Below are 72089 nucleotides of genomic sequence, written 5' to 3' on the forward strand. Positions count from 1 at the left end.
GATTACAAACGCTTCCTGTCAGTCAAGAAATTTAAGACGTTCCGGTATAGCCCGAATGATTTACATCCTCTTGATTGGATTCAGCAATTTACATTCGCTTTTCCTCCGAATTGGCCAGTGGCACATCAATTAGAAATTGTCTGCAGTTTCTTGGAGGGCGAACCTGCAACGCGAATGAGATACATTGCACGGCAATGTTTGTCTTTCCAGTCATTCCAGCAACAATTTCTTGATGCTTACTGGAATCTCCCTTCACAGCGTGCTGTGAAAGATCGGTTGCTAAATATGCCACCCTTTTATAAGTCACAATTTGGCACTTTGGCACAATATTTTGACCACATGATTCAACAGAATCAACATTTAAATGAACTTTACATCCCTTCCGGCCTCATTCAGCTTTTTATTTCAAAATTACCTAGATCATTGAGAGTTCCATTGCTGACAGGAAATCGCACAGAAAACTTGAACACTTTTCGTGATGTTTTACAGCTTCTTGAACTGGATGAAACACACAATCCACGATCTAGGCAACACTGTTTCCCGGAACCACAAAAGAATAGAGACAACCGATTCCGTAATAACGGCAGGCAGTTTCCGAATAATAGACCTCAATATGGAAATGCAGGACGCTTTCTTCCACATCCCCAGTATCAGCAGAATGTTGTGAATGCCTATCCATCCAGGATTCAAAATTATCATCCCCTTCCATCAATGTCGTTTCGCAATGATCAGTATGGCAATACCCCACAAAATAATCGGCGGTACAGTAACAACCAGAGAAACTGGGAGAATCAGCGGAATAATTCCACTACTTCTTTTGTACAAAGAAACCAAATGTGGCACCAGAACCGCCATCAGCCATACGGAACCAATGATTACTACCAACGACGACAAACCTTTGATCGCCCACCCACTCATCAGTACAGTCAACAGAATTTTTCAAATCGTAATGATAATTATCCAAGTCACAACCAGAGACAAACCAATGACAGCCAACAGAATTACGGCAATGACAGACGAGTACCATCAATTTTCAATAATTCATCAGGTAGAACAGTACAGTTACTAGAAGTTCTTCCACCAAACCCACAAAACAATGGAGATCAGCGTGAAACAGAACACCAACAATAGCAACTAACTGCTCTGCCTAGCACGTGCTCGCTGCAGCGCGAGCGGTGCTATGATTCTCCTGAAAATTTCACATCACACGTTATCCGTTGTGACGATATACGAAAGGACCTTCTTCTGGAAAAAATCGAACTACAACAAACTGTTCATCACCCCCTCATTAATATTTCTATAGGCACACACAAATTCTCTGCAGTCCTTGATTCGGGTTCTCCCATTTCTGTTATTAGTGAAGCCGCTTTCCAAATATGCGCCACTGTTTCTACCATTCCAACACTTCCGCTTTCTCATACTAAGGTCAGTGGTGCTGTTCCTGGCAAAAGTATAGATATTAAACAGCAATGTTATCTATAATTTCAAGTCGATACACATTTTTTACACGCTACATTCTTAATAGTTCCGCTTCTCACTACTGACGTCATTTTTGGGATCAATTTTTTGAACAAATGGAAAGCAATTTTCGATTTTGAAGATCATTGGATTCGTCTCTGTGATGATGGAGTTTGCTTCTTTTTTGACTTTCACAAACATTTTTCGCAAGCAGAACAAGACTTTAACAAAATTAATTTCATTCAGTCTCAGCTCCCGTCGGACGTAAGAAAAATGGCTCTGAGCACTATGGGACTTAACATCTAAGATCATCAGTCCCCTAGAACTTAGAACTACTTGAACCTAACTAACCTAAGGACAGCACACAACACCGGACGTAACACTGACGTCTCGATATTTATATTATTCTCCCTGTCCCGGGCATGGTTTGCGGACGTGTAGCGCCTCTGCGGTGGTAGCCTGGAACCCTCCTAAGGGCCTGGGTGGCACAAATTCCTGTCACAGCTGGCGGTAGGCCACAATAGAAACAACACGCAACGCTGGAGGGACAGACCCTTCTCACATCATTAGGCCTGGGTCGCGCATTTCTTTTCCAGCGTGCAAACATTCAGAATATTTCCCCGTGTAAAAGCTCCAAATAACACAACCTGTGTTCTGTTCTGGCGTTAGATAAATACATGAGTTCGGAGACATCATTTTCTGGAGACAGTAGTGTGATCTGCTTTCTTTCCAGAGCGTTATAGGTTCCTTACTTATTATAATAACCTGTGGTTATTTCAGTACATTGTTGATGGACTACGTTATTGTTTTCTGTGAAACTCTTTTCATACTGGTATTTGAAGTTGACATTACAGTTGAAAAATTCGGTTATCAAATTGAGGTTGATACTTTCTACATGATATCGTTGCTTCTATTTTTTGTTGGATGATCACCTCTGTTACTTTGCGATGACTACAGTGAACTATGTTTATATGACATAATGACACTAACTGTAACAAGATTTTGTAGTAACGATGGCCACTTTGTATGTTGATGTTAAGCTAGTGGTACCAATTTTTCTGAAGTTTACTTAGGGTTTTCGTGCTAAAGGATGTAATATGAGTATTGACAGTGTGTATAAGAAGATGAGAATAATGGTTTTGATGCTTTAAGATATTTGAAGAAAGGGTATGTTCATACGAGTTTTAAGATGATATTTGAAACTTATGATCAGGATGAGATATTGTTAGATTTAAGTTCTTTTTTTTTTTTTTTTTTTTTTTTTTTTTGAGACTTCGGAATCTTCGATACTACAAGTGATGATTAGCAAATACTGTCTACTGAAGTTACGACCATAGTAAAATGAAGTGTGAGCGATCTTGTTCTACATTTTCCAGAAATATTGATGGTAATTATCTGACGAATTTCATAACTAACTTTAATACTATTTAGCAATTAATTTTCTCTGCAGCTTTTAAGAAGAAGAATCAACTATTTAACAATGTACCAAGTAACTTTCGTTTCTGACCCTTTCCTTTTTATAATAAGTAAATACGTTTCTCGGGAAACTTAACATTTTGTCTCCCATTATATACTGTTTATTAATTTTTAACTATTTTTCAGATGCCATTAATGAAATAATATGATGACTTGGGATTACTAGAGTCCAATCGGGATTGTTTTCTGACTCATTGTTGAGGATCCACTCAGGACTTACTTAATGACATACTAAAAGCATTATTTCATCATTTTTTTCTTTTCCCTACATCACCACAAGTATCATACTTCTTACCTTTAATGATGTCTCTTTGCTACCTTCTATGCTGCCTTTTCTCTTTTCACGTGTTTTTCAAGTAAAGATATAATCATCTTTTAGTATTTCATTGTTTATCACTCGTGCTATAGTTTGCTTTTGTGTCTCTACACTTTACTTTCTGGTAGTGTTTCCTATTTCAGGATTAAGATAATGTTATGGTCTATGCTTTCAGTTAAAAGTTTTATTTTGTGCTGGCATGCTATTTTTCATTTATTATCTGAAGTTGATATATTACTTTTTGTTACAGTTACTTCCATACTTTCTCTGAATGCTTATCATTCTTTGTTTATGTTAGATTGATTATGGATCTTTTAAGCAATGTTTTTGCCTTTGTACTTTGTAACGCAAATTATGTTGCCACTTACTATACACATATTGTCCTATTTATGCACACTTTTGATTTGTCACACTATTATTTTCCGAGACATGACAGTACCTCTCCTTGGCTGAGCTCAGCGTTTTGTCCATTCCTAATGCCTGTTCCTTAAGTGTGATAGTATTTTCATACCACATTAAAATAACATTATGGTGTTTTGTTTCCATGACAATTATGTTTTTGGTGTACCATAACAACCATCATTTTCAACTACAGCAATTACTACCCTCTTTATTGTCTCTGCCAATCCTTTAGTTAAGTAAATTTGTTTACTCTTTTTCTCACAAATAATTTCCATTATTGACATTATTTCAACACATGACAACAGATTATCGTTGTGGTCTACACAAAAAAAACCTAGTGGGGCAGAGGGTTGGTTGTTCTTTAACTGACACACCATGTGGCGTTGGTGCCCCATATCCTTGAGCCCTGTAGAACTCGTTCTTCCTTTCTGAGTTCTCAGTCTCCCCTTCTTTCTGTGCTAAATATTTTTCTTATTTTTCTAAGATGTCTGTGTGACTGCCCTCTGATAGATAAACAACTTTTTTAAATAGCTGTACTGAAAAGAAATAAGATTTATACTGTGAAGTTAAAATACTTATTCTGATATTATCAAAGCTCTTATTTAAGAAGGTTGTATAAAATTTGTTACGGCATTGCCTGTCAATACTTGATGTAAAGTTAACACTAAAATGACTATGGCGATTGTGCAGGTTATTGTAATCATTAATATTATATATATATGTCTATGAATCACTTCTAAATAGAGTTTTTATGACGATTTCAATACAGCATCGAGTATGCAAAGTTCTAAAATAACTACTACGATTGTGCAGGTTATTGTAATCATTAATATTACATATATGACTATGAATCACTTGTAAATAGAGTCTTTATGACTATTTCAATACAGCATTGGGATTCAGTATGCGATGTTCTAAAATGACTACTGCAACTTTGCAGGTTATTGTAATCATTAACATTATGTATATGACTATGAATCACTCATAAGTAGAGTCTTTATGATGGTTTCAATACAACATTGTTATTGAGTATGTGCAGTTCTAAAATGACTACTGTGATTGTGCATGTTATTGTAATCATTAATATTCCCTTGTAAATACATTCTTAATGATGATTTGAATACAGCATTGTTACTGAATGTATGAGGTTCTATTCACCTTAAATACATAAAAACATTTATTTTGTAACAAATGTCCACTGCATAGTGTTATTATTATGGTATACTACCTTTGGTAGGAATTTTGTTTTGTACAAAGATTCTATAAAACTAATTACTGTTATTGCTACAGAGTACATTATGTTATTGTTACCGTCAAGACATATAAAAATTTTGCAACAAATGTCAACTGCATACAGTTATTGTATATTATTTTTCATATTAATTTCTTGCACAATGATAATATCAATGTAACTAAGATTACCTTTCTGTCACTATGACAAACGATTTTGTAAATGTTTTTAACTTACCGTCTAACTAAGCTGTCGCCTGACAGGACATATGTTCTGCATCTGCAAGAATCTCATGATTGTGTTTAAGAGTCAGAGTGGATTACCACCTGACATAACGAGTAGCCTGAGTCTACATAAATGCAAGTGAAACTCAGACTGAACTGTCACCTGACATAACAGGTCTGAGTCTATGAGAATATAACGAAAGTCAGTGTGAGCTACCTTCTCACGTAAAATGTGTCCTATAATGAATTGGATATCATGACCTTAAGGGTACGTCAGTGTGAGCTACCACCTGACATAATATGTGTTCTATGATTGACAGAATATCATAATTATAATTGAATGTCAGTGTGTGTTGTCACCTGACTTGATATATACTTTAAAATCGATACCACCATGGTTCAGTGTGTCCCATCACCTGATGTCCATTCTTCTTCAGTCTTATTTTACTACTGATGACTATTAAAGTCAGTGTGTCCTATCACCTGATGTGACAGGTATTGCACAATGGACATTATTTGTGGCTCAGAGTGTTTCATCACCTGAGACCCCTGTTTGTGACACAATATAAATTTTCATTGTGGTAACTGAAACAGGGTGTTATCCCCTGACTTAACAGGAATTCTATGGTTACAATAAAGTGGCTCAGTGTGTTGCATTACCTGATGCCCACTCTTCTTCAATCTTATTGTACTACTGATCACTATTAAAGTCAGTGTGTTCTATCACCTGATGTGACAGGTATTGCACAATGGACATTATTTGTGGCTCAGAGTGTTTCATCACCTGAGGTCCCTGTTTGTGACAGCTGATAGGTATTCCTGCTTAAGGGAAGTCTCTCTAACAAAGGAACCACTTCTGACAAAGCTTAGGTATCCGAGTAATGAGGGAATTAGTATATTTCATCAAAATATACAAGGTATTAGAGATAAAGTTAGTGAACTGCTTATAGATGTTGACTCTGAAATTATTGGGGTATCTGAACACTTCTTAAATATGGAGACAATTCAGAGGCTTCCTTTACCAGGATACAGGTTGGCTGGCAGCTTTTCTAGGAGCTCTTTGCGGTGTGGGGGAGTAGACATGTATGTGAAAAACTGGATCCCATTTGAGTCAATTGATGTTTCAAAGTACTGCACTGAAAAGGTGTTCGAATGTTGTGCAGGTGTGGCTAAATTAAATGCAGCTAAACTTCTAACTGTTGTTATTTATAGATCCCCAGACGCCGATTTCACAACATTTTTGCTAAAGCTAGAGGAGGTTCTTGGTTCACTTTATAGGAAATAGAAAAAGTTAGCGGTGACTTCAATATTAATTGTATAAGTTATTGTGCGACGAAAAGGATGATGGTAGACCTCCTTAATTCATATATTCTTATGCAAACCGTATTCTTTCCAACGAGAGTGCCAGGAAACAGTAGAACAACCATAGGCAACATTTTTGTTCATTCCTCATTACTAGAAGGGCATTCTGTTAGCAAAAAGGTGAATGGCCTTTCATATCATGATGCACAAATTTAAACTCTAAAAGATTTTTGTGCTGCGACACATGCTAAATATAATTATCAACTGTGTAGGAAAGCTGATCCAGTTGCTGTAGAGACCTTTGTAAACCCTATCAAGGAACACAAGTGGCAAGATGTTTATAGTGCTCATACAGTAGACGATAAATATAATGCTTTTCTCAAGACTTTTCTCGTGCTCTTTGAAAGTTGCTTTCCGTTAGAACGTTCAAAACAGGATACTAGCACAAACAGGCAGCCTGGGTGGCTGACTAGAGGGATAAGAATATCTTGTAGAACAAAGTGGCAATAATATCAAAACATTAGAAACACTCAAAATCTAAATGCAGCAGCCCATTACAAACAGTATTGTAAGGTGCTTAAAAATGTTATTAGGAAGGCGAAAAGTAAGTGATATGCAGATAGAATAGCTAAGTCTCAGGATAAAATTAAAACCATATGGTCAGTCATAAAGGAAGTGGCTGGTCTGCAGAGACATGTCGAGAATATAGAATCAGAGCATAGTGGGAATGTCCGTGTTACTGATAAGTTGCATATATGTACAGTATTTAATAATCACTTTCTGAATATAGCAGCTGAACTAAATAGAAACCTAGTTCCAACAGGGAATCATATAGCACTCTTAGAAAAAAGTGTTCCGAGACTGTTACCTGAAATGCTCCTCCATGATACTGACAAGAGGGAGATTGACTTAATAATTAAATCACTAAAGACCAAGTGTGGTGTCACCGCCAGACACCACACTTGCTAGGTGGTAGCTTAAATCGGCCGCGGTCCATTTAGTACATGTCGGACCCTTGTGTCGCCACTGTGTGATCACAGACCTAGTGCCACCACAAGGCAGGTCTTGAGATACGGACGAGGACTCGCCCCAGTTGTACGGACGACATTGCTAGCGACAATACGGACGAAGCCTCCCTCTCATTTGCCGAGAGACAGTTAGAATAGCCTTCTGCTAAGTCCATGGCTACGACCTAGCAAGGCGCCATTAGCCTTACCTAGTTTGAGAGTTATCGTATAAATGTTTCAAGAAGAACGCTGTATTCATCAAAGAATAAAAGTTAAGTATAAAGCAGCTACGTACTTTTCTTGCTACCATTCAATAGTTATCCTGTTCCAGACTTGACGCCAGTCGGCGTGTGTGTACGCGTGCCTTTCTTTCGGCTCCCTTCCCAGTGTGGCGTAGCAGGCTTGTTACGCCACAACACCAAGAACTCTCATGGATATGACGGGGTATCTAGCAGAATACTGAAGTATTGTTCTGTGTATGTTAGCACAGTACTTAGCCATATCTGTAAGTTTTCCTTTAGGAGTGGTCGGTTTCCTGACTGATTAAAGTGCTCTGTAGTCAAACCACTTTATAAAAAGGGAGACAGGGATGATGTTGACAACTTTAGACCCATTTCTATGCCATCGGTGTTTACTGAAGTTATCGAGAAGGTTGTAAACACAAGATTACTGGAGCATTTAATTTCACATAATTTGCTGTCAAATGTACAGTTTGGTTTTAGAAATGGTTTAAAAACTGAAAATGCTATATGCTCTTTTCTCTGTGAGGTTTTGGACGGATTAAATAAAAGGTTGCGAACGCCAGGTGTTTTCTTTGATTTAACGAAGGCTTTTGACTGTGTTGACCACAAAATATTTCTGCAGAGGTTGGACCATTATGGAGTAAGGGGAGTAACTTACAATTGGTTCGCCTCTTTCTTTAAGAACAGAAAGCAGAAGGTAATTCTCTGCAAAATTGAGAGTGGTAGTGATGTTCAGTCGCAATGGGGCACTGTTCAGTGGGGCGTTCCTCAAGGGTCAGTGCTGGAGCCACTACTGTTTCTTATTTATATAAATGATATGCCTTCTAGTATTACAGGTGATTCAAAAATATTTCTGTTTGCTGATGACACCAGCCTGGTAGTGAAGGATCTTGTGTGTAATATTGAAACAGTATCAAATGATGTAGTTCATTAAATAAATTCGTGGCCTGTGGACAACAATTTGATGCTAAATCACAGGAAGACTCAGTTTTTACAGTTTCTAACTCACAATTCAACAAGAACCGATATTTTGATCAGACAGAATGGACATATTATAAACGAGACGGAACAGTTCAAGTTCCTAGGCGTTCAGATAGATAGTAAGTTGTTGTGGAAAGCCCATGTCCAGGATCTTGTTCAGAAACTAAATGCTGCTTTATTTACCATTAGAACAGTATCTAAAATAAGTGACAGTTCAACATGAAAAGTAGTCTACTTCTCATATTTTCATATGCTTTTGTCGTATAGTATTATTTTTTGGGGTCATTCTTCTGATTCAAAAAGGGTATTTTTGGTTCAAAAACGGGCTGTTCGAGCTATATGTGGTGTACGTTCGAGAACCTCATATCGACCCCTATTCAAGCGTCTGGGAATTCTGACATTGCCCTTACAGTACATATTTTCTTTAATGTCGTTTGTTGTTAGCAATATTAGCCTATTCTCAAGAGTTAGCAGCCTTCACTCAGTTAATACTAGGCAGAAATCAAATCTGTATGTGGAATGCACTTCCTTGACTCTTGTGGAGAAAGGAGTGCAGTATTCTGCTGCATCCATTTTCAATAAGCTACCACTAGAACTCAAAAATTTTAGCAGTAGCCCAAAGTCTTTTAAGTCTAAACTGAAGAGTTTCCTCATGGCTCACTCCTTCTATTCTGTCGAGGAGCTCCTGAAAGAGCTAAAAAATTAAGCAAATTCCAGTGTTACATCGTTGATTTTCTTTATTTAACCTTACGACTTATCGCTTGAATATTTTTTTACATTTCATTTTATCTGTTTCTACTATCGTGTTATAATTTCATGTGTTGACTCGTTCCATGACCATGGAGATTTCTCCTTCATTTGGTCCCACAGAACAATAAATAAATAAATAAATAAATAAATATAAATTTTCATTGTGGTAACCGAAACAGGTTGAGTTATCCCATGACTTACAGGCATTCTATGGTTATAATAAAGTGGCTCAGTGTGTTCCATTACCTGATGCCCACTCTTCTTCAACCTTATTGTACTACGGATCACTATTAAAGTCAGTGTGTCCTATCGCCTGATATGACATCTATTGTACAATCGACATTATTTGTGGCTCAGTGTGTTTCATCACCTGAGGCCCCTTATTTTACTATGGTTTACAAGTAGAATCTGTGTAAACTGTCACCTGATGTGACATGGATTGTACAATCGACACTAGTTGTGGCTCAGTGTATTTCTTCACCTGAGGCCCTACATTTTACTGCAGTTTACGATTAGACTCAATGAAAACTGTCACCTAACGTGACATGTCTTCTTCATTTACTATTGTCAATGAAACTGGCCATGTACTCTATGTCTACTACATGATAATGATTGTAACTGAAAGTCAATATCTGCTGTCACCTGATGTGACTCGTATTTTATATTTAATGCTGCTATTACGTAAAGTATCTTATTACATTATTTCACTGACATTAAGAGTCCTCTATGAGACATTTATGCACATTTGCTGTTAACTTCTAGTGGATATTTAACTATTTTATTTATTTTACCTCACGTTCTACATTTCTGTTTGATAAAGTTGATGTTATTTGAGGTATTTTACCCCACATTACTATGCTTCTATATAGAGTCTTTATGTCTTTTATACTATTTTGAAATTTTTGATACTATTTGATACATTTCTCTTTAGAAATTTAATTATATTCTGCATTTTACCCCACATTCTATATTTTTGTATTATAACTTTTGATGTTATTTGAGACAATACAAAATCTAAATACCTTATCGATTTTACCTCACATTGTTTTCCTCTGTTTTGTACATTTTGACAGTATTTGATACACTTCTCTTAATAATCTAAATATCTGATGTCTTTGCCCTACATTTTTGTGTTTTTGTTTTTCTACATTGTGATGTTCTATGATTCACTGCAATTTGACAATCTAATGTTATTATGCATTTTACTTCACAGTCTATGTTTCTATTGGTGAATTTTATTGCTGTGTAATACTCTTTCAATTGGAATACTGTGTATGCTTTGTATTGTATCTTACATCGTACTTTTTATGCTTTCGTGAGGAAATTTGTGCTAACTGCACAGATCCCCCACAAAATTCTGGTCCAGTGTATCAGGGGTTATGAAAGATATGTGCTAACGTCTGATCAGGGTTGAACCGCAAGTTGGAACGAGTATAATATCTTTGAGGAGGAGGATCTTTAATGGTTAAGAGAGCTGGGCGCGTGTAGTAAAAAACTGGGGAGTCGCAGGTAGAGGCCTGGAGGAAGCAGACATGTGCAGACAGCTTTAAGGGAGGAGATGCTGCTAGGTGCGCAGAGGAAGCTGATGTGTGGTGACAACATTAAGGTAGGTTGCTGCCCCTGACCAAACTTTAACATGTAAATGAGAGAAGATATATAATCATTTCAAATTGCATTTTGTTAGGTAATGTTTAGACTTAGGATTTGTATGTCCAAGGTTTGACATAGCAAGCGTTTTGTAAAATTTTTTGTTAGAGTGATTCGTGCTACAAAAATGTCTGAAATAGTAAGTTTTGTGTATGACTTAAAATTTTAACAATATATATATTGAGATCAACATTGTGTTTAAATCTAACAGCCTGAATCATAATCGACATCCTTTGCTTCTATTGAATATGAAAATGAGTAGTGAACTAAAATTACCCACCAATCCAAGAACCAAGTAAACATCAGGGCCAAAAGTTAATTTTCCAGTACCATCTTAATGCCAGTGCACAAACGGCATTATTCTCTTAGACTTGATTGCTGAGTCAAATACATGTTGCCCTTCTGGCAAACTGGAGGAGTGCAAGAAACAAGTTCACAGACACAGTCAGATGCCAGTTTGCTGAATAACTAATTTAGAACAATCTTATCACTGATACTTTCACAGAACAATAGGATACAATTTTGGTTAGATACTTTCAACATGACAACCTAACTGTTATTGCCGAAAATGTTGACGCCGATAGAACTGATAGCCGATTTTTGCCAGAGAAGTCATACTCGTAGCATTGTACTAAGGCTGTGGTAGTTTATGTGGATACACTAAGACACAAACTGAGTTACAAAGTGAAATTCAGATGTTTCACCTGTGAATTTCTCAGTGCTTTTAGTTTTGTGTTGCGAAAAATTAATTGAGCAACGTTATGCAGTTGTTCTACAAGAAAAATCTGAAAATTTAGCTAGGAATGCTGAAATGATAAATGAAACATTTGATATGATAAATAAATGCTGAATTATTGGTGTAACGAAGTAACTGGTGGTAAAATATCTTAACAAGTCGAGCACAGGTTGTATTGAGGAACTCCACAATAAACGAGATGTGGCTCTCTGAGCACCACATCACAATAATAGCGTCAACAACAGCTAAGGTTTCACTGAACTGCATTTCAAAACAGTGTTGTTGTTATCCGTAGAGGAGTGGGTATGTTGGAGTGGAATGGAGTTTCCATTTGACATTATGTAAGGGTCGATCAAAAAGACGCCAAACGAAGGCCATGCAATCCAGTATCGGGATGACAATGAGGCAAAATCGTCGACTCACCAGGTTGAAGATACCCATTTGGTAAAACGCCTCGTCTTTCTGTGTGACCGAGCGAGGGTCGCATTCGGGAGGACGGCGGTTCAATCCCGCGTCCGGCCATGCTGATTTAGGTTTTCCGCGATTTCCGTAAAGCGCTCCAGGCAAATGGCGGGATGGTTCCTTTGATAGCGTGCGGCTGACTTCCTTTCCCGTCCTTCCCTAATCCGATGAGACCGATGACCTCGCTGTTTGGTCTCTTCCCCAAACAACCCAACCCAACACTGCTGCGTGAAGGAGTCTGTAAATGCCTGCTGCACATCCCCGTCCGACAGGAATCATCCACCCCTCAATGCCCTTTTTAAGGTAACAAAGGAGTGACTTTCGCGTGGGCATAGGTCAGGACAACAGGGCGGGTGCCCGAGTGTCTGCCACTTGAGTTGGCTTAACTTGTGCATTACGACACACGCGATTTGGGGACGTGCGTTACCATGAAGCAGCAGCAGCTCTTGTCGCCCACCACTCCACATACGTCCTGCCCCATATGCATTCTTTAGTCTCCCATGCATGTCTACCGATGTCTGCCGTTGGGCATCGAAGAAAAAGAATAACACAGCGTTGGTCCTGTTCGGATGCATTTGGTAACAACGTCACCATAGTTCACGTTTCAGCACTTACCGCACGCCCGCAAGAAAAAAAAACATGAAAGCAACGCGGATCTCATGTATACATGTCGTTGCTTCTATACACGCATCTGAGTATACTGCAGAAAATCCAGCTATGATATCAAAGAGGAACACGCAGTGGTGCCGATCGTTACTTGTGTAAAATATCTGTCAATCCAAAACAGTTCTGATGTTGATGCTATAGCGTATTACAATATGCAAAATATTAAAGACTGTAATACGGACATGAAAGCAAATATATTAAAAGGAAAAGATAGTCATATCAGATAACAAAATAAAGACAATATGGGATATAATGAAGGAGAAGACCGGTAGTACCAGACATGAAGAGGGACAAATAGTATTAAAAGTAACAAAATAAAGACAATATGGGATATAGTGAAGGAGGAGACTGGTAGAACCAGACATGAAGAGGGACAAATAGCATCAACAGTAAATGATACATAGGTGGCAGATGTGTTTAGTTTTGCAGAACTTTTTAACAAACATTTTAAACTGTTACTGTAAATATGGGGTTGTCAGGTTCTGTAGATACTGCTATGGAATAGCTCATACCAGACATTTCAAGTAACTTCGATAATATGAATTTGACCCTCACTACCATAGCAGAAATAATGTCCATCATAAAATCTTTAAAAACAAAAACATCTATTGCGTATGATGAAATATCACAAAGTTAATTAATGAATGTGATTATGAGTTAAGCAACATATTAACCTATCTGTGTAACCAGTCATTTATCAGTGGAATATTTCCTGAATGGTTGAAATTGTCTGAAGTTAAGCCACTGTTTAAAAAGGGAGAAATAGCATCAAATTTCCGTCCAATTTCACTTTTGCCAGCATTCTCAAAAATTTTAGTAAAAGTAATGTACAATCGGATTTATAACCATCTTATCTCAAATAACATACTGTCAAAGTCACAGTTCGGATTTCTAAAGGGTTCTGATATTGAGAAATCTATCTACACATACAGTGAAAATGTGCTTAATTCATTACACAAAAAATTACTGGCAACTGGTATCTTTTGTGATCTGTCAAAGGTATTTGACTGTGTAAATCACAACAGCTTTTTAAGTAAATTAGAATATTATAGTGTAACAGGAAATGCTGCAAACTGGTTCATATCTTATATCTCTGGCAGGAAACAAAGGGTTTTATTAGGAAAGAGACTATCAGGCACCATCCGACTGGGAACTTATTACATGTGGGGTCCCACAAGGTTCCATTTTAGGGCCCTTACTTTTTCTTGTGTATATCAATGACCTTTCATCAGTAACATTACCAGACGCCAACTTCGTTTTGTTTGCCAATGCCACAATCATTGCAATAAATAGAAAATCAAGTGTAGTCTTAGAAAGATCGGCTAATAAAATATTTGTGGACATTAATCACTGGTTCCTAGCCAATTCTTTGTCACTAAACTTTGAAAAATCACACTACATGCAGTTCTAAACTTGTAAGGGGTGTCCCACGAGTATATGCCGAACATACAATGACAAGCAGATAGAAGAAGTGGACAGTGTTACATTCTTGGGATTACAGCTTGATAATAAATTTAACTGGGAGGAGTACACCACAGAACTCCTGAAGCGTCTTAACAAATCTCTATTTGCAATGCAAATTGTGTCAGACATAGGGATATAAAAATGAAAAAGCTGGCATACTATGCTTACTTTCATTTCATAATGTCATATGGGATTATTTTTTAGGGTAATTCATAAAGCTGAGCTAAAGTTTCATGTGCACAAAAACGTGCAATAAGAGTTATATGTGGTATGAACTCAAGAACATCCTGCAGAAGCCTGTTTAGGGAACTTGGGATACTAGCTACTGCTTCCCAATACATTTATTTCTTAAGGGGAGCCGGAGGTGCCTATGCTGCCCATGTTAAAACATTAAGTTTGCGGAACATTTATGAATAAACTACCAAATAGAAAATTTGAATTTTTTTTACATATAAAGTGGTTTAGTATTGCAGTTATGACAGAGGGATTTTGGAGTATCTTTTCTAGTTTCCTTCCAATTATTTTTTTTATTAATGACCCAAATTTTTTTACAAATAATTGCTTTATAATTAAACTGAAATGAAACTACTGAACATATTGCCAAATGGCTGTGTTACAATGTAAGTTTGACCACTAGGAGTGCTGTATAAAAATTTCATCTCTCTAGCTTGAGTGGATTTTGAGAAAATGTTCCTTATATTCGAAAAATTCTAATTTACGGGAAATAGCTATCAAAGTTTCTCAATACATTCCTGCACTATATGATGGATTATCAGGGTCTTCTTCTTCATCCTCCGAAAGCTTCCTCTTCTGTCTTCTTTTCTGGCCTGTTGTTCCATCATACTTCATATGCCTTTCTTTTCTTTCTGCTCCTCTTATCCTTTCTCTGTCAATATTTCTTAGTGCTCGTACAGTGTTCACCCCAGCTGTAAATCCTAATGCCTTCAGAACTTCATACTTCACACTGTTCCCTTGGTTGTAGGTTGCTATTGCATCATAAATGCCAAAGTGCAGTGTTTTCATGCTTACAAACACCCTTTTAGGAATCACTTTCCAAATCAAATTGTTTACGCTCTCATTAGGATTCTGCGTCTTCCCGTGTAGACATTTGTGTAACAATTCTGGCTTTGATAAGTCATGAAAAATTGGTTTTATTGCATTTATCACAGCTGATGGCAAAAAAATGTTTGTGATCATAGTCCTTTTTTGCATTATATTTGCACCAGGAATCTTTTGGGCACAGGCTGTGTTGAGGTTATTCATTGGAAGAGGCAGTATGAAGGAACAATGCCCACGCTGCTTTTCGCATGTCACTAACAATACTAGTATTTTGCCTTATAGCATACGCATGGTATCTCTGTTGACGTTCAATCACCTCATCAGTAAGCCTGCCTCTCCCTCCTATTGTCTTTCCATCACTGAGCTTACTTGAACCCAAAGTTCATTTGAGCCTTCGAAGCCGTGCACCCATATACTTTTGCACATGCCCAATGCATTCCAACTTTTCAACTACAAATTCATTTCCATATGGTTTCAGTTCCTCTATAGTCTTGAAACCTTTGGAGTCACCATCCCCAAGGTAGTATTTGTACCTAACGTTGTATCTGGGAACTGAACGTTCAAAAATTTGTTTCACTCCATCCACTTCCATTGCTCTACTTGATCCACTAAAATTTGACTCACAGGTTCCACTGTCCTCTCCTTTGATTTTATTTTTGCACCTACAATGTTTTGATAATATTGCAACATCTATCACTTTTGCACTATCACCACAAGTAGCAGTTACAACGCCATTCAGGGATTTATGACCTCTTTTTTGCCAGGAACCATCTAATGCCACTACCAAATCCCTAGAACCACCGTTCATTTCTACAGATTCCTCCACTGCTTCCTTCATGGTTTTCAAAGCCACATCTTCAACAGAGGATCCTACCAGTTCACAGTAGTACCCAAATTTGCTTGGAGGCGATGGCAAGTTCATAATACCACAAAACAGTTTACCAGCAGCAGACCCTTTTCCAATGCATCGAAGACCATACACAAGTCGAACATTCACATCAAACACTTTAGATCGTCCATTTTCACTAAAGAGACTGGCATGTGAATTGTAGAAAGTCACTTGATACTTGCAACATGCACAGATTATTTTCATCTCACAAGCTAAACCAAAGTGCTTTGTTATCTCTAGGCCCACTCCTACACTTGAACACATTTTGCACAGAACACTTTCTTTCAGCACAGAAGATAATAATCCAATATTCAGTACTTCGCTAATATCATCACTGTCACTAACATATTCACGAAATCTGTCACTTCCACCAGTCAGCTTCTTGCTAGAAGATGTCACAGGGCTATGGCCGGCCATGTGTTGCTTAGCAGAAGAACGCACTGTTTCAGTAATTTTAGTATCGCAACTTGGTATTAGTGTTAATTTTCTTTTCCCTACGTTCTTCCTCTTCTTATATACACGGTTACTAAAACGTGGCATCGTAACCAGAACAACGCTTTACACAAGAAGTATAATACTACCAACAACAGGCGCAACGCTGAACTAATTCGAAATGATAAACAGCAAAGAGACGATGTTCCGCGCTCTTAGCGCTTTGTTTGTCACAGAAAACAATGTAGCTAACCCTTGCACACTCGCTGTATGCGTAACATAAGGCACTGTATGCGTAACAGGCCGAGAAAATCCCAAGACGTTCGCCGGAAGTCACGAGAGGGTGTTAGATGCATTCAGCGGCCTCCCATTTCCTCTGCAGGCGTCGGGGAAAATGGTAATAACTCCACTTCTAGGGCGAGTAGAACAATAATTCAAAGTTTACATTAAAGAAGAATGATCCAATTAATTTTCGGTAGCAAAAAAACAAAATCGTTATTTTTTGGATTGGACCACCTCCGGCTCCCCTTAGTGAAATTTGTCATTAAAAATGTTTCACTTTTTCAAACCAACAGCTCACTTCATGGAATCAATACTAGAAATAAGAAAAATCTTCACAAGGATTTAAAGTCACTTACTCTTGTACAAAAAGGTGTGCATTATTTAGGAACACACATTTTCAATAACTTGCCAGCAGCCATTAAAAGCTTAACGTCCAATGAAATTCAGTTTAAGACAAGCCTAAAGGATTTATTGGTGGCCAACTCCTACTACTCCATTGATAAACTTCTCAGTAGAACCAACTGATCTGTGCATATATAAAGTACAATATAACTTCTACGCTACTTCCATTTGGGACCTGTGGAATGGTACATTAGCTTATTTGTTTGAGTTGTAAATATGTGTCATGTATTATTGTTTTTCTGACATGTTCTAAATCCTTGATGAACTCCTCACTACGGAGCAATTGGAATGAAATTAAATCTAATCTAATCTAATCTAATAGAAAAATATTCACTGTATCGGCAAACAAAGAATTTAACTCAAAAAAAGGGAACCTTTGACCTTCATAAACTATGAATAACAGTTAACATGAACGTTGCACCAGGAACAATTTTATATGTCGTTGGACGCCTAGGCAACTGCATATGAGAGGCGGTCGCATTTAATACAGTCGCAGAATGCAGTGGTAACAATTTAGTTCTTACACAGAATAACAGTCAGATATCAAGTGATATTTAACCGTAAACTTTAGTATACTGTTCTGATTAGCAACACTAGTTGTTCCTTCTGGATCTGATCTACGATGTGTCTGCTATTACAGTGGGCTATCAAAGAGCGGTACCAAACAGCGGGCAAGTGGGAATGCGCTCTGACGTAAGAAGTCTTCCAGCAGCAGCGGCATACCGAACCTCTTGATGGCGTGTCTTCGTCGACGCCTCTCATTTGTGACTGTTTCTAGCAGCCTCTGGTTACGCCGAGAGATGCCAACATCCATATCGGTCCTGACTCTTCGAACGGCTCCATATATTCTCCCCACCCCCACCCCCCGTCCCCAAAACTTCTACATAATCGTCGTGTAGTGCTGTGTCGCATGGCGACAGCAGAGCGAAGGAATGAATCCAGATGTGGAGGAAGAAGATCCAAAAAATGGTTCAAATGGCTCTGAGCACTATGGGACTCAACTGCTGAGGTCATTAGTCCCCTAGAACTTAGAACTAGTTAAACCTAACTAACCTAAGGACATCACAAACATCCATGCCCGAGGCAGGATTCGAACCTGCGACCGTAGCGGTCTTGCGCTTCCAGACTGCAGCGCCGTTAACCGCACGGCCACTTCGGCCGGCAAGGAGATCCAGGGATTGTAGCGACAACCTGGAATGCCGGCCACAGTGTGTACGCGTGGATTCAGGGACACAGACCCTGTGGTACACCCATGTTCAGAAGAAAAGGACACCTTGAACGACTAGAAATAGGAAGTTCATTTTCACATGCCATGTCGGTGAGAATGTTCAGCAGTAACGGTTAGCATTTCTGTTACCTCTATTCAGCATGTGTCCGGTTGCCCAGTAGGCACATGGTCCGCCATGGGGCCTGATAACTTTTTCCATGCATGACGGAGTCTATGCGTATAAGGCAAGAATGGCGTCCTGTGGTATATCCATCCACGCTGCATACACCTGGTTCCAAAGTTCATTTGTGGTGGTTGGCACTGGGTCACAACGCTGCACCCGTCGTTTCACCGTATCCCACACATTTTCGATTGGTGACACGTCAGGTGATATGGCGGGCCAGGACAAAAGGCTGACATCCCGTGACTCCAAGGAGGCGCATGTGCGTGTATCAACATGTGGTCGTGAAATGTCTTGCTGAATACTGGCCACTGGGGTGTTGTGCCGAAAGGCTTTGGCTACGTGTCGCAGGGTGTCTTTCACGTAGGTCACACTGGTCACAGAGCCCAGGACAAGTACCAATGGCGATTTATGGTTGTGCCCAATAGCATCCCATACGATAAGGCAGGCTGTTCCAGCTCGTGGGCTCCGCTGTGAGCCGCGGAGCGTTCCCTGCTCCAGGGAGCCGTGTCGCTCTCTGTGACCATTCAAGTGGGCCGGCACGCCGGCACGAGGCAAGGATGGCTGAGGCAGGCGGCAAGGCAAGCGTTTTGATGCGCCAGCTGCGTCTTACAAGATCGACGTGGTGACATGCTACGCCAGGAAGTACGATGTTCAGGAAATAAATAAGTTACAACTGTTTTACAACAAATTGCATACTAAATTTATTGGGCCTCTGTAGCTTGACATTTTCTTTTAATTACAATATCGGAAATATCAGGCATCAAAGTGTTCGCAGCGTTAATGCGGAGGATGGCTTTCATTGTTGCATCCTGAAGAAACGATCCTTCCTTACTTTTTACTCTTTTCATTGCTGAGAAAAGCTGCTCACAACAATACATAGATCCAAACATGCACATGATCTGAGCGGCATTGTTGTGAAGCTTGGGAAATGTTTTTTGCTGTAATTAATGATACCATAGTGACAAATTCAACGTGTTGTGGTACCTCTCTGTCAACAAAGTTGAATTTTGCAAATCGATAATCTCCAATTGAAGTGACGATGACAAGTCGTCGGGGGAAAATGAAAAAGGAGTGCTGAACACCTTAAGTTCCATTTCCAAACTAGTGAGGTCTCGGAATAGTGTTTCAAACGACGTGATGAATTGCTTCAACTTTGCTTGGTAATCGCCGAAAGTAGTACCTTCAGGTAGTTTTAAAGAAGGAAGACGATTGAAGAACGTTAAATGCCCATTACTCATGTACCTCTCAAATAAACGTAACTTTTCCATGAACGCTTTGATCTGGTCGTGCATGTCAACGATTAGTTGCTGTTTGCCCTGCAATGACAGGTTTAAATTATTCAGATGTATAGTTATGTCAGCTAGGAACACCAGGTCTGATATCCATTTTATATCTTTCAGACAACGCATTTCTTCCCCTTTCGTTTCGAGAAAAAGGGATATTTCCTCACGAATGGCAAAGAAAACATCAGGAACTTTTCTCCGACTCAGCCAACGAACTGTACTGTGGTAAGGTATATCCCCATACTCCCTTTCCATATCTTTCAGGAATCCTTTGAATTGGCGATGATTCATACCGTGACGCCGCCCAAAATTCACACACTTCCGACATCTTTCATTACGCCACCTAGCTCTACTGTTCCAGCACACAGTGCCTCTTGGTGAATAAAACGATGAAGAGTCAAAATGTCTTTCCCGAATTCGTCCCTGAGTTTATTTTTCAAACGAGAAGCAAAACCTTGGTGACGCCCGATCATTTGTGGTGCACCGTCTGTCGCTACAGAATGGTGCTTATCCCACAGTAAATTCATATTGTCCACTGATTCACAAACAGCTTCAAAAATGCCATGTCCTGTTGCGGTGTAATCGAGTGATACCACATCCAAGAGTTCTTCAGTTACTTGCAGCTCCCTGTCGATACCACGCACAAAGACTGCAAGCTGAGCACAGTCCGATATGACGGCGCTTTCGTCAAGCGCTATCGAAAATGCAACAAAGCTCTCCGCCTTTTCCTGAGCTGTGTCTCTAAATCCGCTGCCATGTCCATTCGACGCGACATTGTTTGCTTCGACAGGAAAACCCCTTCAATTGCCTGCACCTCCTTGGAAACAAACATTCTGCAACTGCTACCATGGACGATTTTACGAGTGGTCCCACCGAAAACGGCTTGCCACTCGTCGCAATGATGTGATCGACCCTGTAGCGTGCTCGAATTGCAGATTCAGTAGTGTTTTCTCCGCTCTCATTCACCTGAAAATTATAAACGTATTACAGAACACGAACTATGTTGCATGTTTTGATAACCTCCGTATTACGAAACCGTTTTTAAACTTACGTCTCCTGGTATGTCGTTCTTAAACCTGGCTACCAGTTCTCTGCGTACAACGCCTTCTACGTGATAGTAGTGCGCTGCGTGAAGACTTGTGTAATGTCGCTGTATTTTGTACCTCTTCGCAGAATTAAATACTTTATGACACACAAGACTCTGCGGACGACCATACCTCTCAATGAATAGAAAGGTATCCTCCAATATAGGTACAGGAATCCCGCGGCTAGTCATAGCTGTCATTGAACACGGATTATTGCGTCAGTTGCAGCTGCATGCGGCCAGGGGGCAGTGAGTTCGCTTTCCCGCTCCACGTGGGCTCCGAGCTGCCGCAATGAGCGCTCCAGAGCGCTCCGGCTTCCTGGAGCTCGGTTGGAACAGCCTGCAATAAGGCCTCGTGCGAATGCAGTTACTGTTATACCACTCCCTCTGTCTGCGGCGAACCAAAACGCGGCCATCATTTTCATACAAACAGAACCTCGATTCGTCCGAAAACACTATCTGATGCCATTCTCGTTCCCACTGACGTCGTGTCATACACCAATGCCGTCTAGCATGTTTCTCCACATTCGTCAAAGGTAGACGGAGAAGTGGACGACGCGCACGTAATCCAAGGCGGAACAAACGGCGACGGACTGTCACCCCTGGTAGTGTACGATGTGTTACACTGTTCCATTGTTGCGCCAGAGCCGACGAGGAAGCAGATCTGTCCTGCGACCTGACCCACCTCATCGAGTTCTATCGATTTCCGCTAGCAATTCTGCACACACTTGTTGTACTGGTGAAACACTTCGTCCCACACGAGCTGCAATTCCCCGAATGGATTCATCACATTCTCTCATACGAATAATGAGCTCTCTTTCATGCTCACTGATTTGGCGGTACGATTCGCGCATACGTTTGGGAGGCATCCTGTACGTCTGTTCAGGTCACGCTGATCCATTACCTTCAGTTTATAGCGACATCAAGAGCCTGTAACGTTCTCTGGCAGCACACATCCGAAGTGAAAGCTAAAAGAACATTCCGATGTATAATGCTCGCTGTAACAAATAATTTATATGTATTTCTGTTAATTGAATTCCAAAAGGACATTTAATTTTGTGAGGAAAAAGATAATTATGAATTCTGCTATTATAAATGATTATTCAAAGAGTGTGAAATACTATCTGAGGCGGAGGATGTGAAAACCGCCACAGAAGAAACGATATGTAATTAAAAATGACAAAGACTGTACAAGAATTAGTTAAGATATAAATAGGCAGTATCTTGTAATAGAATCGCTTGTCTTCCGCACGGACTGAATGGGAGAGGAACCCGGACGTTGTATTAGGCTCTTAGGTAATCTTCATTTGTCATAAATCGATGATCGACGCCATTTGTAGCTGGGACTGTAAAAGGTGTGTAAAGATTTTAATTGTTTCTGTTTGTCACAATTACTGCAAAGTCCGCACCGGAAATTACTCATTTTATTTAAAAAATTTCGACATTTTATTGGATATCGCTGGCGGTGCAGAGCTGCGCCGCGAGCGAGCAGTCTGCAGCAGCGGCAGATTTAAATATACGATCGCAATAACGACCACATTCTAAAAAGAGTACAGGTAGAGGTGAAGGAAAATAATAACGTGTTTCTTTTCACAGCATTCCAGGCGCAGAATAAAAAGAGATACTAGATTTTACCTTTTGCGTTTGCAGGTGGATACAAGCTGCAGCTTTTGTAAATTTTTATTCAAAAAAGTGATAAATTCTGAACATATCGTAAAGTGTGTTTAAAAGTGGATAATTTTCATGAGAGCTTAGCAATATTAAAAAAAAAACGGAAAACAAAAGGTAAAGATACTCTTATGCTTCAAAGCTAGTCGGGGAATATCTGTTGTTGTTCTTGTGGTCTTCAGTCCTGAGACTGGTTTGATGCAGCTCTCCATGCTACTCTATCCCGTGCAAGCCTCTTCATCTCCGAGTAACTATTGCAACCAATCCTTCTGAATGTGCTTAGTGTATTTTTTTCTTGGCCTCCCTCTACGATTTTTACCCTCCACGCTGCCCTCCAGTAGAAAATTTGTGATCCCTTGATGCCTTAAAACATGTCCTACCAACCGGTCCCTTCTTCTAGTCAAGTAGTGGCACAAACTTATCTTCTCCCCAATCCTATTCAATAACTCCTCATTAGTTACATGATCTACCCATCTAATCTTCAGCATTCTTCTGTAGCACCACATTTCGAAAGCTTCTATTCTCTTCTTGTCCAAACTAGTTATCGTCCATGTTTCACTTCCATACATGGCTACACTCCATACAAATACTTTAAGAAACGACTTCCTGACACTTAAATCTATACTCGATGTTAACAAATTTCTCTTCTTCAGAAACGCTTTCCTTGCCATTGCCAGTCTACATTTTATATCCTCTCTACTTCGACCATCATCAGTTATTTTGCTCCCCAAATAGCAAAACACATCTACTACTTTAAGTGTCTCATTTCCTAATCTAATTCCCTTAGTATCACCCGACTTGAGTCGACTACATTCCATTATCCTCGTTTTGCTTTTGTTGATGTTCATCTTATATCCTCCTTTCAAGACACTGTCCATTCCGTTCAACTGCTCTTCCAAGTCTTTTGCTGTCTCTGGCAGAATTATAATGTCATCGGCGAACCTCAAAGTTTTTATTTCTTCTCCATGGATTTTAATACCTACTCCGAATTTTTCTTTTGTTTCCTTTACTGCCTGCTCAGTATACAGATTGAATAACATCGGGGAAAGGCTATAACACTATCTCACTCCCTTCCCATCACCTACTTCCCCTTCATGTCAATCGACTCTTATAACTGCCATCTCGTTTCTGTACAAATTGTAAATAGCCTTTCGCTTCCTGTATTTTACCCCTGCCGCCTTTCGAATTTGAAAGAGAGTATTCCAGTCAACATTGTCAAAAGCTTTCTCTAAATCTACAAATGCTACAAACGTAGGTTTGCCTTTCCTTAATCTTCCTTCTAAGAGAAGTCGTAGGGTCAGTATTGTTTCACGTGTTCCAATATTTTTACGGAATCCAAACTGATCATCCCCGAGGTCGGCTTCTACTAATTCTTCCATTCCTCTGTAAATAATTCGCGTTAGTATTTTGCAGCCGTGACTTATTAAACTGATAGTTCGGTAATTTTCGCATCTGTCAACACCTGCTTTCTTTGGGATTGGAATTATTATATTCTTCTTGAAGTCTGAGGGTATTTCACCTATCTCATATATCTCGCTCACCACATGGTAGAGTTTTGTCAGAACTGGCTCTCCCGAGGTCGTTAGTAGTTGTAGTGGAATGTTGTCTACTCCTGGGGAATTGTTTCGACTCAGGTCTTTCAGTGCTCTGTCAAACTCTTCACGCAGTATCATGTCTCCCATTTCATCTTCATCTACATCCTCTTCCATTTCCATAAAATTGTCCTCAAGTACATCGCCCTTGTATAGACCCTCTATATACTCCTTCCACCTTTCTGCTTTCCCTTCTTTGCTTAGAACTGGGTTTCCATCTGAGCTCTTGATATTCAGACAAATGGTTCTCTTTTCTCCAAAGGTCTCTTTAATTTTCCTGTAGGCGGTATCTATCTTACCCCTAGTGAGATAAGCCTCTACATCCTTATATTTGTCCTCTAGTCATCCCTGATTAGCCATTTTGCACTTCCTGTCCATCTCATTTTTGAGACGTTTGTATTCGTTTTGCCTGCTTCATTTACAGCATTTTTATATTTTCTCCTTTCATCAATTAAATTCAATATTTCTCCTGTTACCCAACGATTTCTAGTAGCCCTTGTCTTTTTACCTACTTGATCCTCTGCTGCCTTCACTACGTCATCCCTCAAAGCTACCCATTCTTCTTCTACTGTATTTCTTTCCCCCATTCCTGTCAATTGTTCTCTTATGCTCACCCTGAAACTCTGTACAACCTCTGGTTTAGTCAGTTTCTCCAGGTCCCATCTCCTCAAATTCCCACCTTTTTGCAGTTTCTTCAGTTTTAATCTACAGTTCGTAACCAATAGATTGTGGTCAGAATCCACATCTGCACCTGAAAATGACTTACAATTTAAAACCTGGTTCCTAAATCTCTGTCTTACCATTATACAATCTATCTGAAATCTGTCAGTATCACCAGGGTTCTTCCATGTATACAATCTTCTTTTATGATTCTTGAACCAAGTGCAAAATTCTACCAGTCGGCTTTCTCTTTCATTTCTTGCTCCCAATCCATATTCACCAACTACGTTTCCTTCTCTCCCTTTTCCTACTACCGAATTCCAATCACCCATGACTATTAAATCTTCGTCTCCCTTCACTATCTGAATAATTTCTTTTACCTCATCATACATTTCATCAATTTCTTCGTCATCTGCAGAGCTATTTGGCATATAAACTTGTACTACTGTAGTAGGCGTGGGCTTCGTGTCTATCTTGGCCACAATAATGCGTTGACTATGCTGTTTATAGTAGCTTACCCGCACTCTTATTTTTTTATTCATTATTAAACCGGCCGGCCGGATTGGCCGTACGGTTCTAGGCGCTACAGTCTGGAGCCGAGCGACCGCTACGGTCGCAGGTTCGAATCCTGCCTCGGGCATGGATGTTTGTGATGTCGTTAGGTTAGTTAGGTTTAATTAGTTCTAAGCTCTAGGCGACTGATGACCTCAGAAGTTAAGTCGCATAGTGCTCAGAGCCAACCATTATTAAACCTGCTCCTGCATTACCCCTATTTGATTTTGTATTTATAACCCTGTATTCGCCTGATCAGAAGTCTTGTTCCTGCTGCCACCGCACTTCACTAATTCCCACTATATCTAACTTCAACCTATCCATTTCCCTTTTTAAATTTTGTAACCTACCTGCCCGATTAAGGGATCTGACATCCACGCTCTGATCCGTAGAACTCCAGTTTTCTTTCTCCTGATAACGACGTCCTCTAGAGTAGTCCCCGCCCGGAGATCCGAATGGGGGACTATTTTAACTCCGGAATATTTTACCCAAGAGGACACCATCATCATTTAACCACACAGTAAGGCTGCATGCCCTCGGGAAAAATTACAGCTGTAGTTTCCCCTTGCTTTCAGCCGTTCGCAGTACCAGCACAGCAAGGCCATTTTGGTTCGTGTTACAAGGTCAGGTCAGTCAATCATCCAGACTGTTGCTCCTGCAACTACTGGAAAGGCTGCTGCCCCTCTTCAGGAACCACACGTTTGTCTGGCCTCTCAACAGATACCCCTCCATTGTACTTGCACCTACGGTACGGCCATCTGTATCGCTGAGGCACGCAAGCCTCCCCACCAACAGCAAGGTCCACGGCTCATGGAGGGGGGGGGGGGGGGAGGGGGGGGGCGGGTAAAAGGCAAAGAAAGTTTTAAACCAGACGGTCAACTCCCGAATAATTAAAACAGACAGAATCGCATTAAGAGCCGCAGGCACATCTTACCGTTAGGTATGCTGCGCAGCAATTGTCGATGGTGACCTGGAACCCGAAGTCCGACGCGGTTCAAATGTTAATTATTTCTGCAGAACATACTAATATACGTGCCCTGTGACTTTGAACGACCTATGTCTAATCGTTCAAGTTGTTCTGTTTTTTTTCTGAACATGGTTGGATATCAGGTAGATATCCAGCAGCGTCGTGACAGGCGTCCGGAGGCAGCGCCCCCAAGAACATTGGCTGTGGTTGCGCGTTCAGCGGCGACGTCTGCAGCGCCGGCCATTGCGCTACGTAGCTCTCCACCGGCACCGCCCCGTACGGCGCCGACTGCGACGGGCGGAGAGGCGGAGATGACTGCTGTTGCGGACTCCCCGGGTGTGCTGGGTCTGTGCGCAAAATTCTGCGGGAGCATCACTGCTACAGGAGTGCCACAGCTGAATCTGGTGTTACCGACGCAGACCAGGGGAACCTTGAATGACGCAAGACGAAATGTAAGCATACTACTGTATTGCCGACAAACCGATAGTCACCTCTCTGGCGAGTGCAGAGCGCATGAGTAGTTGTAGCTTAGGTACCACGGGGCGCGCTCATTATGCAATGTTGATGCCGTGGCTGCACCACGCATTTCTCAAGTTATTGTTATGTAACTAAATATGTTTGTCTCGCAAGCTGTACATGTCATATCAGTGTTCACCGTTCAGTATTAATGTTTATCTAAAAGGTGACGATGTTCGTTCTCGGTGTTGTGTCGGGAGGTCACTAATCAACCGCGTCGCGACGGTTACAGGAAGATAAACTGGATTGAACTGACTAATTACAAGTTCCAAGTGAAAGAAACATGTGCGGTTCGACTATGTGAATATCACGAGCGTAGGTACTTTCTCTTTTCGGATATCGCACACGACCTTTTGAAACATACGCGCCACGATTCGGTCACGCGCACGCTCGTGTGATAAACGAAGGAATTGCTTCGCACTGACTAGAAGAACTGTGGTTTTCGTCGACTTACAAATCGTCTTTTGAACATAAATTTCGTATGGGTTCTGTATTGCACGTAGTTGAATAAAACTGCTTCAACTATACCTTAAGTCCGTCATGGCAGACTGCGAAGTTGCGATGCAAATACCGACTAAGTCTATTGTGGAACAGCGTTAATTGTGAAGAGTGCAGCCCAACGCAGTATGTACGTTAACGAAGATAGTAAATTCTATCAGACTAAGTTGGCATTGTTTGTGCAAGTAGCTCGAAAATGGTTCAAATGGCTCTGAGCACTATGGGACTCAACATCTGTGGACATCAGTCCCCTAGAACTTAGAACTACTCAAAGCTAACGACATCACCCACATCCATGCCCGAGGCAGGATTCGAACCTGCGACCGTAGCAGCAGCGCGGTTCCGGACTGAAGCGCCTAGAATCGCTCGGCCAACACGGCGGGCCAAGTAGCTAGGCACCCTATTACGTGACACATAGAAGCATGCAGTGCAATGAGAGAAGAGCAACCGACGCGGGAAAACCAGATACGTGGGGTTTAAGCAAGCGGTCGTTAAATATGCAGTCGCTGTTCTTGTGTTTAGGGAGTACTTGCCCAGAACATACCCTCATAAGGCAAGAATTGTGACCGGTGCCCCACTGCGACGTAAGAACGTAGGATGCCGCTAGTGGCGTTGAAGCCACGTGACGCGATAACACAAACATGTAAGCGATGCAGAGACGGACGGGGGAACACCTTAGCGAAGATACGGTCTGCAAATGGGGAAAGCCATTGAGATAAGTGACTTTCACAAAGGTCAGTTTATTATTACGCAGAATCTATGTCCGCGTATCTTGAAAAGGCGATGCTGGTCGAATGTTCACGTGCTACTGGAAGAGGTAGGACACTGGAATATGGTTCAAAATGGCTCTGTGCACTATGGGACTTAACTACTGAGGTCATCAGTCCCCTAGAACTTAGAACTACTTAAACCTAACTAATCTAAGGACATCACACACATCCATGCCCGAGGCAGGATTCAAACCTGCGACCGTAGCGGTCACGCGGTTCCAAACTGACGCGCTTAGAACCGCACGGCCACACCGGCCGGCTCACTGGAATATGTCTTGAAGTTCTTTGGTGTGACGTCACTTGTGCTGCACTGCTGTTGAAATAGCTCGTTAATATTTTATAAATTTTAGACTTCATTTACTTATTTTAAAGTTTATTTCTTTTAATATTTGCCGTAAAAGTAACTTATTAGCGGATTTTCATTAATCTCAGTCTTTCTTCCTGTGTTATTGACTCGAGTGGTCTGTTATTTGTGAGTCTGCTTTCGTCGTTCGTCTAAGCCTCGCGCCTCAGTAGTGTGTTTACATTTTGCGGCGTGCACTGCAGCTGTAGCGGTTATAAGCTAAGTACTGACAAACTTATTTGTGCTCTGTAATACAGTTATTGAATTTAATAGATTTCAGCGGTGTTGCGTGCCGTTTGTGGCGAAATAACGATTTAATAAACTTTTGTGATCGTTCGCTCGCTGTGTTTTAGAGAGTTTTCAGTGTGTTGAAGTCGTTAGTAATTTTCGTCCTTTAGTTTTCAACTGACGTTTATTATTCTTTCTAGTGAAATATTTCAGTAACATTTTCATATAGTGTTTCAACTTTGCTTAGTGTTACAGTGGTAGTTTTAATTTATTGGTTGTAGCTAATAATTTTGTGAAGTTTTGCTGGTATTGGTATCGGCTGTGTTGTAGTAGTATTAATACAAGTAGCTGCTTTCTTAGTAGACAGAGAATTTCGAGACCATTATCGTTAGTTCTTGAATAGTTCTACTGCTGTAACTGAACTTTGGTAAAGTAGACGTATAGTTTTTTTCAGTAACTGTAAAATTTACCACGAGTGAAAAGTGTGGGCTCTGTCGTAGGTTTGTGAGTAGTGGATTACGGTGTGGGATTTGTTCAAAGTATTTTCATTGGGGGGAATGCAGTGGGGAAGCCAGTGGTCATTTTAGGGAGATCCTCTCCTGGGAATGTAGAATCTGTATTAGAAACAAGTTAATAGAGGAGCAGGAGCGTAAGATCTGTGCCCTTCAGGTGCAGTTACAATGCTTAAAGGAGGAACTAGACAGGTTGAGGATGGTGAAGGGTAGTGGGGAATGGGAACTGGCAGTTGGCAAGAAGGTAGCTAGGAAGAGGAGGTACTCAAACAGTTTTACTTTGCATACATGCAATAGATACGACCAACTGTCATAGTTCAGTGGAGAGGAGCCTCGTGTAGCCGTAGATGTAGGTAACTTGCAGCAGTCCTCCGCAATTAGGAGGCCTAGGTTAGTTGCATAGTCTAGCAGAAAGAAGGTTCTGCTGCTAGGTAGTTCCCACGGTAGAGGTGTGGGCCAGCAGTTGCAGGAAGTTTTGGGGAGTGAGTACCAGGTCACTAGCGTTGTGAAGCCTAGTACAGGGTTGGCTCAGGTGACTGAAAACATAGGGGAGTTATGTAAGAATTTTACGAAAGAGGATTAGGTAGTGATAGTGGGTGGAGCAGGGAACAGTCTCGATAGGGACGGAGAATATGATGTCAGTGGTGACTTGGTTAAGATAGCTACTCAAACTGGTGGTACTAATGTGCATTTCGTGCAACTGTTTCAGCGTCATGATCGGCCTCACCTTAATGCGGCTGTTAGGCGCGTTAATGTGGGGCTGGGGAGGGTACTGATGGCGGAGGGCATGGATCACATCTCAGTGGTGCCAGTTGGGTCTATCAGTAGATGGGATTTTACTAGGCATGGCCTGCACCTCAATAGGTATGGGAAGGGGAGGCTGGCTAAGCTTATAGGTGACAGTGTAGTGGGGGGTGGTGGTGGTGGTGGTGGTGGTGGTGGTGGTGGTATCACTCATAGAAAAATTCCTATAGTAGTTGGTGTTAGAGCTGCACCTTTTTTTAGGCTGAAGACAGCTGATAGGTATACCTGCTTAAAGGAAGTGCCTCTAACTAAGGGCTCACCTCCAGAGGATGTAATGATTCAAAGTAGAGAAGGAATTAGCATATTTCATCAAAATATAAGAGGTATTAGAGATAAAGTTAGTGAACTGCTAATAGATGCTAACTCTGAAATTGTTATATCTGAGCACCACATAACAATTTGATAATTCAGAGGCTTCCTTTACAAAACTACAGATTAGCTGGCTGTTTCTCAAGGAGTTCCTTGCGGGGTGGGGGAGTGGCTCTGTACGTAAAAAACAGTATTTCATTTAAGACCATACATGTATCACGACACTGCACTGAACAGATATTTGAAAGTTGTGCAGCATTAGTTGAATTTAGTGAAACTAAACTTCTAATTGCTGTTGTTTATAGGTCCCCTAGCTCCGACTTCACAGCATTTTTGCTTAAGCTAGAGAGGGTTCTTGATTCACTTTGTAGGAAGTACCAGAAAGTAGTTCTATGTGGTGACTTCAATATTAATTTTTTACGTGATTGTGCAAGAAAAAGGATGTTGGTAGATCTCCTAAATTCATATGATGTGATGCAAACTGTGGTTTTTTCCAACTAGGGTGCAGGGGAACAGCAGCACTGTCATAGAAAATATTTTTATTCATTCTTCATTACTAGATGGGCATTCTGTTAGTAAAAGGGTGAATGGCCTTTCAGACCACGATGCACAAATTTTAACACTTAAAGGTTTTTCTACTCAATCCAATGACGTATTTAATTACAAACTACGTAGGAAAGTTAATCCAACAGCAATAGGGTTTTTCAAAACTTGTCAAGGAACAAGTGGCAAGATGTTTATAGTGCCGATAATATAGATGATAAATACAATGCTTTCCATAACACATTTCTCATGCTCTTTGAGAGTTGCTTTCCATTAGAACATTCTAAACGGGGTACTAGCAGTAATCGACAGCCCGGTTGGCTGACTAGTGGGATAAGGATATCATGTAGAACAAAGCGGGAATTATATCAAAATGTTAGTAGTCACAATCAAGCTACAGTAGCCCATTACAAACAGTATTGTAAGGTGCTTAAAAATGTTATTAGCAAGGCAAAAAGTATGTGGTATGCAAATAGAATAGCTAATTCACAGGATAAAATTAAAGCCATATGGTCAGTTGTGAAGGAAGTGTCTGGTCAGCAGCACAAGGTTGACGATATAAAGTCAGTTTGCAGTAATAATATTTCTGTTACTGATAAATCAGATATATGTACAGTATTTAATAACCATTTTCTGAGCATTCCTGGTGAATTAAATAAAAATTTAGGATCTACAGGAAATCGTATAAATTTCTTAGCAAATGCCTTTCCGAGATTGACGTCTGAAATACTCCTCTGTGATACAGACAAGAGGGAGATTGAGACAATAATCAAATCACTGAAGACTAAGGACTCTCATGGTTATGATGGAGTGTCTAGTAGAATATTAAAGTACTGTGCTGCACATGTTAGCCCTGTATTTAGCCATATTTGTAATTTTTCCTTTTGAATGGTCAGTTTCCTGAGAGATTAAAGTACTCAGTAGTAAAGCCGCTTTATAAAAAGGGAGAAAGGGATAATGTAGATATTTTTAGACCTATTTCTATGCCATCAGTGTTTGCAAAAGTTATAGAAAAGGCTGTGTATGTAAGGTTAATTGATCATTTTATATCACATGATATGCTATCAAATGTACACTTCGGCTTTAGAAGTCGTTTGACAACTGAAAATGCTATATTTTTTTCTCTGTGAGGTACTGGATGGGCTACACAAAATGTTTGGAACGCTTGGCGTATTTTTTGATTTAACAAAGGCATTTGACTGTGTTGATCACACAATATTGCTCCAGAAGTTGGACCATTACGGAATAAGGGGAATAGCTCACAGTTGGTTCACCTCTTACTTTAGCAACAAGCAGCAAAAGGTCATTATTCACAATGTTGATAACGGCTGTGATGTGGGATCTGAATGGGGTACTGTCAAGTGGGGGGATGCTCCAGGGATCAGTGTTGGGGCCGCTCCTGTTCCTTATTTATATAAATGAAATGCCCTCTAGTATTATGGGTGACTCTAAAATATTTCTGTTTGCTGATGACACTAGCTTGGTAGTAAAGGATGTTGTGTGCAACATTGGCTCGGTTTCAACTAGAGCAGTACATGACCTCAGTTCATGGCTTGTAGAAAATAAACTAACGTTAAATCACAGTAAGACTCAGTTTTTACAGTTCCTAACACAATTCGACAAAACCTGACGTTTTAATCTCACAGAACGGGCATATGATTAGTGAAACTGAACAGTTCAAATTCCTGGGTGTTCAGATAGATAGTAATCTGTCGTGGAAAGCTTGTTCAAAGACTTAATACTGTCATTTTCACTATTCGAACTGTATCGAAAGTGAGTGATATTTCGACACGTAAATTAGTCTACTTTGCTTATTTTCATTCACTTATGTCGTATGGTATTATGTTTTGGGGTAACTCTTCCCATTCTAGAAGGATATTTTTGGCTCAGAAACGGGCGGTTCGGGCAATAAGTGGTGTGAGTTCACGAACCTCTTGTCGACCTCTTTTCACGAGTCTGGGTATTTTGACATTGGCTTCTCAATATGTATATTCCTTATTGTCGTTTCTTGTTACCAATATTAGTTTATTTCCAAGAATAAGCAGCTTTCACTAGGTTAATACTCGGCAGAAATCAAACATCCATTTGGATCGGACTTCCTTAACTCTTGTGCAAAAAGGTGTGCAGTATACTGTTGCATCCATTTTCAATAAGCTGCCACTCGAATTCAAAAATCTTAGCAGTAATCCAAGCGCTTTCAAATCGAAACTGAAGAGTTTCCTCATGGGTCACTCCTATTCTGTCTAGGAGTTCCTTGAAAAATTAAGATGATTCTCATTGTATTGCTGATAGCGTTTGCTTAAACTTATGGACTGATTTTCTTTCAGGTTCATGAGCATTTATTTTTATCTGTTATTACATTTTATGTTGTAAGTTCATGTACTGACACGTTCCATGACCTTGGAGATTTGCTCCTCAATTTGGTCCTACGGAACTGGACATTTAAATAAATAAATAAACTGAAACTACCACTAGGCACTGAATGCTTGGACGTCCACGACTCTTGACAGAACGTGAGGTTCGGAGGCTTGTCTGCTCCGTGAAGAAGGATGTATGGTGATCTGTTGCATCGCTGGCAAAAGAGCACGCACAAGTGTTCGGAGCGCACCGTTCATCGTACCTTGTTGAACATGGAGCTCCGCAGCAGACCTCTCCTACGTATTCACTTGTTGACACAACGACAACGTCAATCACGATCTCAGGGGGCAGAGAACCATCGGGATTCGACCGTCGATAAATCGAAACTTGTCGTTTCTTCGGGTGATTTACATTTTTTATACATTATGTCCCTCGTTGTCCACAAACGCTGTCATCTGGGTGAATGGCGGCTCGAAACGTGCATCGCGCCACGGGCGCAGGTTGGTGGGAGAAGTACGGAAAGGTAGGAACGATCGGTCGCGAAATGGAAAATACAGTGAAATTCTGATGGAGCTTTGCACAGATGCGTTGGGCACTGTGTCTAGTACGCCCGTCGATCGCATCATGTCACTCTTTTCAGTTCTGCGCTCACAGTGAGAACGTAAAGATGGCTAGAAATTAACGTCTCCTGCCAAGTATAAGGACCTGGTGAAAGATTTCGGCTGAAGCTATGCAGTCCACATAACTGTCATGCGGTTCGTTCTACATGACAATTCTTCGCCGCACTCTGCAGGGGTAAAGAAGACGCTCCTGCAGCGCTTTCGTTGGGAAGTATTTGATCACCCAGAATACAGCCCATAATTGGGTACCCCTGAGGTTTATCTACATCTACGTGATCACTCTGCTATTCACAATAAAGTGGCTTGCAGAGGGTTCAATTAACCACCTTCAATCTGTCTCTCTACCGTTACACTGTCGAAGGGCACGCGGGAAAAACGAGCACTTAAATTTTTCGAAGCGAGCCCTGATTTCTCTTATTTTATCGTGATGTTCATTTCTTCTAAGTAGCTGGTTGGCAACAGAATGTGTTCGCAATTGGAGGAGAAAATGGTGATTGAAATTTCGTGAGAAGATCCCATCGCAACGAAAATCGCCACTGTTTTAATGATCGCCACTCCAATTCACGTATCATTTCTGTGACACTATCTCCCCTATTTCGCGATAATACAAAACGAGCTGTCCTTCTTTGTAACTTTTCGATCTCATCCGTCAGTCCCATCTGATGCGGATCCCACATCGCACAGTAATACTCCAGAATAGGGCGGACAAGCGTGGTATAAGCATTCGCTTTAGTAGACCTGTTGCGCTTTCTAAGTGTTCCGCCAATGAATGACAGTCTCTGGTTGGCTCTACCCACAATATTATTTATTTGATCGTCCCAATTTAAGTTATTTGTAATTGTAATCCCTAAGTATTTAGGTGAATTTACAGCCTTCAGATTTGTGTGACTTACCGCGTAATCGAAATTTAGCTGATTTCTTTTAGTACTCATGTGAATAACTTCACACTTTTCTTTATGCAGGGTCAATTAGTACTTTTCGCACCATACAGATATCTTATCTAAATAATTTTGCAAGTCGTTTTCATCATCTTATGACTTTACAAAACGGTAAATGACAGCATCATCTGCAAACAGTCTAAAACGGCTACTCAGAATGTCTCCTATGTCGTTAAAATAGATCAGGGCCTATAACACTTCCTTTGGGAACGCCGGATAATACTTCTGTTTTACTCGATGACTTTCCGTCTATTACTACGGACAGTGACCTTTCTGACATGAAATCACAAACCCAGTCGCACAACTAAGGCGATATTCCACAGGCTCGCAGTTTTTTGTGAGGAACGGTGTCGAAAGCCTTCTGGGAATCTAAAAATATGGAATCCATTTGACATCCCCTGTCGATAGCACTCATTACTTCATAAGTATAAAGAGCTAGCTGTGTTTCGCAAAAACGAAATTTTCTGAATCCGTGCTGACTACGAGTCAATAAATCGTTTTCTTCGAGGTACTTCATAGTGTTCGAATACAGTATATGTTCCAAAACCCTACTGTAAATACACGTTAGTGATATAGGCCTGTAATTCAGTGGGTTACTCCTACTTCCCTTTTTGGGTATTGGTGTGACTTGAGCAATTTTCCAGTCTTTGGGTACGGATCTTTCTGTGAGCGAGTGGTTGTAAATAATTGCTAAATCTGGAGCTATTTTATCAGCATACTCTGAGAGGAACCTGACTGGCATACAATCTGGAGCGGAGGTCTTGCCTTTATTAAGTGACTTAAGCTGCTTTGTTACTCCGAGGATATCTACTTCTATGTTTCTCATCTTGGCAGTTATTCTTGATTGGAATTCAGGAACATTTACTTCGTCTTCTTTGGTGAAGGAGTTTCGGAATACCGTGTTTAATAACTTTGCTTTAGTGGCACTGTCATCAGTGACTTCACCGTTGTCATCGCGCAGGACCCGTGCAGGATCTCCGCTCAAATGAACCGCTGGCTATGGAGACATTATTTAGACGCAGACAACGAGCTGCAGTCCAGAGTAGAAAATTGTCGTGAAGCACTAGAGGCTGTTGGAATTGAAAAGTTGGTACAATGCTACGACAGGTCTCTAAGTCTGAGCGGCGACTGAGAAGAGGAGTAGCTAGAAGGTGTAGCTAACCGTTACAGATAAAACGGTTTTGATTTTCACTGTGGTTTCCATTTCGCGAGCAGTCGTTCCTTACGTTCCGAATGGTCCTCGTGTTATGTGAGACATTATCCTGTGCTTGTATATGATGACACCGCTGTATGATGACACCGCACTCTCAAGGCTATTTCTTACCAAAAACTTTGTCCTACGGTTGAAACCTTGTCTGACGTGGCGGAACTAACTGTTTCCGCGGCAGCCACCTAAGATGCAAAGGGTACGGTGACTGTAATAATTCTGCTGACAACTTACCGTCTTTCGGCAAGTAGCGGTAAGAGGAAAGAAAAATCTTTAAGGCCTTCGTCGACGTATGGGAGGAATGGAGTTCCTCCATAAAACTTTTGAAAGTTCTAACAAGCCGTTCAGCTTCACCGTTAGATTAGGAGCAAGAGGAGAGGTAGACTAGTGCCGTTTTCGGCACGAGACCGTGGTTCACTGTCCGAGACTAGGAACTCGGGAAGACCTTTGAGATAATCAGTAGAGGACAAAGCTGATACAGTACTAGAAGTACTGGTGGATGGCATGGGGACTACAAATGAAACGGAAATTTGCTATATGCAGCTACGACCAACAACCACCGTGTGTTCCAGAACGGTCCCGTGAAATCAACGTGCAAGCATTTCCATGGTCTGACGGATGTGGCCACTGGAAAAAGCGTTGCGGTGGAGCGAACTGATGCCTCATGATAGCTGTGCAACGAGAGGTCATTTGCTGAATTTGGGTGTCCATGCCGTATGAAGTGGTTCCTTCCATGCCACTCGTTCAAGTTATACAATAGTGGTATTTTAGTAAGTATACATCGAAAGGATTCGCTTTCACAATGGTGCATCATAAATTCTTCACTTTCCGCTTATGATCAGCAATTCTATTATTAATTATTTGTCTTAAGTTTCGTTGTGATTTATTTACGTCTGTATGTTTGGCGGCGTATGACCGCTTAAATAAGTTAATATTCTCAGACAGAAAAGGATTTCCCCCCAAGGGGTCCACAACTCTTTCGTGGATATGTGCGTAGCGAGCACAGGACCCCGAGCTAATGTGGCCCTCCTTCCTTTCCGGGCTGCATTCCTTCCTTTTCCACATCCTTCCCTATCCCCCATCTTCGCCCCCCCCCCTCACCTCTGGCTCTTTCCATCAATTTCTCCCCCTCTGGGAGTATGGTTTGTGCCTACGTCCGGAGACGGACGCTCGTAAATTTAACGCATTCTTCACCTTTCTGCTTGTACGTCTTCATCCATCCTTTCTCCATCTCTTTTCCTTACCTCTTCTCTTTACCCTTTCTCTGCTGTGGCGTTTGAGACCCTTCTTCTTTCTTTTCCCTTTCTTTGTTTTTCCCTTTCCCTTTCTCTTTCTTCCTCCGTGTGCATGTCTGAAGGCCGACCCTCGCAGTTTTGTGCGTAGCCTGTGACGGGGTAACGCGTAATTACCCGCCCCGGGTAGACAGGTAGGACACGTGCGTACCCCCTGCTAATGGCCAGGCCCAGGGAGGGGTGATTACCCGAGCTGATACCTTCCGAAAGTGCCGATTGGTCCCTCTGTCCGTTTGTCGGGAGGTGTGACCTAAGGTGTGAACAATCACCTAAGGTGGGAGTGCCGTCAGAGAGGGCCCCCACAAGGGAGGAGCGCGCCATCGGACACGCCGGTAATCATGGGGGACTCTTCCGCAATGGTTTCCTCACTTTCCACTATGTCTGCTCACAAGCGTAAGTTCACTGAGTCTCAGCCACAGACGGTTCTTCCATCGTTGCCACAGTTCCTTGTTGTTTCTTGGTCTGACGAAGGTCACGACTTCTCCACGGTCAACCCTTTCATTATTCAGAAAGGTGTCGACGCAATTGCAGGTCCTGTAAAGTCTTGTTCCAGATTACGGAATGGCACCTTGTTGTTAGAAGCAGTCATTGTCCTCCAGGCACAAAAATTGCTGCGTACTTCACTGCTCCACACCTTCCCTGTCTGGGTTGAAGCGCACCGCACTTTAAATTCCTCGCATGGAGTCGTTTATACACGCTCCCTCGATGGATTGTCTTATGAAGAAATTCAGCACTACCTGTCTGACCAGGGCGTAATGGCTGTTCATAGAGTTATGAAAAGGATTGACATGAACATCATTCCAACCCGCACTGCCTTCTTGATATTTGACGAAGTTCAACTCCCATCGAAAATCAAAGCAGGCTATGAGATAATTTCCGTTCGCCCTTATGTCCCAAACCTTACGCTTTGCTATCGGTGTCAGCGGTTCAATCACACCAGCCAGTCCTGTTCCAATCCTGCCAAATGTGTTACGTGTGGCAAGGATGCCCATGAGGGTGCTTGTCCACCTCCATCCCCATGCTGCATCAACTGTATGGGTGACCACGCTGCTTCCTCTCGAGATTGCCGCGTTTTTAAAGACGAAAAGCTCATCCAGGAAATCAGAGTGAAGGAAAAGGTGTCGACCTTTGCTGCTAGAAAATTATTCGCCAGTCGACAGCCCACCATGCCTCAGACAGGAAAATACAGCACCGTCCTTGCTTCTCCTCGGCCAACAAAGGAGGCGGCTATGCAGACTTGCGACCTCACCTTTAGTGCCATGGTCGTCAGATCAGCCAGCGCAAAGATCGCCTGTTCAACCTTACCACTTTCGCCTGCCCACTCTATGGCTCACCCTTCATCGGGTTCTGCTAAATCTCGAGCCCAAAAGTCAGACACCAAGGTTTCGAAAAAAGAGCATACTCATGAAGACTTTTTACGTACCCCAACTTCACAACCATCGGTTCCACCTCCTTCTAAACATCATATTTCCAAGAAGGCTACTAAGAAACCCAGTTCATCTCCTTCTCTGCCAAGGCGTGTCCCATCTACAGCACCACCTGGCGGAAATCGCCCTCGGCCGTCTTCTGTGTCGCCGAGGCGCACTGCTGGCGGCCGATCAACCGGCCGATCGCTGGTGGCAGGAGCTGCTCCAGAAGAACCTATGGATCAGGATCTTCTGCTTTCGGCTGAATGCCATTCCATGCTGTCGGTCGCAAGCTCTGAGCAGTCGATGAGTTGACAGCAACCCTGATCACATTCCTCCATTTTCTGTTCACCCTATGTCCATTAGCCACTGGAATATACGCGGCATTCGAGCCAATTGGGATGAATTGTCGATCCTCTTACGTTCCTACTCGCCGGCCATCTTCTGTCTTCAGGAAACTAAGCTGCGTCCCCATGACTGCTTTGTTCTCCCCCATTTTCAGTCCATCCGATTTGATATCCCTTCTGTTGAAGGAACTCCAGCCCATGGAGGACTCATGATTCTTCTCCATGATACTCTCCATTATCACCCAATCCACTTAAACACTTCCTTCCAAGCTGTCGCTGTCCGTCTTTCCCTTTCTGGATATACCTTTTCTCTTTGTACTCTATACATTCCATCGTCCACACAAATGGCACGAGCTGATCTCCTTCATCTTCTTGGTCAGCTTCCACCCCCCTATTTGCTGGTTGGGGACTTCAATGCCCACCACCCGCTTTGGGGATCTCCACATCCTTGTCCACGTGGCTCACTATTGGTAGACGTCTTCCACCAAGTGGATCTAGTTTACCTCAACACTGGGGTCCCTACATTTTTGTCTGCCTCCACGACAAATTTCTCTCACTTGGACATTTCGGTCGGTACTGTTCCGCTAGCTCGGCGCTTCGAATGGTTCGCCCTGCCGATACACACTCGAGTGACCACTTTCCATGTGTCCTTAGACTGCAGCCTCAACTGCCATATATGCGCCCGCGACGCCGGAAGTTTGCCCAAGCCGATTGGACACTTTTTCGTCTCTAGCGACATTTGATGACCGTCACTTTCCCAGCGTCGACGATGAGGTCACACATATTACCGACGTTATTCTTACAGCTGCGGAACGTTCAATACCACGCACCTCCTAATTGCCCCGGCGCCCCCCCGTTCCTTGGTGGAACGAGGCGTGCCGTGACGCAATACCTGAGCGGCGACGTGCTCTTCGCGTTTTCCGCCACCATCCTACTTTGGCCAACTGTATCCGCTATTAAGTTGTTCCGTGCGCGATGCCGTCGCGTCATCCGCGATAACAAAGGCAAGCTGGAAATTCTTTATTAGCTCATTTAACACCTTCACTCCCTCCTCGGAAGTTAGGAGTCGGCTTCGACGGTTATCAGGCGCGCCTAGTTTCTCCCCGGTCTCTGGGCTCACTGTCGCGCATGATACATTAGTGCACCCCGTCGCAATTTCTAACTCACTGGGTCAGCACTTTGCTGAGATTTCGAGCTCTTCAAATTACCCGCCAGCGTTTCTCCCGAAGAAACGTGCAGCGGAAGTGCGAACTCTTGCTTTTTCCTCTCAAAATCGCGAGAGCTACAATACTGTTTTCTCCATGCGGGAACTCCAACATGCACTCTCTTCTTCTCGCTCCTCCGCCCCAGGACCGGATGGTATCCACGTCCAAATTTGCTGCATTTACCAACACATAGTCTGCGTAACCTCCTTCGCCTTTATAATCGAATTTGGACTGACAGTACTTTTCGCAGACGATGGCGGGAAGCTATCGTCGTTCCTGTTCCGAAACCTGGAAAGGACAAAAATCTCCCCTCTAGCTATCGCCCCATTTCTCTCACGAGTAGTGTATGTAAGGTTTTGGAGCGTATCGTGAATTGCCGTTTAGCTTGGTGGCGGGAGTCCCGAAGTCTTTTAACAACTGCCCAATGCGGATTCCGAAAGCATCGTTCTGCAGTTGACCATCTTGTTGCTCTCTCCACTTATATCATGAACAATTTCCTCCGGAAACGCCAAACTGTAGCAATATTTTTTGATCTGTTGGAGGACAGGCATCCTCCGCACACTGTTCTCTTGGGGCTTTCGGGGTCGGCTGCCCCTTTTTCTTCGCGAATTTATGGCAGAGCGCACATTTAGAGTGCGGGTGAACACTACTCTCTCCCGTACTTTCTCCCAAGAAAACGGGGTACCCCAGGGCTCCGTGCTGAGTGTTGTACTGTTTGCCATTGCCATAAATCCAATTATGGATTGTCTCCTTCCTGATGTCTCGGGCTCCCTCTTTGTGGACGATTTTGCGATCTACTACAGCTCTCAACGGACCAGCCTTTTTGAACGACGTCTTCAAGGATGTCTCGATCGCCTCCACTCTTGGAGCATCGAAACCGGCTTCCGTTTTTCTCCCAGTAAGACCGTTTGTGTTAATTTCTGGCGACGTAAGGAGTTTCTTCCACCCTCCTTACATCTAGGACCTGTCAACCTTCCGTTTTCGGACATCGCTAAATTCGTGGGTCTTATGTTTGACAGAAAACTGTGCTGGTCCTCCCACGTTTCCTATCTTTCGGCTCGCTGTCTGCGATCCCTCAACACCCTCATTGTTCTGAATGGTACCTCCTGGGGAGCGGACCGAGTGGTCCTTCTCCGCCTCTATCGCGCCTTAGTGCGCTCGAAATTGGACTATGGAAGCATAGTTTACTCCTCTGCTCGGCCATCTCTTCTTCGGCGTCTCGACTCTATCCACCACCGTGGATTACATTTAGTGTCTGCCTGTGGAAAGCCTTTATGCTGAGACTGCTGAACCTCCTCTGTCCAAACGGCGAGCAGTCCTTCTGAGTCGTTATGCTAGCCATCTGTCTTCCATGCCTGCTAATCCAGCCCATGACACTTTTTTCGACGCCTCCTTTGATGTAGGGTATGCAGGCCTCCCCTCCTCCCTACTACCACCGGGAGTCCGCTTCCATCAACTGCTCCATTCTCTTTCCTTCCGCTTTCCTAAAACCCTCTTGACAACATGGGGTACAGCACCGCCTTGGCTCCGTCCCTGGATCTGCCTGCTCCGTGATCTTCGTCAGTTTCGCAAGGATGGTACCCCTCCACTTGTTCATCGTCGGACATTTTCTACTCTATGTGCACAAATGACGGAAGCCACATTTATTTACACTGATGGCTCAAAAACATCGTTTGGTGTAGGGAGTGCCTATATTGTTGGCGACACCACAAATCAATTTCGGCTTCCCGACCAGTGTTCGGTGTATACTGCGGAGCTTTACGCTGTTCTCCAGGCTGTCCACTACATCCGCCGCCATCAGCGGATACAGTATGTTATCTGCTCAGATTCTCTCAGCTCTCTCCTCAGTCTCCAATCTCTTTACGTTGTCCACCCTCTGGTCCACCGGATTCAGGACTGTCTGCGCTTGCTCCACCTGGGGGGCGTCTCGGTGGCGTTCCTCTGGCTCCCGGGACACGTTGGTATATGTGGAAATGAGCCGGCCGATATGGCGGCCAAGGCTGCAGTCTCTCTTCTTCGGCCAGCTATTCAATCGATTCTCTTCGCCGATCTACGGAGCGTTTTATGTCGTCGTGTTGTTCTTTTATGGCACGCACATTGGTCGACACTTCCCCGTAATAAATTGCGGGAAGTGAAAGCTCTTCCCTGTACTTGGACCTCTTCCTCCCGAACGCGTCGTCGGGAGGAAGTAATTTTAACTCAACTTCGGATAGGGCACTGTCGTTTTAGCCATCGACATCTTTTAAGCGGCGATCCTCCCCCACTCTGTCCCCACAGCTCTCAGCTGTGGACGGTAAGACACCTTTTAATTGAGTGCCCCTATTTTACTCCGTTACGCGCCTGTCTACAGCTGTCGCCTGATATATCGTCAATTTTAGCAGATGACACGCGCTCGGCCGATCGCGTTCTCGAGTTTATTAGTGCCAGTGAAATGACGTCAGTCATTTGAAGCTTTTTTGGGGACAACCAACCTCTTTCTGTAGTGGATTTTTAAGCTTTCCTTCTGATTTTAGTTTCTCCAATTTTTTGAGTTTCGTTCCCATTGCTGCTGGTTTCCATTTTCGGTTTTTTACTGTTTCCTAAGTCACGGACCGGGCGCTAATGACCATAGCAGTTTTGCGCCCTAAAACCAAAACAAAAAAAAGAAAAGGATTTGAATATTAACACTGGACTTCTTATTAAAACTGCAGGCTCGCCGTTTAGCTCGTAGATAAAAAGCTAATGATAGAGCGCTGATGGCGCGCGAACGTTGCGTCACCAAACAAATTGTCTCCAATTTAACTAAAATGGTGAAACAACAATTTCCATGTTGTTGTTGTGGTCTTCAGTCCTGAGACTGGTTTGATGCAGCTCTCTATGCTACTCTATCCTCTGCAAGCTTCATCTCCCAGTACCTATTGCAACCTACGTCCTTCTGAATCTGCTTAGTGTATTCATCTCTTGGTCTCCCTCTACGATTTTTACCCCCCACTCTGCCCTCCAATACTAAATTGGTGATCCCTTGATGCTTCAGAAAATGTCCTAGCAACCGATCCCTTCTTCTAATCAATTTGTGCCACAAACGCCTCTTCTCCCCATTTCTGTTCAATATCTCCTCATTAGTTGTGTGATGTACCCATCTGATCTTCAGCATTCTTCTGTAGCACCACATTTCGAAAGCTTCTATTCTCTTCTTGTCCAAACTATTTATCGTCCATGTTTCACTTCCATACATGGCTACACTCCATACAAATACTTTTAGAAACGACTTCCTGACACTTAAATCTATACTCGATGTTAACAAATTTCTCTTCTTCAGAAACGCTTTCCTTGCCATTGCCAGTCTACATTTTATATCCTCTCTACTTCGACCATCAGTTATTTTGCTCCCCAAATAGCAAGACCCATTTACTACTTTAAGTGTCTCATTTCCTAATCTAATTCCCTCAGCATCACCCGACTTAATTCGACTACAGTCCATTATCCTCGTTTTGCTTTTTTTATGTTCATCTTATGTCCTCCTTTCAAGACACTATCCATTCCGCTCAACTGTTCTTCCAAGTCCTTTGCTGTCTCTGACAGAATTACAATGTAATCGGCGAACCTCAAAGTTTTTATTTCTTCTAAATGGATTTTAATACCTACTCCGAATTTTTCGTTTGTTACCTTTACTGCCTGCTCAGTATACAGATTGAATAACATCGGGGAGGGGTTATAACCCTAACTCACTCCCTTCCCATCCACTACTTCCCTTTCATGTCCCTCGACTCTTACAACTGCCATCTGGTTTCTGTACAAATTGTAAATAGCCTTTCGCTCCCTGTATTTTATCCCTGCCACCTTCAGAATTTGAAAGAGAGTATTCCAGTCAACATTGTCAAAAGCTTTCTCTAAGACTACAACTGCTAGAAACGTAGGTTTGGCTTTCCTTAATCTATCTTCTAAGAGAAGTCGTAGGGTCAGTATTGCCTCACGTGTTACAATATATCCACGGAATCCAAACTGATCTTCCCCGAGGTCGGCTTCTACCAGTTTTTCCATTCGTATGTAAAGAATTCGCGTTAGTATTTTGCAGTTATTAAACTGATAGTTCGGTAATTTTCGCATCTGTCAACACCTGATTTCTTTGCGATTGGAATTATTACATTCTTCTTGAAGTCTGAGGGTATTTCGCCTGGCTCGTATATCTTGCTCACCAGATGGTAGAGTTTTGTCAGGACCGGCTCTCCCATGGCCGTCAGTAGTTCTAAGGGAATACTGTCTACTCCCGGGCCTGGTTTCGACTCAAGTCTTTCAGTGCTTTGTCAAACTCTTCATGCAGCATCATATCTCCCATTTTATCTTCATCTACATTCACTTCCATTTCCATAATATTGTCTTCAAGAACATCGCCCTTGAATAGACCCTCTATATACTACTTCCACCTTTCTGCTTTCCTGTTTTTGCTTAGAGCTTTGTTTCCATAAGACCTCTTGATATTAATACAAGTGGTTCTCGTTTCTCCAAAGGCCTCTTTAATTTTCCTGTAGGCATTATCTATCTTACCCCCGTGATATAAGTCTCTACATCTTTACATTTGTCCTCTAGCTATCCCAACTGAGCCATTTTGCACTTTCTGTCCATCTCATTTTGAGACGTTTGTATTCCTTTTTGCCTGCTTCATTTACTGTATTTTTTGTTTTCTCCTTTTTATCAATTAAATTCAATATCTCTTCTGTTACCCAAGGATTTCTACTAGCCCTCTTCTTTTTACCTACTCGATCCTCTGCTGCCTTCACTATTTCATCTCTCAAAGCTACCCATTCTTCATCCACTGTATTTCTTTCCTCCATTCTTGTCAATCGTTCCCTAATGCTCCCCCTGAAACTCTCTACAACCTCTGGTTTAGTCAGCTTATCCGGGTCCCATCTCCTTAAATTCCCACCTTTTTGAAGTTTCTTCAGTTTTAATCTACAGTTCATAACACAATAGATTGTGGTCAGAGTCCACATCTGATCCTGGAAATGTCTTACAATTTAAAATCTGGTTCCTAAATCTCTGTCTTACCATTATAACATCTATCCGATACCTTCTTGTATCTGCAGGCTTCTTCCACGTATACAACCTTTTTTCATGATTCTTGAACCAAGTGTTAGCTATGATTAAGTTATGCTCTGTGCAAAATTCTACCAGTCGGCTTCCTCTTTCATTTCTTACCACCAATCCTTATTCACCTACTACGTTTTTTTCTCTTTCTTTTCATGCTATCGATTTCGTCTCCCTTCACTATCTGAATAATTTCTTTTATCTCATCATAGATTTCTTCAATTTCTTCGTGATCTGCAGAGCTAGGTGACATATAAACTTGTACTACTGTGGTAGGCGTGGGCTTCGTGTCTATCTTGGCCACAATAATGTGTTCACTATGCTGTTTGTAGTAGCTTACCCTCACTCCTACTTTTTTATTCATTATTGAACCTACTCCTGCATTACCCGTATTTGATTTTGTATTTATAACCCTGTATTCACCTGACCAAAAGTCTTGTTCCTCCCTCCGGCCGGTGTGGCCGAGCGGTTCTAGGCGCTCCAGTCTGGAACCGCACGACTGCTACGTTCGCAGGTTCGAATCCTGCCTCGGGCATGGATGTGTGTGATGTTCTTTGGTTAGTTAGGTTTAAGTAGTTCTAAGTTCTAGGGGACTGATGACCTCAGAAGTTAAGTCGCATAGTGCTCAGAGCCATTTCTTGTTCCTCTATCCACCGAACTTCAATAATTACCACTATATCTAACTTTAACCTGTCCATTTCCCTTTTTGAATTTTCTAACCTACTTGCCCGATTACAGGATCTGACATTCCATGCTCCGATCCGTAGAACGCCAGTTTTCTTTCTCCTGATAACGACGTCCTCTTAAGTAGTCCCTGCCCGGATATCCGAATGGGGGACTATTTTACTTCCGGAATATTTTACCCAAGCCATCATCATTAATCATACAGTAAAGCTGCATGCTCTCTGGAAAAATTACGGCTGTAGTTTCCTCTTGCTTTCAGCCGTTCGCAGTACCAGCACAGCAAGGCCGTTTTGATTAGTGTTAAAAGTCCAGATCAGTCAATCATCCAGACTGTTGCCCCTGCAACTACGGAAAAGCTGCTACCCCTCTTCAGGAACTACACGTTTGTCTGGCCTCTCAACGAACACCCCTCCGTTGTGGTTGCTCCTACTGTACGGCTATCTGTATCGCTGAGGCGCGGAAGCCTTCCCACCAACAGCAAGGTCCGCGGGAAATGGGGGGAGGGCACAATTTCCATAACTCAATTAAAATAAGAGGTGTAGTAGGTTAATCAGATCACTGAAATAATGTGCGCCTCAAAATCTTTAGTCTTTGTTAATCTTGATTCAAAAAGTTCACTGTACTTGTTGCACAAGCCAGGAAATTTGGTATAAGGCACTGAAACTGTTTTGTAACACGCTGTATTATCTGCACAGGGTGAAGAAATCAAACAAGTCTAAGCAAAAAATTTCATATTGTTTGTAGAACGTAGTACATGGAATGAAACTCACTTCCTAAAGTCCTGAAAAGTTACTGGCAAACTGCACACGCCAAGAACTGGTATTTAGAGTCTGTTATATGCAGACAAAATAATAGTACGCTTGTATAGCTGTGGGCTGCCGATCATGTCATATGTGTCTTTGTTTCTGCTCTCAGGTACACCACCTATATCTAACTGAAATTTAATTATCTTATTAATCACTCTTAAGTGGACAAAAAGTTTGTTCCTCTCTCTGTTCACTGCAGCTTAAAGTTTCGCCGAAGTGTAAAAGTGAGACTTTATTCGTGCTTTTCGCGTTGGCTCGCCGTCAGAACATGAAATTCATCATAGTAACTTCGTGGCTTTGAATTAGAATGACGCCATGCCTGGTGGAGTTCTAAACAGACTATCTGGATGACATTGCTTACCACACTTGAAACCACTGTGCTTCACGAGAAAGACGTGCCTTCCTGTCATACAGAAAACGGAATAAGAACACCACCATAAAATGTAAACTCACACGCTATCCCTTATGTCTACATGGCTCTGAAAGAGGTCGAGAATCGCAAAGTGTTACGGTGTAAAGTCAAGCACCGGAAGGGCAGTCGGGAACTAGAGAGCAGAGAGCTGTGAAGAAGACGTCAGCCAATTGCACGCTGACCGACCCCTCTCCAGAACGACAACGCGACAGTAGATGCCTCCATGCGAAGAGAACATAAGCGCCGCTCCCAAAGATCGCGGCCCACTTCCACAGCAGCATCAAAATTAGGTACTTAAAGACCAGCGACTTTGGAATTGTACATACTGATGAGATTTCTTATCTGCATGTCGCTCTTCGCTTGTGACACTTCTGTGTTATTGTCAAGGTTAGGTACTGTCATTGCTCATTTTGTAATAAAATTCATTAATAAGATTTCTTTGAATGTTGTCTAGCGATCCGAGAAGGCTGGCTTCCTGGACCCAACATATTTGACGTCAGTGCAGGATTCAGACAAAGCGAATGGAGAATATCCGACATTTGTAGAACTCTTGAAACCAGAACCGTGGACGGCATCACTACACCATGCCACAGGGGAAATCAGGAACAAGGAAGAATGACCAGAACACTGGACTACAGCTATCCATTACACAAAGAAGAAAAGACAAATCCCTGTAAAAACAGAGGGATTTGTCTCTTTGATTACCCTTATACAACATTGCCAAGAATTCTGTACAATCGCTGTAAATATCAAATTAAACAGGAAGCAGGAGACACAGAGGAGGATCTAGACCCTGGGAAAGCTTCCCAAAAAGGATAATCACTTAAATATTAATAATGGATGTCTAGGAAAGAATATGCAGACGACGAACCAAAAAATTTGTAAACTACACTGATTTTCAGTGCTACACAAACTAATTAATTTCGAATTTCCTCCCAGACTACTAAAACCGATAAAATTAACATTCACAAACACCAAATACAAATGAAATTGAGCGGAGAACTATTTGAGCTCTTAAAACAGGGCTAATACAGGGTGATATTTTATCATAATTTTTTTCAACTGTACTCTGGAATATTTGTTGAGAGAATGGTACAAGGAAAATCCTAACAAAATGCGAATTGAACGCAAGAAAGCTCAAATAAATTAAAATTCTTTAGTCGTCACAGGCGACCTAGAGTTACTAGGAAGTCACATACAAGAAGCTACAAACTAAATAATAAGCCTTCAAAATACAGCACAGAAATGGGGCCCCACATAGGAAATAAGCTTGGCAAGAAAGAACTGAAAAAATGATAAAGGCTCCAAACCTGACGAGACACACATACACTAAAGAATTTTCTGGATCAAAACAAAATTAAAACTCTGTACGATGGCCAGCGCGTGGTCACACACGCAAGCGAAACTTTTGTAAAGTCACTCAGAGAATCGTAATCCACAAAATCCTAATACGAGAGACAAGAATAACTGGATCATGTACAGACAAAAAACCTCAAAAAGAAAGGCAGCCGAGGATAGTGGCAAATGAAAGAGCGTACAAGGATCTGGAGCCTGTTACAGTATACATAAATAGACGATTTCTTTCTTTGGCTGCATCATGAGGACACCCAAACCCAGATTAATAAAAACAACAGGAGAGGAAAACTGCATCTGAAACAGTAAGTAGCACGGATATAAGAAATTAGAGAAGAACTAGAAATGAACCTGGATGATTGGATGATCTGCAAAACAAAGCAAAAGATCTCAATAAACCGGAAAACATGGAAATCGACAAACCACACAACATGAAAAACATATTTACAGATGGGGAAGGACGGATAGGATCAGAACGAATGAAAATATACTGCTCAATTCGGAAGGAACGAAACTCTCACTTATCGGAGAAGATGAAAGTCAAGTTACTGACTAAAGTTGTCCAAGGGGGCCATTAAAGAGGGAGAGGTCTTCCACTCAAAAGATGTGCCTTAACATTTTCTTGAATGTGATTCAGTCCCTCTTCATTAGCTGCACAGTCGACCCACTTCTCTTCAACATTCTTTCGCAGTTACTCCACATTTCAAAAGCTTCTATTCTCTGTATTGTTTATAGCCGTCCACATTTAGCTTCAGTACCTCAGCTAAAGTTGAAATACGAGGGCGTGCTGAAAAGTGATGCTTAGGGATATTTTATGAGAAAACTCTTAAAGCTTTTGAAGTAATGCAAATGTTACTAACGTTCTACTTCTTTATTCTTCATGTCTATATAACTGCAGCCCTCTGTCGCTAGACATCTGCGAATTGTAGTGTGTACAAGACGGTGTGTAGATTAGATTACATTAGATTAGATTAGATTAGATTAGATTAGATTAGATTAGATTAGATTAGATTACATTAGATTAGATTACATTAGATTAGATTACATTAGATTAGATTACATTAGATTAGATTACATTAGATTACATTACATTACATTACATTACATTACATTAGATTACATTACATTAGATTACATTAGATTACATTAGATTAGATTACATTAGATTACATTAGATTATATTAGATTACATTAGATTACATTAGATTACATTAGATTACATTAGATTACATTAGATTACATTAGATTACATTAGATTACATTAGATTACATTAGATTACATTAGATTACATTAGATTACATTAGATTACATTAGATTACATTAGATTACATTAGATTACATTAGATTACATTAGATTACATTAGATTACATTAGATTACATTAGATTACATTAGATTACATTAGATTAGATTTACTTTCATTCCAATTGATCTGTAGTGACTAGGTCCTCCAGGATGTAGAATATGTCAGAAAAACAATAATATGTGACAAATATTTACAACTTAAACAAATAAGCAAATGTACCATTTCACAGATCCCAAGTCGAGTGGCTGTCATTTTTTTTAGTGAACACTATATGAAAGAATCATTTTAACAACACTAATCCACTGAATTTAAAATAAAGAGTTTTTTTATTTATAAGGTAATAGAAGTACTATAACACTTAATTGCAATGAACACATTACTGCACTGAAATTGTGCAGAAGTTAGTGTGCTTACGAACACACACACACACACACACACACACACACACACACACACACACACACACACACACACACACACACACACACACACACACACACACACACACACACACACAGTTAGTTCTACTGAGAAATTCATCAATGGAGTAGTAGGAGTTGGCCACCAATAAATCCTTTAGGCTTCTCTTAAACTGAATTTCATTGGTTGTTCAGCATTTTATGGCTGCTGGCAAGTTATTGAAAATGTGTGTGCCTGAATAATGCACACCTTTTTGTGCAAGAGTAAGTGACTTTGAATCCTTATGAAGATTATTCTTATTTCTAGTATTGATTCCATTAATTGAGCTGTTGGTTTGAAAAAGTAATATATTTTTAATGTCAAATTTCATTAAGGAATAAATATATTGGGAAGCAGTAGTCAGTATCCCTAGTTCCCTAAACAGGCTTCTGCAGGATGTTCTTGAGTTCACACCACATATAAGTCTTACTGCACGTTTTTGTGCCTGGAAAACGTTAGCTTGGCGTGATGAATTACCCCAAAAAATAATCCCATATGACATTATGGATTGAAAGTAAGCATAGTATGCCAGATTTTTCATTTTATTTCCCCTATGTCTGACACAATTCGCATTGCAAATAGATTTGTTAAGACGCTTTAGGATTTCTGTGGTGTGCTCCTCCAAGTTAAATTTATTATGAAGCTGTAATCGCAAGAATTTAACACTGTCCACTTCTTCTATCTGCTTGTCTTCATGTGTTAGGCATATACTCGTGGGACACCCCTTACAAGTTCTGAACTGCATGTAGTGTGTTTTTTCAAAGATAGTGACAAAGAATTGGCTAGGAACCATTGATTAATGTCCAGAAATATTGTATTAGCCGGTCTTTCTAAGACTACACTTGATTTGCTATTTATTGCAGAGTTTGTATCATTGGAAAACAAAACGAACTTGGCATCTAGTAATGTTACTGATATAAGGTCATTGATATACACAAGAAAATGTAAGGCCCCTAAAATGGAACCTTGTGGGACCCCACATATGAGTTACCAGGTGGATGGTGCCTGCTAGCTTAATACATGTCTCTTTCCTAATAACACCCTCTGTTTCATGCCACAGATATCAGATTTGAAGCATTTTCAAGTATTTCCTGTTACACCATAATATTCTAATTTATGTAAAAGGATATTGTGATTTACACAGTCAAATGCATTTGACAGATCACAAAATATAGCAGTTGCCTGCAATTTTTTGTCTAATGAATTAAGCACATTTTCACTGTAAGTGTAGGGAGCCTTCTCAATACCAGAACCCTTTAGAAATCCGAACTGCGACTTTGACAATGTTACTTGAGATAAGATGGTTATAAAGCAGATTGTCCATTACTTTTTCTAAAATTTTTGAGAATGGTGGCAAAAGTGAAATTGGACGAAAATTTGATGCTATTTCTTTATCTCCCTTCTTAAACAGTGGCTTAACTTCAGCATATTTCAACCATTCAGAAAATATTCTGCTGGTAAACGACTGGTTACACAGATAGCTTAATATGTTACTTACAATCACATTCTTTAATTAACTTTGTTGATATTTTATCATACCCACTAGATGTTTTTGATTTTAAAGATTTTATGGTACACATTATTTCTTCTGGGGTAGTGAGGGTCAGATTCATATTATGGGAGTTACTTGAAATGTCTTGTCTGAGATATTCCATAGCAACATCTAAGGAACCTGACAACCCCATCTTTTCAGTAACTATGTCGGTGGGTGAGAAACAGCGTGCTGTGATCGAGTTTTCAAATCTAAGAGTTCTTCCACGCATGGAGCACGGCCTCATTTATCACAATGCCAGATCACAAACGAGCGCTGCGACCACCGAACACCTTGGATTCGCAGTAATCGATTATCAAATGGTTCAAATGGCTCTGAGCACTATGGGACTTGACTTCTCAGGTCGTAAGTCCCCTGGAACTTAGAACTACTTATACCTAACTAACCTAAGGACATCACACACATCCATGCCCGAGGCAGGATTCGAACCTGCGACCGTAGCGGTCGCGCGGTTCCAGACTGTAGTGCCTAGAACCGCTCGGTCACTCCGGCCGGCCATCGATTATCCTCCACGCAGTTTCGACTTGGCCCCATCCGATTTTCATCTTCTTCCAGAACTTAAAGGACACCTTCGAGGATTTCACTTTGATAGTTATGAAGCGATGAAAGCAGGCATGTGATTATAACTCCACCAACAAAGTCAAACATTCTACAGTAACGGTATTAACAAGTTGGTCTCTCCTCGGGAGAAATGTGTTCATCGCCAGGGCGATGATACTGAGACATAAATATTTAGACATGGAGAATAAAAACGTAGAATGATAATGGCGTTTGCCTTATTTAAAAAAACCTCAGGAGTTTTCACACACAAAATTCAGAGGGACTACTTTTTAGCGGGCTCTGTGTTTGGACTTCCCTCGTCAGCGCAGAAGACGCGAGCCGTGTCTGTGTCGCCTGGTCTCCGGCGTTCAACAGCAGAGGGCAGACGCGGCGAGGACTAATAACGATCCGCTGACGACAGAATCTTGGCTCATTGTCAGTGACAATCCGCCTGCAGCTGCCCGGTCTGACGTCAGCAACGCAAGGCGCCTACGTCATTTCCGTCTCGCTAGGGTAGAAGCCAGCCGTCTACTGACTGTCGCTGGTCCACCACGCCCGAATGGGGCACGTCTGCCTCACACTGACAGTGACGAAATTTGTAACTGAAGATTGATAAAGTGTTTTTCTCGAGCACTAGTCTGCCACTGGGCCCAATCGTCTCGGCACTCTGCCCACCCACCCCTGGGCCTTACAGAATGGTTTCGGAGAGCTGACGTAAGTGCCAATAGGCGCACAAGTTGTACCACGCCCCGCAGTGTAACTTCCAATACGCAACCTACAGTATCTTCGTTGTGTAATGAATTCAACTATTGCTTGTGTTTTGGTGGTAGTCTCGGGGCGAGATTTAAGGGCCATCATAACTGAAGAACCAGTGGATGCCTCCCATTTTAGAGGCATTACAGGAATCTGCAGTTAAAACCCGCACTATGTGTAAATGTAATTGAACTGGGTGTTTTGCCCCTTGTGCCTAGTCAGTAGCAACTGTTTTTGTATCATCATTTTTCCAGATGGCAAGACTGTGTGCAGGAACTCCAAGTGGATCATCATTAAATGTAACGAATAAGTGTTAGTGTTATCGACTAAGGAGTGTTCTGTACTCGTTACTGTGTGGTTGTTATTGTTGATTCCTAAAGTTGGTGCATTGGCGGAATCGGAGACACAGGATGCCACCAGTCTGGAAGCTGCACAGTTATTAGTTAATGGAGTAGCATGGTTAAGAGCGGAAATACATTTGCAAATAATGAGCTGACTGCGAAGAATGAAGAGCTGGGATTATTAAAATCACAGAGTTTATGGGTTAACTCAGTTGTCATGAACGTTGCTACTTCCTTTTCTGCCAGGTCATCCGAGGCTGTGTTATCGTTTGTGGAGGATATCTTGTCATCAGCTGAGATAGAGGTTGTTGCAAATATCGATATTCCACCCTTAGTGAGAAGCAACGCATTGTAACCTCCCTCTTACTAATCTGCCTATCCTGCTTGCGATGTAAAATGACTGTGGGTCGCTTGTATGCCTAATGGATTTTTTCTAATTGTATAAGGCTACCTTTACCGAAGAAGTGATACCGATAAGTAGGAGGAAAGTGTACAACCGACCCTTCTGATGGAAAGTCTACTAAAAATAAAAGTAATCAAACCGAACGGGGCTAAAATTTCGAAAATGAAAGTTATTTTGTGCATTCACTCACGAAGTTGTACAACAGTTAATTGAAAGTAGACTGAGGCTAAAATTCTTAAAAGAGAAATTATTCATTAATAAACTGGCTGTAACTATTCAATTTGTTTCTGATGGCACTGACTTAACACATTAGGAAAAAAAGGAACAAGGACCCTGCTTGGTAACAATGTCTGGGGGGGCAATGAGGACACAATCGACCTGAATTTAACCGATTATTATTTAAATAAGGTTCATTATCAAATCACATTCAGTTGTGCTGCTGGGTTAGCCGTTAATACACTCCTGGAAATTGAAATAAGAACACCGTGAATTCATTGTCCCAGGAAGGGGAAACTTTATTGACACATTCCTGGGGTCAGATACATCACATGATCACACTGACAGAACCACAGGCACATAGACACAGGCAACAGAGCATGCACAATGTCGGCACTAGTACAGTGTATATCCACCTTTCGCAGCAATGCAGGCTGCTATTCTCCCATGGAGACGATCGTAGAGATGCTGGATGTAGTCCTGTGGAACGGCTTGCCATGCCATTTCCACCTGGCGCCTCAGTTGGACCAGCGTTCGTGCTGGACGTGCAGACCGCGTGAGACGCCGCTTCATCCAGTCCCAAACATGCTCAATGGGGGACAGATCCGGAGATCTTGCTGGCCAGGGTAGTTGACTTACACCTTCTAGAGCACGTTGGGTGGCACGGGATACATGCGGACGTGCATTGTCCTGTTGGAACAGCAAGTTCCCTTGCCGGTCTAGGAATGGTAGAACGATGGGTTCGATGACGGTTTGGATGTACCGTGCACTATTCAGTGTCCCCTCGACGATCACCAGTGGTGTACGGCCAGTGTTGGAGATCGCTCCCCACACCATGATGCCGGGTGTTGGCCCTGTGTGCCTCGGTCGTATGCAGTCCTGATTGTGGCGCTCACCTGCACGGCGCCAAACACGCATACGACCATCATTGGCACCAAGGCAGAAGCGACTCTCATCGCTGAAGACGACACGTCTCCATTCGTTCCTCCATTCACGCCTGTCGCGACACCACTGGAGGCGGGCTGCACGATGTTGGGGCGTGAGCGGAAGACGGCCTAACGGTGTGCGGGACCGTAGCCCAGCTTCATGGAGACGGTTGCGAATGGTCCTCGCCGATACCCCAGGAGCAACAGTGTCCCTAATTTGCTGGGAAGTGGCGGTGCGGTCCCCTACGGCACTGCGTAGGATCCTACGGTCTTGGCGTGCATCCGTGCGTCGCTGCGGTCCGGTCCCAGGTCGACGGGCACGTGCACCTTCCGCCGACCACTGGCGACAACATCGATGTACTGTGGAGACCTCACGCCCCACGTGTTGAGCAATTCGGCGGTACGTCCACCCGGCCTCCCGCATGCCCACTATACGCCCTCGCTCAAAGTCCGTCAACTGCACATACGGTCCACGTCCACGCTGTCGCGGCATGCTACCAGTGTTAAAGACTGCGATGGAGCTCCGTATGCCACGGCAAACTGGCTGACACTGACGGCGGCGGTGCACAAATGCTGCGCAGCTAGCGCCATTCGACGGCCAACACCGCGGTTCCTGGTGTGTCCGCTGTGCCGTGCGTGTGATCATTGCTTGTACAGCCCTCTCGCAGTGTCCGGAGCAAGTATGGTGGGTCTGACACACCGGTGTCAATGTGTTCTTTTTTCTATTTCCAGGAGTGTACTTTCTACCAATGAACAGTCTTACTTCAGTGCTGTGCATACGACGAAACTCGGAGCCACAACGAAACTGTGTTGCTGGAACTTCTGCTGTTGTTGAAGACGGTAGCATATTGTGGAACCACGTCTAATTATGGGAACGGGCAATCGTAATTGATGTAGCCTCTTCCGCCCGTCCACTGTCCGTACTCCTGCTCTAGACATCTGGCCGGCCAACGTACGCGAGCCGGCCGCGGTGGTCTAGCGGTTCTAGGCGCTCAGTCCGGAACCGCGGGACTGCTACGGTCGCAGGTTCGAATCCTGCCTCGGGCATGGCTGTGTGTGATGTCCTTAGGTTAGTTAGGTTTAAGTAGTTCTATGTTCTAGGGGACTGATGACCACAGATGTTAAGTCCCATAGTGCTCAGAGCCATTTGAACCATTTGAACCACGTACGTGATACCGCCGAAATGGTACTCTCTACTGCGAGAGCGTTAGCACCACACTGCCGAACACTACAAGCGCTGGAACCCGTCTCTCCTCTCCCCGCACGCTCTGCGAAACAACTACCTAACCAAAGATTTTACAACGCACAAGCACTGCTATTATCGTTGCTAGTCGATGCAAATAACAATTCCTTTAGCCTTTTGCCAGAGCTTATAAGTTTCACAGTAAAACACACACAAATCCCACGAAACGTCAAGAGACTTCTACGTAAATGTACACATACAGGGAATCAATATCCTTACTTATTAAAAGAATGCATTTAAATTAGAAATATTTACATACAATTCAGAAAAAAATTATATATCGGTAGTAGGTGCCATGCATCCTGCATTTTCGATGTTACAGCCATTTGGACGATGCATGGATGCACTAAACAATAGTGAGATTCTTGAGCAGCTCAGACAAGGATTAGTGCAGAGGTATGAGAAGCACGACAGTGTGCTGTTTCCTGAGGGCAGTTAAGTGTGATCATTAAGAGGCCTAATGAAGCCATAGGCGATTTTGCAGACAGGATTAGAAAAATAATGTGCATACATATGAATAAATGCAGGATAATGAGGCAACCAAGGTATTTCTACAGGAAGCTGATCAAAGGGCACTCAGTGCTTTCCTGAGGTATCTAGCACCGGCAGTGCCTTCGAGGGCACTGGGGTACCTAGTTCCTCCATGCAGCAGTGAGACCAGAAACTGGTATTCTAACAGGGGCACAGGGGTAGTGCATAGACGATGTGTGTTCAAAGCAAATTTAAATTGCTTCATGTTCTTATGGGCCATGTGCAGAGGCAGTGCCCCCAGCCACAGAAGGTAGGGGGTGGTATGAACCATCAGCAGCATTATGGGAATAACAATACAAATGGTATTGGTGGTAGTAAACACCTGTTAAACTCGACAGGGAATTCGTCCTGTTGCAAGGTGTTCCCAGTAAAAACAAATGCAGGAAATACAAATACAGGGGCTGAATGTGCCACAGTAGGTATAGCAGACGGTAAAAGTGTGTTTCTGTTGAAGTCGTGGGAGCATGTGTCGGTGGTCTCAAGAGATTTAGTGAATAGGAGCCAATGGGACCCACCGTGTTAATATATATGGTTGAGGGACACCGATGTTTGGCCACTAGGGTTGGTAATGGTGAAGTTTCAGTTGGAAGCAACCAAGTTTAGGCAGTGTGTACATGTGGTGTCTCACTTAAGCGAGGGCTACAACATGATTCTAGGGTTAGACTTTCTACATCAGCATCATGCCACAACTGACCTTCAATAACATGTGGTGTAAATTAGTGGGAAGACATTCTGGCTTGCGGAAGCTGTTGTCAACGTTCATATGTTATGAGGACCATCTATCATATTAGCCAAACAAGTTAAACCGTGGTCAATGACATTAAAGCTTAGTTCACATGACTGTGTGTCTAGTTGGACTGGGAAATCGCTGTGGGTTAGTGTGGAGCCTGGTTTAACAAGTTGGTATGTTGTGCATAGTGGAACTGTTGGAAAGTAGTAATGTATTGGATGCAACATGTTGATTAGTGAGATTAAGTATTGTACACATACGTGAAAAGGTGAGAGGTGAGGTAACACCTATAAATGTGGATAATTTTAGTGCTGAGGAGGGTAAGTTGTTAAAAAGAACATTGCTCGTGATGTTGGATATTCTGGAGGACGACGAGTGATACACAGAATGTGTAAGCTATGAGATGTCACTAGATACCCCTCAGACTGAAGAGTGTGAGAAGATTAAACATTTGAGGAAAAATCAAAGAAACCGTTGCCTACGATTCTCATTATGCTTTAAGGGATTCCTACTGAGTACGATCTGCTAGTGTACTGGAAGCTGTAAGGAATATGAACGTCCCTGCGGCCAATTTTAGGAGAATTTATGAATCAGCAGTTAGCCGATGGCATAATAGAAGAGTAATAACACATGGGAGGGGAAAATGGCAGGAACTGTAATCACACAACAAAAGTCTATGAAGGTTTAAGGAAGTACCAATTCCGCTGTGGTTATCATCAATTCAACAGGAAGATGACCATGGATGCTTCTCTCATTCCAAAGGTCAAGGAAACAATTGATAATCCTGGACATTGCCAGTATTTCTCGATGACAGATTTGAAGAGTGGGTCTCATCAGTTGGATATAATTGCAGAGGACCGATGTAAGACTGAAATTTCAGTACCTTGGGGGAATTATCAGTACAGAAAAATGCCATTTGGTTTGAAAAATGCGCCAGTGTCATTTCACCGTTTTTCAGATGAAGTTGAATGTATTAAAGCTTCATCAATGTTTAGTGTATTTGTATGACATAATTACTTTCTCAAGAGATATGCAAGAATGTACGCAGGAACGAAAAGGTATTCAGTAGATTGCAGGCTGTACATTTAACAATGAGCACAGAAAAGTGTTTTCTGTGTTGGAGAAAGTAAATTAACTTAGGTCATGTAATTAGTAAGTATGGTGTGAGGTATGAACCAAAATTGATACAGTACCAGAAACAAGCAAGTAATTACAGTGTTTCCAGGGCCTTGTGAATTATTGTATGAAATTCATGACTGTATTTGCAGATATAGTACAACCTCTTATGCAGCTGCTGAGAAATGGCATCAAATTTCTGCGATGTGAGGAGCGGTCAGAAGGAATGTATATTATCATGTGCTGCATCAAACAATATTCTCAGGTACGTTTTGAGCCAGGATTTTAGTAGAGAAGAAAACCCTGTTGCTCTTGCATTGCAACAAGTGACTGGAATCGAGAGAAATTATTCTACTACAGAGAGGGAGAAGTTTAGCATGGTGTACAGAGTAATGTAATTCTGGTGTTAACTTTATTGGAGGAAGTTTAAAGTAGTGATGAATCATGCTGCTTTGAAGTGGTTACATGGTTTTAAGGACCCAACCAGTAGACTGACAGGATGGGTCTAGAACTCAGATAATTTGAGTATGAGGTAATCCACAAACCTAGGAAGAAACACACAAATGCGGATGCACTAAGCAGAAAGGTAGGGGTGATACAATCACTAGATCAGGACTTTGTTGAGAGAAAAACAGCATAAAGATCTGATGGAGAATGTGATCAATATAGAAAGCAGCAGCAGTTCAACGTGAGTGATGGGTTGTTAAGTAAGGAGACAGGGATGGTACCACTAGTTGTAGTGTCAGCGAAACTAGTGGAAGAGGTGCTTAAAGAGCTCCATGATCACTTTATTTTTGTCATACAGGGTGCAGAACAACGAATCAGAGGTTGACAGAGGTTCTAGTCGAAAGGGCAGAAAATTGATGCTGATTAGTACATCCACATTCTGTGCAGTGTGCGCAATGTGCAGATTTAAGCCACGCGGGATGAGCCGAGCAGTCTAAGGCGCTGCAGTCATGGACTGTGCGGCTGGTCCTGGCAGAGGTTCGAGTCCTCCCTTGGGCATGGATGTGTGTGTTTGTCCTTAGGATAATTTAGGTTAAGTAGTGTGTAAGCTTAGGGACTGATGACCTTGCAGTTAAGTCTCACAAAATTTCACACACATTTGAAATTTTTTTGCAGATTTAAGTCGGAAACAAGTATGATTGCAAAGGTTGGCAGAAGTTACAGAACCAGTTCCATTTAGTGGGGTGGATGTGCTAGGACCATTTAATCGAACTCCAACAAGGAATCATCATATGCTGACTTTAACAGAACATTTGTCTCATTACATAGAGATGGTGCTAGTGACAGACGGGCAGGGAGTCACAGCCTGCAAATGTTTGTTAAATGATGGATTCAGTAGTTTGGTGTGCAAGAGACAGTATAATGGATCGAAGGATGATCTTCATGTTGGATCTTTCGAAAGAGTTGTATCAATGTTGAGACTGAAGAAATTAAGAACTAGTCAACTTCATCCTCAGTCAAAGAAAAGGACAAAGCCTGTAATTAGCAGGATGCCTACTTATTGCATTAGCTTCCACCATAGAGACTGGTATACGTATTTACATTTTATGTGTGTATAATCCGAAAGTACACACCATCACAGAGTTGTCGTCATTTGAGATGGTGTATGGTAAAGATAAGCGATCACCATTCTACACTATTAAGCAAAAAGGGAGCAGGAATGGAGAGCCAGTCCAAGAGTTTGTGAGAACTATGAGGGAAGTTTGGAAGATGGTCCAAACTGCAAACACCAATGCATTGGAGAGGCAGGAAGAGATGGTGAACTGCATGGTAACTTTACCTTAACACAAGGTAGACCAGTGGGTGGTGATAACTCTACACACACTGAAAGGGAAATGAAAAAAAAAATTGTAACGTAATGCCAGGGCCTGTACCAAGTGTTTGGAATCACATCACTTGTAAATGTGATTCTACAGTTGCCAAGAAATTCAGTGATCATATATGTTGGATAGTTATGACCGTTCAAGGGCATGCCATACTCAATCCAGGGGGTATGTAGGTAAGTCCAAAGAAAACAGCAAAGAATAAGGAGTGGAGGAATCAGCAACGTGAGGAAAAGGATCCTGCACCTCTTATACTAAACTCTTTAAAGGTTTCGACATAGCCTAGCTGTCATCTTCAGAATCTTCTAGAAGAAGAGACTGAAGATTCTGGAAGCCAGTGTGGGTCAGATAGGCTACGATCTGTAAGAAGTACTACTATGCAAGAGTTAAATTAATGTCTCATATGTCAGTAAAAAACTGTATGTTGTGTTTATATGAACATCATGTAATCAAAATGTGTGGTGACAAATCGTCGAAATGAGAATGTAAAAGTTAAATCTCAACTAATTGTTTCAGTCTTTTATAAATAAAAGCCTGTATTAATCCTATAATGCTGAAAATTACTAGCAATAATCCCCTAGAGTCTGATGCTGAATGAAGGCAATTACTACCATAGCATCATATATCGGAAAATCAAATAGTAAATGCCTTAAAAATTTGTGAGTTACAACATAACTGTAACAAAATTAAAAGTGAACTAAGAAAGCGTTTATGTCGCTATTCCAGTTAGGGACTACAACATCATACAGCAAGTACTACAGTAACTTCATTCTGCAGTGTTATATAAATGTCTCCCCCTCTAGCATTCATGTACTTTTATTTTAACGCAGAAATAATATTTCGATAATAATAATAATAATAATAATAATAATAATAATAATAATAATAATAATAATAATAAGTCACACCTAAATTAAGAGAATCATTCACGTCACCCATAAGGAGACGTGACTAAACCACTTCTTTTATAATTGAAAAAGCACATGAAATAAAGTTATGAGTAGGAGGTGATAACTCACTGTGAGCTGTATGGCTTTTCAGTTAACTACCCCACAAGTTATTGCACACTTGAGGATAAAAGCTATTTATTTGGATGACGTACAAAATCAGGTAATGGAGGACGGAACAAACGAGTTTGTTTCTTCTATTACATGTAATATGCATTCTTCGTTTTCAAAATAGAATGTGACTCAAGGTACGGAAGCAAATGCCTTGTGGGAAGGTGGGCCAGCCGTGATTTTTGGCACCTGTAACTACTAGTCGCTGCTGGGCTGCCTAGAAGGTGGGTCACATATGTGAACGCTCCACTGAAAATGTTTGTTTCTGGGTTAAGTTGGTACATATGAAGCACTAATGCTTTTCTTACACTTCCCAGAGTACCGAAACAGCATCTGATTGGCGACAGATTATCATATTGCACTAATTATGCGTAACTGACGTGTCGTGCAGGAAGTGACTATTGTCTGTGTGGTGTAAGCACGATTTCTGATTGTGGCGATCTTTAGAACGACGGAAACTCAGAGTTCTCGAGTGAAAATTCTGTTTAACATAATGGTTATGTGATTCCAGCACATGGCTTTGCTCTTCAATGTCGTATCAATGCTGTTAATTATCTTTACGGAATATTAATTTCTATTTAAGTCCAGAAACATATCTTTGAAGCTCAGAGGCGTGGATTCCGTTCCTCGCATATTTTACTCGACTTGCATATTTCTCATCCTCTCTCCTCACTTCTTCTGGCGTAGGGATCAGAGTGACCTTCATAATATCCGCCAATGCTCTGTACGGCCTTATTGCACAAGAATTTATACACCTATTCGATTCACTAGTAGTTGAGGAACACCAGCTCTGATGTAAAATTTATTTCAATGAGCACCATATAAGAGAAAATATTAAAGCAAGATACAACTCACTTTTTTTAAATACATTTTGTCGACAGTCTTTAAACGTATGCACTCAGTATTTGTTGTAATTTTCTGTGTTTAAGTAGGATATCGTACTACTTGTAATTGTGGCAGTTGGCTTATAATGTTGCTTTTTGGAGGTAGATGTCTAGAAAGATAATGTTTCCCATTATTTGTCTCCAACCTGTCACATGTATAATGAGAGAGAGAGAGAGAGAGAGAGAGAGAGAGAGAGAGAGAGAGAGAGAATCAGGCATCTTTAAGATAGTAGTAATTGTTATTTCATTATAGGAGTTGACTGAGATTAACGTTTAACATTCTTTTACGTCAAAATGCATAAAGTGCCTCACCTAAGTTCACCACCTCAATACATTTCAGAAATTAAACCAAGTGTGAAAAATCGGATTGGCATGTCTCAGTCTCACACATAGGCAGGAATGCACAGTCCCTACAAATAAGGAAACATACAAAGTTAGGTTTTTTAAACGGCACATTTATGTTTTTCCTACCAAAGTGAAAACGAGAGGCAGTGATGGCAGAATTGGTTTCACTGTTCTAAGCTTTATCTCTTCTGGAATACAAACTCTTAATTAATGGAAGTGCCACAGTTTCTGCCCTAATGCTGTGACGGTATAATGCACGTTGCCTGCACTGCCCTTAAGGCAATTCTTGCTTTGCACATTACGGCGGAAACTGTGGTGCCCCTGCTATCCTTCAAAGTCTAAGTATTTCAGAAAGCACGATATTTAGAACAGCTGAAACATGTCTGCTATCACTAATACACTAGCTGTGTCTCTAGTCTTCATTTCTGAAGAAAAAACACACATGCGATTTAAAGGAGCTAGCTTTGTGTTGAAAGCGATGTTTCATATATATAGTGATTCTTGGTACCTTACTATGTGCACACTTTAGTGTGTTACCCGTTTTTTCTCTGCATTTAACAGTCTTCCCGCAAAAACGTCAAACAATTTACTATCTGATGTTTTGTAAGGATTCATTACTCTACCACTTAGTAGACTGTGCCTGCCGTTACACATTTCCCATTTCGTGTCCAAGTGTCCGTACTTCAGTACATGACCTGCTGTCCCACGAAAATACACATTAATGCGTTGTTCTTCCCACACATATTGGAGGCACTAACTGACCTAAAACATACTACTCCTAATAGCTATAATTATTAGTCTCCAAATGAAGTAAATAGTGTCTGACGCTCGCTTGTTATACGTCACTAGCCCGTCTACGTCACTCTTCCCTAACAACTGAACATTTACTCCTGTCACAGGAAAAGCTACGAATAACACTAGTCTGCTGTGACACAAACTAATGTTACCCTCTGAGAGTATTTCGCAAATTTGACCTCACGTGCGGCTAAAGGTATCGGACTGTAATTTTGAATATACTGGAATTAACGGTAAAACTAAACAGGCTTTAACCATGGGGTTAAAGTAAGTAAAGTAGTAAAATTCATACACGAATGAAACAATAAACGGTCGCCAGCCCAATTAGGCACATGAATTTGGAAATATATGTTTAAGAAAATTGAATGTTAGTTATTGAAGTCATGTCGTTAATATTTCCCTTTGCATGGCACACAGGATAGAAGTAGACATAGGACACTCTAAGCTGTGGGTGACAGCAAATACCAACAATGCACAAACTAGTTACCATAGAAAGGAAAACTTTCCCAAACTCATAACAGCTACAATCAAGGTCATTACTTGACTCTGTACTGAGATGTTAATGCAATAACTAAAGACATGGGGGGACTTCTAGCTTAACTGACATGTAACAACCATAAAAACAAATAATATCCCAATTACACTGTTTATGCTCTCATTTAAAGAAATATATCAGATTTGCTTAGTAGCAATAATATTCCAATTATGTTTCTAATATGAGAAGAATATGGTGGGGCCCATAAACTGGTGTGGTATCGCTAGTCAAACTCTATTGTTATTTCAGAAGCAAAAATTAATGTAAACAATGTGACTTCTTAACTTCACTTGGGATAATTTATATTTTACTTTTCAAGGCACATTATTCAACACTGAGCTCAATTAACTTCAAGAAAATCATTCATGATAGTAATCAAGGCTAAATTAAGTTTCAAACGAGTTGAACTTGTTTGCCTTTTTCATCACCTGTGAAGCAGGTATTTTCGACAGTAACATACACACAATCTGGCGCAGTACTTTTGTAGAACGATACTTCGCAATAAACTGAGAGTACTTTAGTAAAATTCTAACTAATTCACTTTTGAAACCTCCTGGCGGATTAAAACTGTATGTTGGACAGAGACTCGAACCTGGGACCTTTGCCTTTCGTGGGCAAGTGCTTGGTAGAGCACTTTCCCGCGAAAGGCAAAGGTCCCAGGTTCGAGTCTCGGTCCAACATACAGTTTTAATCTGCCCAGAAGTTTCATATCATCGCACACTCCACTGCAGAGTGAAAATCTCATTCTGGAAACATCACTTTTGTTTTAATCCTTGCACATTTGACAAGCATATTTGAATGTTCACTAGTTCTTTTCAAACAGGATACTCGGTTTTATAAACACTTAGGAGGGGACCCTGCATACGTTCATGATCGGGATAGAAGATACGGTCCCAAACACAGATTTATAGCATTTGGATAATTGTTAAAATCATTTACACAAATTAACTGGTGGCTGCTAACTGTACTCACGGCTCTTCATGTTTGAATGCTCTATATAATTTCTTCTTGGCGACGGTTATTTAACTTATTAGATCCATTGTTTACCACCGAGAGTACCAAACAGCCAAATCCACATCTGAGGGAAAATTCCATGCAAAGTTGCCTCCAACTGCCTCCCTTGGCACCGTCGATGTGACCCGTGCAACGGCTAGCCACTGACTATGTACTGTTCACACCAAGGAGCTGCCCACTTCGACTGCCAAAACCACCTTTTACATCACGCCATGCAACTTCCGATGTGGAGGGACTTCACTAAATCTTTTACATTTTACAATACAAATGCAATAATCATGAACCATCTTCCAATACACATTGTTTTTCTTATAAACATACATATATTATAAAATTTCGTTATTTTAAATAATCATTTACTTTTTTCCACGTAAACATCACAACCTTTAAATTTCTTGTCACAAATCAATGACCTTAACTAACAAAGAACACACATTCCATAATCGTAGATACACAGTTACCTTATATAAACCTGCTACTAATCGATATAAGTGTTACAAGTGGAATGAAACTCTTCAGTTACTAATAGAAACATGTGCATTTATACCTCTAACACCCTGCATATATATTCTTTGTGACGATCCTGTAGCACTTGACAGAATTTCTAACGTTTTCTCTCCACTCTTCAATCACACAGATTTCCGGCTCGCCTCATGTACCAAGTTTCAACGGCCCCGCATTTTGGTGCAACTCTGTAATGCTCAGACGAGGAAGTGTTTCTTTTATGATGTTTTTTAAAGTGCCATGTGTCAGTGAAATCTACATTATCTCGTATTTTGCAGTTTTATTAATTTTTTAATTCAAAGTTGTTGTGGTAGTTTGGAATGAGTACCTCTTTTGTGCTTAACATTATTCACTGAAGTATCTTTAATGGCGCCCAAGGAAAGGCGTTCGCCAGATACGTGTGTCTTTCTTGTGCTCCCGTCAAGTACAATAGGACCCAAATACCACTGGAAGCCGTGAAATGCCGATTCATGGAGGACAGCACACTTCTTAATTAAAACTGATGAGTCACTATAGTTTCGATCTTTTTATTTATGGCTTACGTCCTTCTTCCTAGGCTAACTCCTTTTATTAAGATCACTTATAAATAATTACATATTGTACTTACAAGGGCGGAAGAGCAGGATTATCCTCGAGTGCTAAATAGACGAGAAAGTATTATGTCCATGTTTGAAGTATTAAAAAAAATGTACAAATGTGTATGAATTCCTAAAGGACCAAACTGCTGAAGCCATCGGTCCCTAGACTTGCACATTGCCTGAACTAACTTAAACTAACTTTGCTAAGAATAACACCCACACCCACACACCCACGCCCGACGCACTCGAACCTCCGGCGGGAGGGGCCGCGCAGTCCGTGACATGGCGCCTCTAGCCGCGCGGCCACTCCGCGCAGCTTGAGGTACACTCGGCATCCTACAAACTGTACGATCTCCGTTGGCGTCATCCTAGCCAGATTAAATACTAGTACGGGACTTATGCACTCAGTTGACTGGACGCAGACGTCCAACCAAAATTATAACTCATTCATACTTTAGTTTCATTTAAAGAAAATCAGTCTTTGAGTTGCAGCGACGATAAGGCGGAATTAAGAAGGTGGAATTAACATTTTCAACATGCTATCCCGCAGCCTTCCAAACAGTTAATTAATTTCGGTGTATGATAATCGTCTTCAAGATAAATACAAACGCTTTTCTGACTGCATACCACTGCTATCAGTGAAGCGTATCAAAAAGCTGTGTCGTCAAGTTCCGGACACAAGGGCTCCAGTTAACAACACAGTGCAACTCTAAACCTCTTGAATTTTTATGTACTCATTTTATTTCTCGGTAGAAGCGCTATGCAACTTTCTGGGGCACTATTTTCCCCGTCTCCTGCAAACCGCAAGATGCCACTGGAGTCGTATGGGGCTTCGCCTGTGGATTTATTAGTCTTTCACACTAGGGCAATATACGTGCTGTGTTACCTCTGTCTCCCGTCATCCATCTCTGGTTCCCTCCAAGGAGCGTAATTAAATAATGTCAGAGCCATAACTTACTCTGACGTCATATATCTGCGGGTTTACTTGAAATATGTTTCATATGGTTTGCCCCGAAATCTTTCGAAATATTTTATGTCATGTTATATAAAGTGAATCGCACTTGTCAGCAGAGATATACTGAGAAGTTGAGAAAAAACGTCAAAGTCACCTAAATTTCTATCTGAAGTTCGAACTAAAAACTAATACGTACATGTAACCAAATATCGATTTCTAACGTAACAGGTGACTGACTGCAACCTGTGATTACTATCAACACATTGTTTCACATTCAGAGCTAATTACAGCTATTCACATTGGCGAAGGTATTTATACTAATTTAAAATAGCTAAATGACTTGATGTGACAGCCGTATGGTTCAAATCTCCTGATACGTGTTTCCAGCGTATTTCACAATTACATCCACGCTGTTTTGAATCTGTAGGTACTATTGTTGCTGATTTGAATGGAGACATTTCTCGCTTCTTAATAGTACCAGCCTCAGTTGAATAGACAAGATGGATAGCGTTCGACGTGTAACACACTATTTCGCTTTGTAAAACTTATTCTTGGACACCTGCCACTTGTTTACGACAGAAGGTATAAGGATGGAGCTCATCATCCACTACTACGCAAGCCTTTTTTTTTCGAATGTATGTCGTTTATCTTTGTGCATATTTAAAATTTTAGGTTGTAAACAGGTACGTTATTTCTAAATAGAAAACTGGGCATGTGCGAGAAGGACAGAGACTTCGATTCAAGCTTAATTATGTGTATACAGACAGTCCACTCATCATGGGAATTGAAACTCTCAATTATTTTTGCGTGTTATCGACATCGATACTGGGAAGCTATCGAGCACTCGAATTCGGAGACTTTCGACCACGTTCTCATTTTTAGTCTAATTTAGGATAAATGACTCTGAGCACTATGCGACGTAACTTCTGAGGTCATCAGACGCCTAGAACTTAGAACTAATTAAACCTAACTAACCTAAGGACATCACACACATCCATGCCCGAGGCAGGATTCGAACCTGCGACCGTAGCGGTCGCCCGGCTCCAGACTGTAGCGCCTAGAACCTCACGACCACTCCTGCCGCCGAAATCAGGATAACATATGATGGCAGAAATATTTTATCGTGTGTTATAAATATAAATTAACAGTTTTCGGATTTTTCCTGTACCTGTATTGTGAAATCTTGCTTCCAGACAACTTTCATGAGTCCAGGGCGACGAAAAGTACTCTCTAGGCTTTGAAGACTATGCTTGCAGTTATAAAATATGTGGCATGATTGGCCGTACCTTTTGAGTGTATTGTCTTAGAAGCTTAAGTTTTTTACATCGCCAGTGGATCGTAGAGATTAATACGTGACAGAAATTTCAACTTGATACATTTACCGTTCCCGAGGAAAAGGTTTTTTAACAGTCTAACATACAGACAGACGGACAACGAAGTGATTATATTATAAGGGATCCGTTTTTACAGACTGAGGTATGCGATCCTAAAAAATGAGTACCCTAGTACGACGAATCCAGTTCCTGGCGCAGTCTCAGTTGTTACAGATTATTGTTACGAGAGATGGACATGATGTTTTAACTATCTGTCGAAATTATGTTTACTTTCTCAAAGAGTTTTGCCATTCTGGTACCTCTTGGACCGTACTACGCAACTGTGTCGAGATTATTTAAATAATGTACGAGGACTGCAGATAGTTGACTGCAAATGCATACAAAAATAATTGCGTAGATTTTTTTAAATGGTAATTGTGTACTTACTCCTCGTAATTTTGTTTCAAATTACTGAGCGCAAGCTTCGCCACAGTCAGAACACTGCACAGCACTTGACATAGTTGCATAGGGCGGCCCGTAATTATCGATCCACCCTTCCAAAGCACAAACTGGTGAATAAACAGAATTTTAATGTCAAGTCGGGGCAAATGGCCTTGCCGTAGTGGTAACACTGGTTCCTTTCGTATCACCGAAGTTAAGCGCTGTTGCGCTGTATTTGAGTTCGCGTAAGTTGATCCCTGACAGTTACAGTGGGCTAAGAGTGCGAGCTTCGCTTGTCTATCTCAACCAATGACATAAAGCGATTCTGTAAACGTCTCTATTGCCACGCCTCAGTGATGTTACAAATCTATAGTCGGTTACTGTTTTCTCCTGCAGCCGCGAGTGCTTCATAATTGAAAGTTGGCAACAGCCCTGCTAGCTGTTAGGGATCTTCTCACGCAGTCTCGGTAATAGTCTAGCATCTGGATGGTTCACCGTTGTCTGCAAAGCGCTGTTGACAAGCAGGGTACACTTAACCCTTGTGAGGAGAACTGAGGAGTTACTTGGTTGAAAAATAGCGGCTCCGGTCGCGAAAATTGGCAAGGGCTGGGAGAGGGATGTGCTGAACGCATACTCTTCCACATCCGCATCCAGTGACGCCGATGGACTGAGGATGACATGGTGGTCGGTCGGCATCGTTGCGACTTACAATATGTGTTCATATGGGGAGAGAGAGAGAGAGAGCATGAGATGGGAGAGAGGCAAAAACATGTGAGTTTGTATTAACAACATGACCACTATTTTCGAAGACGTCATCTTCGATGTAACTCGCAATATTCACCTTGAAAGTGGGTCATGTGACATATCAAAAAGGTAGAGAATCAGGCAAGGAAAAGCAATGGTGTTTCATATGGTCATAGCTTCATTCATTCTCGATGTACGTTCGTCGCATTCTGTAGAAAGTAAGATAAAAGTTTGTTGTAATGCGTAAAGGCTACAGGATCTCCTCGACTTGTTGTCCAGCATGTTGTGAAGTTGTACTTACCCGCCTCACCTATTGGTCACAGACTTAAACCGTGTACAATAATTACCACTTTTTATGTAGTATATGACTGATTCTACTTCAATGTGAGATGCAGCTATTTACGCGCACTGGATTCTTCCTGAACAATGCCAGAACAGCGGTTGATGTTGATTTGTTCCTAGCCTTTTTCTATTGTCCATCTTCCGGTTTGAATGTAACAGACCCAGTTTCACGGAAGTCCTCGAGAAGCTTCACCACCGCACTGTGAGTAATTGGTGGTCTGCCAGAATGCCGGTGGTTGATATCCTACGCAGTAAGGCCGGTGCACTTCCCTTCTGATATAATGATGATCTCAATGCGCTCTGCTTACATTAGCACCATCAGCTATCATGTCACCTCTAAGGAAGAATCATCGTCTATAAACCGAGAATCAAGAAACCTATGCTCAAGTGTAAGGCATGAAAGTTTTTCTGAGATGTCACATGATCCCCTTTCTGTTTCAAAATTAGGAACTGAGTGTTCAAATAGTTCAAATGGTTCTGAGTACTATGGGACTTAACATCTGAGATCATCAGTCCCGTAGAACTTAGAACTATTTAAACCCAACTAACCTAAGAACATCACACACATCCATACCCGACGCAGGCCTCGGACCTGAGAGCGTAGCGGTCGCACGGTTTCCAGGCTGAAGCGCCTAGAACCGCTCGGCCATACTGGTCGGCCGAGTGTCCAGAACAGCCCCCATATTGGTATCACGGCCTCACAGGGCTCGCTCCAGCCTGCCCACTCCCTCCCCACTCTCTCATACTACTTGAATTTAAATTTCTGTTTATTCTGGTTTTACTGTTTTCTTTTGTTTTATGTTCCAGATTTACAAACAAGCCTGCGTTTCACCGCAGCTACTCCGCCCTCCTCTGCCGCTCTCGCCGGCTCTATCCGAAGTGACAAGTCACGTCCGAGCCGTCACTTAGACCTGTTTACTCTCTGCGGTCACGCCTTGGCGAGTCTCCGCCCATGAAGAACGAACCATTCATTATGACCGCACTTCCCCAGTACGCGGTACAAGGCCACGCAAACTCCCAAGTCGACGTGACCCGTAAGCGGGATTACTGTGCCAGGTAGCGCGCAACAGCCAGTCCGCCTTTAATGAAGAGTAAACTACTGACTACCCCAGTATTTACGAAGACACCTTTAGAGATGACGGCGTAGACCAACTGCATCAATTTGAAGTACGGAACGTTGACATGAAAACAACTGAATCCCAAGTTATCAGGTAAAATGACATTTAAAGAAAAAAATAATTTTTGTACTGACCATCATACAAACCCAAGCAGAGGCAGTATATATATATATATATATATATATATATATATATATATATATATATATATATATATATATAGAGAGAGAGAGAGAGAGAGAGAGAGAGAGAGAGAGAGAGAGAGAGAGAGAGAGTTACATAGCTCTTTCTGCCCTTCTAAGTAGTCAACAGCGTTGAGTAGAACCCGTTGCACCCGTTGCCAGCGATATAGAAGGTGTAGCACGCTGTTAGCAGAGCCTGTTCTGTTGATGGTGCGAATGGAGCGGTCTACTGCCTGTCGAATCTCTGGAACAGTTCTGAAGCGATTGCCACGAAGTGGTTCCTTCATCTTCGGAATCAAATTAAAGTCACAAGCACTGACGTCCGGGGAGCGTGGTAGATGATACAGTACTTCCGAGGCCCATCGACCGAACAGAGCAGCCACAGCTTGCGTTGTACGCGCCCGCGCATTGTCGTGCAAAATGATGGGTGGGTTGCGCAGAAAGTGTCATCGCTTCTTTCGCAAAGCTGGTCGCAGGTGATGCTCCAAAAAGGAAC

Source organism: Schistocerca serialis, chromosome 8 (genome assembly GCF_023864345.2).
Source record: "Schistocerca serialis cubense isolate TAMUIC-IGC-003099 chromosome 8, iqSchSeri2.2, whole genome shotgun sequence".
NCBI lineage: Eukaryota > Metazoa > Arthropoda > Insecta > Orthoptera > Acrididae > Schistocerca > Schistocerca serialis.